The sequence below is a fragment of the Juglans microcarpa x Juglans regia genome, chromosome 5S, assembly GCF_004785595.1.
Source record: "Juglans microcarpa x Juglans regia isolate MS1-56 chromosome 5S, Jm3101_v1.0, whole genome shotgun sequence".
Lineage (NCBI taxonomy): Eukaryota > Viridiplantae > Streptophyta > Magnoliopsida > Fagales > Juglandaceae > Juglans > Juglans microcarpa x Juglans regia.
In genome coordinates, this window is record NC_054603.1 from 2,002,856 (window position 1) to 2,072,257 (window position 69,402).

Below are 69,402 nucleotides of genomic sequence, written 5' to 3' on the forward strand. Positions count from 1 at the left end.
AAAGAGAGAGGTATCGGTAATAGATTAATGGATTGAGTAACTGTATAAATTGTAATTGTCATAAGAATCCCACGCCAAAAGATGTTGTAGCCTGTGTAATTGTCATTGTCAGAATTCTTCAAATTAAAATTGTATTCAGTTAGTATTTAGTAGTATGTTAGATTACTAAAGTCTAGAGTTAAAGTGAGGGTATTTCCGTGTTTGAGTATTGTAGACTCAAAGATATCAGGTGAAGTGAAAAGTTAGATGTTAGAGTCTAGACTAAGGGTGTCATGAGGTGAAGTGAAAAGTGTTGAACTATGTAAATCTGTATGTCTCCCTCTCCTTTATTTTTCCTGTATATATTTATTACTTACTGCTATAGATGAACACACAGATACAGTACAGCCGCACCGGACTACAATCTAAGGCTCCATACAAAGCATCGATTGAGGCCCGAATAGTCTTAACGGGCTAGGAATGAATCTTTTTTTCATTCCAGCCTGTTGCGTTATTTTTAAGCATTAACACATTGTACGAAGAAAAAACTATCCCATCAAACAACTGATAACTAATAATTAAAAACGAAAGATGAATATTGGAAAGCCACAAACGAAAAAGAAAGATATGTAAAAGGTCATGCCAAAACCTTCGACTACGACTTCATCTATCTGTGCATGTATCTATATGCTTAATTACTACTATTCTACCACTTAACTTATTGATGGTTGTAAAAAAATAATAATGTTAGATCGTTGAAATTGGTTTCATCAAAGTTATCTTTAAAATTTGATGAAAAGTATATGATTTTTATAAATCTAAAATCTCTCTAGCCATAGCCCCACATTGAATTAGCCATTGAATTCATCAAAATAATAATATAATATTATTTTTTAATAAAAATATTTTTATTTTTTTCATATTTTACAATTTCACTAAACATATATTAATTAATAATTTAATTTGATTATTACATTATTATTAAAAGACGGTTGAAGATTAAACGTAAATAAAAAAAGACCTTTGGAGATTAAAAGTGAATAAAAAATAGATTTGATGGATGAATAGTAGCCCATCAAATTTAAAGATACCCATCTATTTACTGTAGCTCAAAACTTTTCACTTATCTATTTGGTTAATCCAATGCAGCTCTATTTTGATGAAATTTATCTTATTTTTTATTTGGCTAGACTTTTGATGAAGTCAATGTCAATGCTCTTAGATGGGATGCTAATAAACATGATACTAAATTAAATGTCTAACTAATTGAAGAGACACTTATATAAAATATGAGTTCTAAAGTATTCCAATGCCACGCCAACTACATTATACTACAATAACAATTAAAAATGTTGCTCAATGGCACTAGTCTTCGGCTACAGACATCTGCCAAAGGCATTAGTGCTCGATGAGGTTGCCACAAGTTTTTAAATTGAGAATATTTTAGTTACAAAGAGACTTTATATAAATAGATCTCAGTACTAATGTGTGGTTTAATGTGGTACGTTAGATTATGAAACTATTTTCATTATAAAGTAAATCTAACATATTATATGAAATCATGCTAATTTGTGAGTTTATTTTTGTAGAATCTTTTTATGACTATATTACTTCTGTTTCAAATGATATGATTAACATGAATAATGGGCTTATGCATGCAAACAAAGCAGTACATAAAAAACTAAACTTTAAGGCAAGCTTGAATTACGAATTTTAGTATTTACGAGAGTTTCTATATAGGGCTGGTAATATGTGTCATGACATAAGAATACAACATGAATATGACATGAAATTAACAGATTTGGATTTGATATAAATAAGTTCAGGTCAAAACGAGTTGACCGTTAAGACAAATTATCTCGTAATAACGCATTTAAATTTTATTTCAAAATTACAATTTTAATATTGTTGAGTTGTAATATTGGTATTTTTTAATATGCTTATATTTTTATTCACTACAAGAAAAATGAGCATTTATAATGAGTTATTTGAGACGAGAAAATAGAAATAACTATTTGTGACGATGATAGACTCATTTTGATAGAAAATAACTGGGAGCAAATAATAATTTTCTTGTAGTGATTATTGAGATTGTAATTATGGACTTATGCTCATATTGTTATTGTTGGGTTTGTAATATTGATTTTATTATAGATTAAAATCTGAAAAATATTGATATTTTTTTATTAATGTGTAATCTTATTATTATTATTTTTTATTTCTAGATATTATGACTACTAATAAATATAGATTATAGTTTTTACGTAAAATTATGTTAATTAGGGCAAATAGGTTATGTGGATTAGTTCTGTCCATTTACATGAAACATGTTAAAATGTGTTTTATCGTGTTGATTCATTTCTAATTAATTATTATACGAGTCAAAACGAGTGACACAATACGACCTATTATTTAAATAGATTATGTTAGGGTTGGAGGGTTTGACCCGTTTAGTTTAACGGGTCATGTTCGGGTTAATCTATATAGTCTAGCCAAGATCCTTTAGATTAATTGACAACAACTTGGTTTCTCACTAAGAGAACTAATGATGGAATCCCCCTTCCCCATGTATAAAAAAAAAAAAAAAAAAAAAAAAAAAAAAAAAAAAAAAAAAAAAAAAAAACCTATATAGTTGAAAATATTATTGAGTTTGTGGAGCCTAATTTTACTAATGTGTCGACCTGAATTGATGACTTGATTTGACAAGGATGCATTATAATTTTTTGATAGATTTTCAACAACGATTCTCGTTGGGGTCCCGGAGCAACGCCCTTGGGCAAAAGTTTTGGCACTGTTTGCGTTCAAAAGTAGATATCTTATATTTTTTTATTATATGTTATTTTATTGAGAACTACTGAGTTTAAGTAAGATTTCTATAAAAAGTAACTTAAGATACTGACATCACAAGTTTTGAGTTAATTAAATCACTAAAATTAAAAAAAAAAAAAAAAGAGAAAAAAAAGAGAGAGAGCTGTAAATAAGTATTAGGAGGATAATAACCTACCATTTTCTTAATAATATAACATCGTGTAAAATCACTTTCGATCGTAGGATTCCTGTGTAGATGAAAGAATTCTCTATTTTATTAAAAGCAAATTAAATAGTTAAAGTGACGTTTTATTTTCCATATTTTCGTATGCCCAGTGAATAGTGTGACTTGCATTAATACTTACAACTTATTTAACACACAAGGCTCTAGCTCACTAATGAACTTTATTAAAATACAGATGGTACATATGTAATATGGTACCCACTATGATTTGCATGCATGTAAAAAGATAGAGAACTTCTATAATTGTAAAGAGATTTAATTAAAGTAAACTGCTAATTTTTACAAATTGACGTGATTTTATTTTATATTAAATCTATTATATAATAAAAATATTTTATAATCTGATATATCATATCAAATCACGTCAATTTATAAAATTTACTTTCATAAAATTCGTTTGTGACTAAAACATTTCTGAAAGACACAGGTGTAATTAAAGATGTAGCCCTACTAACCTAAAGCGCTCAGGTTCAGTGTGGCCAAGGCAAGAAATTCAGAATCATTCTTCAATTAGAAATGATAATTGCAATCGTGAATGAGTACACGTCGTGCAATCACTTTAAAAAAATGAATAAATATAATACTTACAAAAAAAAATATTTTTTTAATAATAAATCTCACCCTTTTTTAAAATGATTATACGATATTTATACTCTTCATAACTATACGTAGCATCATTTCTTTTTCATCTAACGTCGGCCATGCCTCGATTCCATTGCCACATTGGACTTTGTTGAAAATTGAGAGTTTTTTTGAATGCCGGGCCAACTCCACCCAGAACCCCAACCCAAATGGGCTTTCCCAAATCCAAAATCGATTTCATTAAAACCAAACTTGATCCAACTAGTGAGCTGAGCCGAGAGAGAGAGTTTGGTAGATTTCAAACGATGAACTACTGGTGAAGGTGTGTGTGTATATATATAATGATGTGATTTCTCTCGACAAGATAGCGACTTCCATCATCATTTTCTCAAACAGTATGTAATCTGATCAAGAAACCATTATTTTTGCATGTGATTCTTTTTAACCTCACAATATTCTGATTCACAACGCTATCTTTGATGTAAACAGCGTTATAGTTGGTAGGAACATAAGCGCACCTTGAAGTACTGTAGCCTGTAGCTTTCCAGTTTCCACGTCGCTTGTATGAAGATTTTCGGAAGTTCATTTATTAAGAAATGAAAAACACACCAATGTACTTAGCCAAACATCAAGTCCTTAAAAGAAAGCATCAATATGCTTTTAAAAAAATATAGGGCAGGCGCTAATCATCCCGAAGGTGTCACCTATACTTATATCGGGATCCTTCATCTTAGGTCTCGTTTGGATTGAGAAGCAATCAACTCATCTCATCATTATAAATTTCTTAAACTTTCACACAAAATATAATAAACAATTCAACTTTTTCAAATATCAAAACAATAATAATATTAAAAAAAAATATTCTAACAATATTTTATTCAACTTTTAACTTTCAATTTTAAAAAATTCTATTTATAATCGGCTGGAGAAACCCCTGCATAACCGGATAATAAAATAATTTTTTTTATCTCTCTCTTAATTTCGTTCTCTAAGGCTACGTTTGGATGTTGAGATGAGTTGAGTTTTTTATGAATAGTCGTGAGTTGAGATTGTTAAATGAGTTTGGTGGGATCCACTTAAAATAAGTTTAAAATATGTTTGAATGTTAAGATGAGTTTAGATATATTTATGGATAGTTGTAAAAGAAATGGGTCCCACCATTATTTTATACTATTCACGTTACAATAAAAACGAAAATAATTTCCTCATCTGGCGCCAAATGCAGCAAATGACAAAAAAAAAATGGCACTGTAGCTAGGCACACCAAGGAGAACCTACAAAATGGAAATAAGTTATCAGTTGTGGGGACCGATGGAAATGAATTTACGAATGAAACTCGGCCAAATGGAAATAAGTTGTCAGTTGTGGGGCCCAATGGCAATGAATTTACGAATGAAACTCGGCTCATGAGTTTAGTTGAAAGTGATTTGTCAGTTGTGGGCCCAATCAATGGGTTCAAAGTTTGAACTACTCTCACTTGACGATCAACATGTGTTTGGATGAGGAAAGCAGCCTTAAAAGTGAAGTGAACTCAACTGCTTTGTGCAAATTTCTCTCTATCATTTTTTTGTGAACCTTTCTTCCTCTCTCATTCTTCCTCTCAATTTCACTCTCTCTCTGGCGCAGCACGAGTTTAATATCCCATAAGTTTAATACCCCAGACAAGCTCACACCAATTGATTTCTCCTTCAGAAACCGATCGAGTTCTTCCATTACAATGATGGAAATTCCAGAAATTTTATCTTCGAATCCAAATCTGCAAGCTCATATGAGGGATCCTACATATAATATAAAAAATACATTTAATAATTAATTAGCTGTGCAGGTAATGCACTGACCTTTCTTCTCGTTTGATCAGATCTCTGAGATGCCTCTCCTCCTCCATCTCTCTAAATCACTCAGAGTAGCTTCTTGCTAGCTGAAGCACGTACTACACAAATCTCTTTCTCTCTCTCCCCCACACAAATATATTCATGTTCTTACCTTGGTGGGTAGTGCAGCTATAGATTATATCAAAGATTTTTTCTCAAAATTTGAACTCATTGCCAGAAATGACTCTTAAGTATTTTCCCCTTTTTTTTATAAAAAAAAAAAAAAAAGAAATTGATACCTATTAATGGCATTTTTCTTCTCAGATGAAATGCTTAGAGTTTCACTCTAACAAAGATTCAAAAATCAATTTTCTGGAAGTTTATTAGAATCGTACGGCGGCTCTTCTCGGTGGTGGGCAAGTTGTGCTTACCGAGGCAGCTACTTCCTGGGTTGATAGGGAAGTTGCTTTCTTTCTTGAGATGAATGGAGATTGCAAATTGCAGATGAATGGACAACGCCAATTGACTACTTTTTTTTTTTTTTTGAAATGTAAAAGTTGATGGGAAGGAGATTGTCGATATACGAATAAAAAAATGAGATTGTGTCAGCCAGTTGTATAGCGATTTCGCATTGGCAATTGTACCTAACAAAGCGGTTTAATTTTTATCTCATTTCAACTCTCAATCCAAACTGAGCTTAAGTACACCTAATTGGAAAACTTTTTCTAACAATGGTAGAGGTAGTCTAGTGTACGTGACAAGTATTAGAATAAGTACAATCTATTAAGTATAGGGAGCGTCTAGGGACCAAATGCGGTGTAAATAGCATATTTAGGCTTGGTTTACTTTCAAGACCCTCAAAATTTTAAAAATTTTGAAAACCTCTCATCTCATCATTACAATTTTTTTAAATTCTCACACAAAATAAAATAAATAATTTAATTTTTTCAAATTCTAAAACAAACATAATATTAAAAAATATATTGTAATAATATTTCATTCAATTTTTTAACTTTAATCTCAACTTATCTCTAAAAACAAACGAGACCTTAACACTCTCCAATAAAATTGCGGCACGTATGTTTTTTAGGAAGTGAAAAATAGAGTTTCACGTAGGGAATCAATTCCCGTGTACCTCGCCAGGGTCTCTCTCTCTCTCGCTCTCTCTCTCCTTAAGCTGAAGCTCACCTTTGAAATACCTCTCGTGGGATAAACTCATATTGAGATGAGGTGATCTCTAGAAATCTTATACTTGGTTGGGGGTGGTGGCAAACCAATCTTGGTCAAGTCTCTTACGAAACCGAGTGGCTGTTGATGTAATTTTCTACTCACGAATTACACCAAGCACCACATCAAGCCTTGGGTAAGTAACAAAACTCAGATATGGCTGATGCGAAATGGGCGAGGGGTTTGAGATGGATGTTATCAGAGTTTCCGGATGGGCTTGAGGGGAGAGATGGTTCGGAAACCAAACCAATCTCAACTCATAACTCATCATTATAATTTTTTAAAATTTTAATATAAAATATAATAAACAATTCAACTTTTTCAAATTTTAAAATAATAATAGTATTAAAAAATAATATTCTAATAATATTTTATCATTTCAACTCAACTCAACATTCAAAAGTAATTTGAGCTTGAGGAGAGAGAATGGGGAAAAAGAGGAGCGTACGTAGGGGTGATTGATTGAGTGAGGCCGATGCTATTTTCTTCTCCAACGATGATGTGTCATCCGATTATTGGAGGGTGTGCCTTGTTTGGATAATGAGTTCAACTCATTTCATCTAATCTAATCATTATAATTTCTTCAAATTTTTAAATAAAATAAAATAAACAATTCAACTTATTTAAATATAAAAAAATATCAAAAACTTATATTCTAAGAATATTTATATAATTTTCAACTCTCATTTCATCTCAATTCAACTCAACTCATTATCTAAACCTCTCGTTACAGTATAAGGGTACAATAAATATAGTGATAGGTCAATATCAATATTAATTGATAACTAGTAGACGATCCTTTAGTGTGGTTGGGCGAGGATATAGGTGTGGATATATATTCTTTTCAAACAATAGTGTATAAGTAATAAGCTAGTCTGGCTAGCTAGAAAAGTCACGACATATTAATTGTAATTAAAGGTTGTTGATAGATCTGCCATTGTAGATAGCGCATATTGATTATAAAAAAGTATATTGCATGAACCAAGGCATTAGATTCGTAAAAGACAAACAAGAAGGAAGCTGCATATGAAATATTGAAAAGCGAAGTATGTGTTCAATAAAGCATGTTTATTATATTTTGTTTGACAATTTAAAAAAATTATAATAATTAGATAAAATAAAATGAGGTAAGATCAACATAAAGTCAAACGGGACCTAAAACTTTAATGGTTCAACTTGAACAAAATCTAGATTCACTAGTAGAGACTATCTCAGAAATTTGCTAATTAAAACATAAAGTATAAACGAGTAAACCCAAATCCCAATACACCTAAATCTCTCGCTCACTTCAAAAGTCGGGAGACAAAATATCCCAAAGTTTTCTCTAGACTCTTTACACGTGAGAATGAGTAGTGAGGGGCCTTTGACAATTGCATAATTGGTCTTGGCATTGAACCGGCCCTGTGCGCTAGTACAAACCAAAAGACCTCTTTATCATGTATCGACCAATACGCTCAAACTTCCCCCCTTTCTTTTCTTCTCTACTTTTAAGATGCATACCTTTTATAGATACATAAAGATGGCTTTGCCATGTTTTGATCACAATCTTGCATATCATGACTTCAATTAATGGCTAGAGGGAAAAAAAAAAAAAGGAAAAAAAAAAAAAACTTCACAAGCTTGTGGAGTCTAATTAATAGACTTGCTTCTTAGGTTTTAAGGCAGGGTATTCATTTAGAGAAGAAATTGCTAGGGAGCTTCATTTCCTTAGTGATCTCATGAAAAAGATAATGCAACTCTTGGTTCCAATTAAGGATATAGAAAGATAGATAGCTAGATGGACCAAACAATATGGATAGGATTTTAGGCACCCGCCAAGTAGTGTTGTACCAAAATGGATAAGTGTCATCATGTGAAGTTGAAAATGAGACTAGGGTGGTCGAAGTGTGGTGCGGATGGCTATATGAGGCATCATGAGGTGCGAGGCCCGCGTGTCATTTTGATTGAAGTTCAATTGGTTAAAATCGGTAGATTGACAGCTGATTGACTAGAGACGTTATTGTGAAATATGTGTAGCATGGTAAATACTCAAAATGATGGATCAATCTTCAACTCTTAAAAGGTAAAATCTAATAGAATGTTTAAAAGATAATGTTTTTAAAAAAAAATGTTATTTTGTCCATTCAATTTATCTCTTCATTTTGACACTTTATGTATTTTATTTTATTTTTTAATTTTTTTCTTTACTTAATAATTAAGAAAGTTACTATTAGTATATTGATATATTTTTTATATTTTTTAAAATAATAAAAAAATTAGAATAAAAAATTAGAAAAAAATGAAAGTACCAATTGTCACTTGGACGCTCATGGTTTTATGCCTCATCATGGGAAACGGGAAAAAAAGAGGGGGAGAATGGAGAGTTTCTCCATCCCTCTAGATGGGTTGTTAACACATTTTATAGTGAGGTTGATGGATGTTTGGAAAAATCATAATTTAAGAAAATGATTACACGTTGATAACTGATAAAAAAAAGATTAATATTGGAAAGCCACAAAAGAAAAAGAAAGCTATGTAAAAGGTTAAAACCTTTGACAACTAGTACTTCATCGATCTGTCTCTCTATGATATTGACTACTATATATTCTACCACTTAACTTATAGATGGTTGTAAAAAATGATTGTAATTAATTAGATTACAATGTCTACTCAATTTGTAATCATTTTCTTAAATTATGATTTTGCCAATCATCCCTCAACTTGTAATTGGTTTTTTTTTTCTTTTTTTATTTTTTGTATTACAAAAAAAAAAAACAAATAATGCCGCCCATTGATCATTGGCGTTTAGTCATCTATCAGCTACAGGCATCAGTGCTCATTGAGATTTCCACTTTTTAAGTTCTCAAATTATATGATTAGCAATGATTGGATTGAAGAAATTTATGAGTTTAATCCATCTCATAAAATCGATTCAATAAGATATAATTGTTTATTCTTTATAAATATACTCAAGACCTTATTCACAGATAATATGTGATTATTCTTTAACATCCTCCCTCACGTGCAGGACCATTATTTTTTTCTAATTATTATCACGTGATAAGTAGTGTGAACTCACATTCGTCCTGTGGTAGGCTTTGATACTATAAAAAAATTCATAGGCCTAACTCATTTCATAAAATCGGTTCAACAAGAGATGATTACTTATTCTTTATAAACATATTATAGGATGAGTTAGGTCCATATATTTCTTCATAGGCAATGTGAGATTATTCATCAACATGATTTACGCATACGAATAAAATAGTACAATAAAGATCAACTAAGTTTTCAGGCAAGCCTGAATTGTAAATTCTAGCATTTACGAGAATTAATTCTACGTGGCGGAAATAATTTGCGCATTTAAAGCCTTGTAATAGGCTAAAATTGGGTTGGGCTCCTTGAAGCCACACATTCCAATCATAATAGGGTTGTATTACCCATAAGTCTCACATCCTACATACCCACTTAAAAATATGTTATTTTTTTTTATCCTATTTTACTTATAAATATGTTTGGAATCATTTTCATTACGTAGGTAAAAAAGTAAAATAAAATATTTTTAAATAGGTGTGCAGGGTATGAGATTTATGTCTATAATTTTTCATAATAATATTGAAGTGCGAACGTTAATCACCAAACGAAATTAATGAATCAACGGATCGATCCTACCAAAAAGAAATATTTGCGAGAGAAAAGAAATTGAAAGTTCAACAATCAACATCATCAAGGCACGCTTTTTTGTTTTTTTTTTATTTGTTTTTTTTTTTCTTTTGGTGTGGGAGAAGTTCAAAAGTAGATCATATCTTATACCTTTTCATTGTATGTTATTTTATTAAGTGGGCCTAGTTAACGAGCGGGCCTTAATGAGCATGCATTAATGAGTCTTAGGCTGTGTTTGGATGTTAAACTAAGTTGAGTTGAGATAATAAAATATTGTTAAATTATTATTTTTTAATATTATTATTATTTTGAGATTTGAAAAAATTGAATTGTTTATTATATTTTGTATTGGAATTTGAAAAAATTGTAATGATGAGTTGAGAAGAGTTTAGTAACCAAACGTACCCTTAATCGAGTCGAGTCAAGTTTAATCGAATATGCGTCATTTACTCATCAAGCGGGTGTCTATTTTCACGGGTGAGCTTTTTTTTCACTAGTTGAGTTCGATTCGAGTTTAACCAGGCAAGTATCGAGCAGGCTATCGAATAAACTAGTTCATTTACAACTCTCTCTCTCTCTCTCATTGAGGAGATATCAAAGTCGTAATGGGAGCTCTTCCCGAGGAGATATCTTCAAGGTGGGGGCTCCCTAATTCTATTAGAATTACTCCTCATGACTCAGCATGCAAGACCGAATCTTCAGCACATGAAGATCTTCCACAACAGAAACCTAATATACAATAATATTCAAATTCAAATGTTATGTGTAGATAACATCAGGTCAAATGTAAATAGATTTAAATTGTAAATGAGAACATTTGTAACTTCTATTTATAGTGAAATACATTACTCCGTTTTGGCATTAAGAATAAAAGCAATTCCATACACTTTGTGTTATCTTTCATGGTATTAGTTACACTTTAAGTTCGCACTTTTCCAATCAATCCTTATGGCATCTTCCTCTCCTGCTCCCTTCACTTTCCTAATGTTGCTCATCTTGGTACTATCAAGCTCGATGGTTCCAACTATCTTAGTTGGATCTCTCTTACTCTTTCGATCCTTCGCACTTATGACTTGATGGGTATTGTTGATGACTTTCTACCACTTACGAAGGGTTGCGATGTGAAAACCTCCAAGGTGAGTATGACATTCAGAGGATGATAGAGGTAATTGGCGCACTATCCGAGCTTATACCACATCTTATAAACACTTGTTACAATATTGAGGAAATTGAAACCAGCTTAACTCCATTTAAAATGAATATGTATCGATGCTACAAAATCTCAATAATTAATATTCCTCGTAGAAATATTAAGGCCTGGTTTGGATATAAGAAGTGTTTCATTTCATCTCATCTCATCTCATCTCATCTCATTATTGCAACTTTCTCAAATTTTCACATAAAATATAATAAATAATTTAGCCTTTTCAAATTTCAAAACAATAATAATATTAAAAAATAATATTCTAACAATATTTTATTTAATTTTTAACTTTCATCTCAATTTATCTCATCTCAACTCACTATCCAAACGACACCTAGTTACATGGTAGAATAGTCAGTACCAATTTCAGGTGATCAAATACCCTTAAAAATGGACGTGTGGTGTTGCTAAACTGAACTAGGATGTAAGGACTAGGGCAAGAAAAAAAAAATATTTATCACAACTCATCTCATCTCATCATTACAATTTTCTCAAATTCTCACACAAAATATAATAAACAATTCAACTTCTTCAAATCTCAAAACAACTTTCTCAAATTCCTACACAAAATATAATAAATAATTCAACTTTTATTCAACTATTTACAAACCATTTCAATCCATCCCAACCAATCTTTGAATCCAAACCACTCCTTAATTTATTGGCCCATCACTGCTCAGCCTGTCAGTCGATGCAATTACCTATAAATTGTGCGATAGAGTTGCCGAGTTGGGTCTCAAAAAGGCAAATGTTGTAGTCCAGAATGGAGCATTGGTGCCGGTGTTCCAAAACTACGGGCTTAGGTCATGGCAACGACCTTTTTTGAAGTTTTCATCTGCCTGCAAATCACAGAAAGGCCACGAAACAAAATATCAACGAAAAAAAAATAGAGTTATTTAAATTTTGGATTAACCCACTTAAGGTTTTAGCTAGAATTTCACACATTATATTTGTTTTAATCAACCTTATTGTTAGGTATGGAATGAGTCAAGCCCTGCCCATTTGGAAGGAATTACTAAAGAGAAAACCTGGACACCAGCCCATCTTGTTATTTCAGAAAACCAGCCCTCCAATCAAAATGCGACATGTCAGCATATTAGTATCATTATCATGCATCCCACTACACCCGAACAGCACACTCTATTCCCCCCTAAACCCCCTTCTTTCTATCTGAACCCACACCCCGACGGCACAACAGTGGACACAAACTGTGCCCAAAAGCCTATGGCGCCAAATCTCTTAAACTGCCTTGAAGTATTCTCCAACCTTTTTGCCACCTACAACATCATGCAAGTTACTTCATCTTCCCATCAAACGTAATTTAAACGTGATTCCTGCAAGTCAAATTATCTACTGAAATTTATTGATTCTGATTTACTAACATTTTCAAAACCATACTTCTCAAAACAAAACAATGATTATTTATGCGAGTATAATTACACATTATCCAAAGAAAGTTAAAAGAAAATAAAAAAATCAAAATGATATAAAAGAAATGATTAAAAGAAATTTATATTGATACATTTTCTGAGCTACCAAACAGCGCACAGTTGAACTTTAGTGTTGATAAGAAAATCTAGGAAAAAAGAGAGAGAACCTGAGCGAGCTCTGCCTTTTCGGCCTTACCGTTATGCGATGAAATTTCAGAAGCCTTAACAGTGAATGAGAGATTTGGTCGCCCGTGGTTGGGAGCTGCATAAGAAGGCGCATGAAAAGAAAGAGGTCGGAAGGTTTTGGAGGAAGCAGAGTGGGGAAGGGGAAGGAAACGAAATCAGCTGCTTTCCTTCTATTGTGCTACACACCCTTCATCTTACGTGTAGCCAACCCGTTGGGGGGCTGTTTTTCTTCCAACAACAACAAGGCTGTTCCAAAGTGTTTCTCATTACCAAAAGGATAAGGAGAAGAAAAAGAAGACAAAGGCGGAAGGAGGTGAAAAGTAAGAAAAGTTAAATCAAACAGGTAAAGGAAAAAAGTGAAATAGACATAAAGCTGACGAAAGATCAATCACTTGCCTAGAAAATAAAATTTTTCTACCTACAAACAAACATGATCTTCTTCCTCAAGGCAATAGAGGCTTCTTCATCCTCAAATTGAGGTCATGAGAGACTGTAAAACTTGTCAAATATAGTGAATTTGTCTCCAAATACTTATAGATGTAGGTTTTGATGGTGAACTACCTTAATCTATGGCCTTTTCTTATTTATCTTTTATTTCTTACTTATTCTCGTGGGTGAATACATGATCACCGTATCAACACCCACGCCACCATTGTGCGCCGTTCATTCACGTACCAAAAAAACCATCAACAATTATACTTACAGAAATGCTAAATGCCTCGAAGATGTGTCCCGAAGATGTGTCCCGAAATTATTATTATTTTTTTTATTTAGTGATTAAGGAAGTGTTTTTTTAATGATGTTGTAAATTTTTTAAGTTTTTTATAAATGTTTATGATGATTAAAAAAATAAAAAAAAATAAAAAATAAAAAAAATACTTTTTATCTGTTCGGTAGACTTTCGGGCTGCATATCTCGGGAGATATAGGACTGCTCTTATACCTATTTGCCAGAATCGGTAAACTTAAAACCTCAGACTTTAATAAACGAGTTAACTTTGACTACAGATCGGCCTTCAACTTTCTACAACGTCCACAAACTAATTTTGAATAAGATTGGTCAACTAAGTACAACGTCCACCAAGTCTTCAGAGTTCAGAAGCCATCAAGACACAAGGCTTATGACCTTGAGGTTTTTTTTCTCCCATTAATTATATACACACAATTAAACCAAGATGCATGCATTGGCAGTGTTTTTATGGTTTTATTATTCATCATTTATTTTTGACGTGTATATATATATATATATTTGTTATGTAGAATGTTCTTCAAGGTTTTGCTGGCTTTTGCCTTTGGCGCGCCAGCCAAAAGCCAGCGAAACCAATTTGCTAAAAAATAAAGAATAAAAAACTACCAAAAATAATGGCCTTAAGAATTGGAATATATATGATTAGTGATTTACAGCGCATAAAGATAAATAAAATAAAGACCAACGTCCAAGTCTCGGAGTCCTGCCTCTAGTTTTCCGTTTTTTATTTATTTTTCTTTCTTTGTTTTCTGCGTCTCTCATTGTTTCTCTTCTACAATCCCTCTTGAAAAAGAGGGTAATCAGAGAGATACAGAGAGAGAAACATGGAAAGCATAGCAGCATGGCAAGGAGCGACTCTGTGTGGAATCGTGGCATGGATTGTGATGGCTTCACACCTCAATGTAACCCGCAAGCTTAGATCTTTCTTCCAACCATGGGTGGCTCGCCATGTTATCAACGGGACCCCTCTCCTCCTTCAGATCCAGGTTCCAGTTAATTTCTGCTACTAAATATGGAGCCCATATGATCATTCTTGGTGAATTATGTGTACACATATGGTTTCTTTTACAACTTAATTCATTTTTTGGGTCGGTTTTGCAGAAATATGAGCATAGGTTTCTGGATGCTCTGTTCTCTGGGTTGTCCTGTGTCGTGTCTGTGCCCTTTTACACTGCCTTTCTTCCTCTGCTCTTCTGGGTATGTTCTGCCTCTCTATAATGTGGTTACACTTGGAATCTGAGTTGGGTTTTTGTTGTGTTATGGATTTTGGTGCAGTCGTATTTACCAACATTTGAATAATTCAAATTCAGTGATTTTTGGGTAATATTGTAGAGCGGGCATGGCAGATTGGCGAGGCAAATGACCCTTTTGATGGCCTTTTGTGATTATTTAGGGAATTGTGTGAAGGTATCTACTTTTTCGGTCGCCTGGTTATTATAAGCTTTTTGTTAGTTTCTATGTGATTTAGTGCTTATTTGTGAATATACCTATGTGTGGTGTTTAGGATGTGGTATCAGCTCCAAGACCCAGTTCACCACCTGTTAGGAGAATAACTGCCACGAAAGACGAGGAAGATAACGCAATGGAATATGGATTACCCTCTTCTCACACTCTTAACACGGTTTGCTTATCTGGGTACCAGATTTCTGTCTCTCATCTGGTCTTTTTTCCCCCTGTTATATGTAGGTGGTGGTCATCTAGGCAAATTTTGCAGGGCGTTCAGTATGTTCTTTTTTAAGGGAATTTGGGGCATAAGTGTGCATACTATATTAAAGGTCTTGCTCGCTCGCTCATGGGGCATCTAATGTATCTAATGCATGTTCAGAGGCTTACAAATCATGCCTCATGATCAATGGTGCAAGCTTCTTTAATCAGGCCCATGTTCAGTTCGTACTTTTCTAGGCTAATCAACATACTAGCTGTATTCACTTCAACCAATTAGAGCATTGCTTGAAAGATTCATGCATATGTTTAGGAAAGCCGGCTTTATGATTTGTATTTTGTTCAAATGGAGGGCTTTTCCTCACCTTTGAATATTAGAATAACTCTCTTCTGGTCTAACTGTAGTCCTCTTGCACTGGGTTTCCAGATACCTTTTGCACTATCTCTTGTCTTATCCTCAGTATGAAGATCCCTCCATCAAATGTTTTGGGCTTGCCCTAGTTTGCTTGGTTGTGGGCCTTATTGGTTTGGGTAAGTTCGTATCTATTTAGTAAGTTGTTGTTGGAAGCTTTTTTAGTTTCTTGTTGCACAAACTGAAATTTGGTTTACTTGCTAGGAAGAATTTACCTCGGCATGCACAGTTTGGTCGATGTCATTGCTGGTCTCACCATTGGACTGATGATCCTTGCATTCTGGCTTACAGTTCATGAATATGTTGACTTTTTTATAGTCTCAGGACCAAATGGTATGGATATTTCTGTTCTTACATTATTGGTTACACATTTTGCATAGATGTAGACTTTAGAAGAACTTGATTAAGGTAAGAAGTAGCTAGCAGCCTCAGAAGAGGCTTCAAACTTTGCAGTTTTGTAAGAGTAGATATTTTGATGAACTGAAGGTAGAATCTAGTCCTGTTTTAGCTTCATGGATATTTTGGATTTAAAAAGAGATAGGACATGCATTTTCAAATTCAGCAACTTGGCTTTGTATTTTCATTTAGTGTTTGCACTCTACTGTCGCAGTTACGTCATTTTCGGCCGCCCTAGGCCTCTTGTTGCTGTTTGCTTATCCAACCCCTGAGCTTCCAACACCAAGCTTTGAGTACCACGCAGCCTTCAATGGTGTAGCATTTGGAATCGTAAGCAAATCTTCACCCATTTAAGATAGAATTAATGCCATGTTTGGTTTTCAACTTCCTTCTGCTATCACCATAATGAATGTTTCGGCATGTGGATGCAAAAGGAATCGAAGAATCTCTGTTTTCAATATATTGTTTACATTATCGGGATACAACTGGACTAAATTTTGTGTTCTTAATTTTATGGTTCTTCAACATTGAAAGCTAAATAGCAATTTTGTTCAGGTAGCCGGGATCCAGCAAACATACCATCAGTTTCACCATGAAGGAGTTCCACGTATATTTACCTCACAACTCTCAATCCCGACGTTTGTGGGAAGAATGCTGCTTGGGATACCAACGATACTAATTGTGAAGTTCTGTAGCAAGGCTCTCGCAAAACGGATTCTTCCTGTTGTATCCAACACATTGGGCATCCCAATTAAATCAACCAGCTATATCCCAAATCTAAATGGAAATGGGAAAAAATCAGACGAGGTTAAACAATCTGGTTATATCCAAAAGCTGTTCTTTTTCAACCGAACGGCTTTTGATGTTGATACAGGTATAAGGTTCCTCCAATATGCAGGTCTTGCATGGTCGGTGGTGGATCTTGTCCCTTCCCTCTTCTCTCATGTGAGCTTATGATGCTTGGTTTTCTCTGTAAAAATATGATTAGTACGTCACTTGTAAGAATATGTCATACGCTCATTTTGTATATCAACCTTTACTAAGAGAACAATCCATTTTTCCCATCTAAGTATAGTTCATCCTGTAATATGATTTTGCTAATTACTCGTGTTTTTGGTATTAAACCATGAACGTTTGCAGTGGATGAAAATATAAACTCTCCTGTGGGATTTTTTATAAGCTATTATATTTTTAGGTGGTGGTGAAAAATCGACCACCCATTATAACTACATTAGTTTATATCTCTTCTAACATTATCAACAATGCCAATGTTTTATAATGCGGGAAATTTTTTGTCAATAGATCTTTGTTCTCAAACACAAGTACCAATAAAGGTAAAAAAAAAAAAGGACCATACCAATGTCTTATAACTTGCATAAAAAGAAAAAAAAAATGTCAATGTCTTGTCATGGCTTTGTCTTCAGATGGGAACCATACATCCCATTCTTACTATAGCAATTGGATCCGTCTCACCATCCCATTATTACTATACATCCCATTCTTATTACCACTATTTCCATCTTTCTTGTTGAAGATTAATTGGTGGGGAAAACAGAGGAAGCAAACCATCCACCAAACACAATCCCATTCATCCACATCGAGGCCAAAAGAGAAGGGATGGGAGCACACATACGTGGGAAAAAAAAAGGCAATCTCCACATTTCTACTGGAAATAATACATCCCGACTGTCTCAGCTACACTATCTCTACCACTGCCAGCATTGTTTGAAATGTGTGACAAATCAGTGAGCATTTTTTACCAGCCTATTACATATCTTCCTCAGCTCCTGCAACCACCAGAAGTGCATGGCGAGGAAAAATTCATACATTTTAGATCTCCCATACAAAGGTGCACACCTACCTGACAACCATGAGAAGGAAAGCAGAGTAACGAGAATACATGTTCTGCTAGAAGAAATAACTGGTGATTATTTGGAAACGAAGGCAGCTGTTTTTATAGGAAATAATCCGGCGTTCGGCGGGTAACATCTGGTTCTCCTCTTCTAGGAGCTGGCTCAAACTGCAACATGAGACACACCTTTTCAAGTAAACGGTATGTACACAAGATGCGCACAGGCACCAACTATCTACATCAACACTAGTATGTCGAATACATCACGTGTGAATTAAAAATGTGTGTGAGAGAGATAAGAGACCTGGATGAACGTGTGGCTCTTGCAATCATCAACTTCCAAGATTGAAGCCATGTTCCCACAGCGATAACAATAATTGGGTGCACTAAATATAGTCACCACCTTTTGTTCCTGTCCCAACACAAATAATTTTAACATTGAAATATTTCACCCCATAATTCTAAACAAGCAAGCTAAAAGTAAAATTTCATATTCTGTGAGGATGACAAGTACATGGGCCCAGTTAAATCCATCCATAACCAATTGATGAGCTCTAGCAATCAACTTTAAGTTGTTTGTGTTGTTGAATTGATCAGATATATCCTGCAAAAAGAAAAAAAAGGTGAGCTCAGAGATAATAGAGGAGACCACACAATGAACAATTAAAACTCCAAAAGTGTGCATTTCTAATAGGGTACACCCCTCAATCATATTGTGGCAATCGGTTAGAAGATGTTGAAGACACCTGGCAGGCAATCACATGTTGAAGTTACCTGGCCAAAAGTATATCCAGCACCACGAGGTGAAATACCCCATCCACACCGGTCATCTGGGTCAGACCATAACAAATCACACATGGGTCCTTCATGAGGAACCTCTTGAACACGATCAAAGTTCCTGATGCTATCTAGGGTTTCAATTGAAGGAGACAGTCCACCATGCAGACAAAAAATTTCTGACTCAACCTAAAAGAGAGAATAGGATGTAAACATTGATGATTAGCAACAAAAAATTAAAATCCCACTACCATCACTTCCCCTTCAGTAATTTGGCAAGCCACACTGGAGATTTTTTTTTTTAATCAGTGAGCACAACAATTATTATAGTAATAACAAAGCCAGGAATCAGCCAAAGAATCGGGAAAACCCTATCTTCTCTCCCGAGCTCATTGAGAGGTATCTCTCTCCACATTTACTCTTTCCTATCACATTTGTATTACTTGCAAGCATTGATAGTGAGCACCAATTGGAAAAAGTATACTGACCAAAGCAGTCAACGGGAAATAATCAAAAAGGTCTGTGAAGATCTTCCACACGTTAGCATTGCCATACCTGTGAATTATCATCAAGAAGAAAAATAGAAAGAAAAAAGAAAAAATCATATACATATACATATATATATATATATACGCATTTATTTCTGCATAAGTTGACATTAGTGTGTCAACCACCAATGTGAATCTAATTGACTCCTAAAGTATATACCAATATCATATAACCTTGTTTTCTACCTTTAATACCCACCAGGTGCATCCCTAACTTAACAATCAGAAAAAAAAATAATCACCTAGCCTTTCCTTTTTCTTTTTTGTCCAAGATTTCCGTCATTCATAAAAATGTCCATGATTTCTACTCAGTTGTCATGAAAAATTATATTTTCTCGTCATCATGCCTCGATAAGTTGGAAACCCACATGTCCATCAATTTGAAAATCTTCGAAAGCTGAGTTCTCCAGCAGGAATACTTAGAATAGTATTCTTACTTAACTTTACTTTTACATATTAAAAAAAAAAAAGGTATTCTTACCAACATAGGTTTTTTTTTTATAATCACCAACATCAGTAGGTAGATGAAATGCATTATCTATTCACCAGGTTCAAAAACTATATTAGGACTATCTAAAATATAGTATTAAAGGGAAAATGAAAAATATTGTCATGTAAAAGGTAATATAAATTACTATAAGTATGACCTCCTAAACCAAGGTAATGTATAGATAACTCACTTCCGCAGGCATTCATCATAAAATCCATAAACCTGAGTAATCTGCCAAAGGGAAAAACAAAAAAGATAAATAAATTATTAGCTCAAAGTATTACAGATACATTACTTTTTCTGAAACCAACATGTAATCTTTGTAATGAAACCATCATCATCACTTGTGCTGCAATCAACATAAAAGCCTTGTCATCATTATAAACAAAAAAAATCATAAAAATTAGATTGCAAATTTATACCTGACGACTTTCATGGTTCCCTCTAAGAATAGTAATCCGCTGAGGGTGACGCACTTTCAGGGCCACCAAGAGCTGCATGAATTAACTAATTAGCATAACCAATAATGCAAATGTAGGCCCAAATAAAATATTCAATCATACTAAACAAGCTGGTAAATTTACAGACTACTCCCCAATCTTCCCCCCCCCCCCCCCCCGGGGAAAAAAAAAACAAAAGCAAAACAAAAATAAAGCCAACAAACCAAACCAGAAACAGAAAAAATGAAAAATAAAAAACAAAAATAAAACTAAAGACCAATTATATCAATTATGGCGACGTAATTCCTGAGTTAAGTTGCAAAATTACAATTTACATCCCAAGTTGAAGTGTTTCCAAAGTTGCCGGAGGGGTTCAAGAATGATAAACAAAGAGCAGCTACCTTGTAAATCAAACTTCCAAGTTACAGAAAAATCTTAATACCTCTACAAAACCTATCACTTGAACAGGCTATCAAATACTGCGTAGTCCTTACGGAAATGTTATGCAGTAGTTAATATATGTAGTATGCATATTGGGAGCAGTATAGTAAATATAGATGAACCCTAGTATATACATGATAAAACTTCAAAGGACATTCTTGTTCTCAAACAAGGTTAAATCTGATCAGAAGGGTTATCACTTGGAGTAATTCCCCCTAGACACAGAATGTGATCCAGAGCATATATAGCATTCCGTACCCATGCAACAACACCCCCCCCCCCCCCCCCCCCCCCCCCCCCCGGGGGAGAAAAAAAAAAGAGCACAACAAAAAATCAACAACTAGAATGTACCCATCTCATTAAGAAAAATACAAGCATATCATGGCCGACTGGTGCTTTGTACCTGTCATGTTGTAGACAAACATAGAAACTGTCTAAAATCTAGAACAAACATAATGATACTGATACTTGAAGCCATTTCAAATGGTTTTTTTTTTTTCATCTAGAAAAGGGAAAATGCAGTTTCTTGATACAAATTTCACATACCGTCACGGTTTCGACAGAATAATACCCTCGATCTACATAATCCCCCATGAAGAGGTAATTGGTGTCTGGACACTGTCAATGAAAAAAAAAAAAGCCAAATAATTTAGATATAAATTTAATAAGATAATTTTGTCATTTAGATCTAAACTTAATAAGAAGAAACATACATTAAGAAATGAGGAACCAATGAAATGTTTTCTTTCATAAAGAATTTCATGAGTATGAGATGATGGAAACAAAACTAAGTTAAAGCTGCATTGACCTGGCACTAATTATGAAAGCAGTTTCTAATTGAATTAAGTTAAATAGACCAATTCACATTTAACAAAAAGAACATGATTGAAGAACCCTTTTCACGAAAGCAAATGAGACATACAGTAGTTATCAATCATCAAAGTTTGCTTCAAGGAAAAAGAGGTCAATAGAATGAGCAGAATAATCACAGTGAACTGAATTTTAAACCAACAATGCAGTGAAATAAAGAACAGCTCCCTGACTAGTGGCAATTTACTCCACAAAACCTTTGGGGCACTTCAATCTTCAAAAGCATTTCTTTGACAGGTCTCAATTAGTTAATTTAGACATTCCCCAGCTGAAACACAGGAGTTGAATTTGAATACAAAAAGTATGTCATGGTTAGGACTGATACCTTCCCTCCAATTCGAAATAGTTCGGCAAGATCATGAAACTGCCCATGAATATCACCACAAATTGTTACGGGGCTTTTCACAGGCTGTGAGACAGGAACGATATAAAAATAAATTAATATTTTCCTTTTTAAGACAATAAATTTGAAAATCCAAAAATATACTCGATAAGAGAAATATATATATATGATCAATAGCAGCAAATAATCATATTTGACTTGGATTTTGAAAACAAACTGATACTGTCCATGAGATAATTTCCTTGGAAAGAGAGTTTGGTTCTCAAAATCAGTCTAAAAGGCGCTGCAAGCTGGGTTATTATTTCTCTCTCTTTCTAGCGGCATAAATATATCCATTGAAGATAAAGTGAAGGGTAAGCAGTTGCACCTGGACATTACTTTCTTCCATTAATATCTCCCTAGCCTTCTCGCATAACGCTCTGACCTACAACAAAACCAGATATTATCATATCACTAACATTTAACTACAATTTGAAAACTTCTAATTCATAATTTTTTTTCTCCTCGGCATCTAAACAGATCCTAAACTCACTTAATTTTTCATAAATGCCTAAACAAATAATGGAACCTGTTGCTCCGAGAGTGGCTTGCACTCCATGAGCTGTGCGATCTGCTCATCGAGGTCGTTGCTCGATTCCGACGGTAAGGAATCCAAGCCCATCTTGCTCCTGTACCGTATCCAAATTAGCGATAACCCCAACCCTAGAATTGAGGTTTTCTCGTGTCCTTGCTCGGGCAACCGAGTCGAAACGGGACAGCGCGTGGAGGAGGGACTCGAACGCGTAGCAATTGCATTTATATACCATACAGCTTTTGCCTCTCTCTTTTTTTTAACCAAAATATAATCTAAAATAATTTATAATTAATCATCTTTTTTATTTATACAATATTTAATATATTTATAAATAGTAAAAAATAATTTAAGTTAAGATATTTAAAAAAATAAATAAAAATATTATAAAGTCACAAAATTATATTGAATATAATTTTTATTTTAAATTTTAAGAAAGTAAAATTATTTTTTATATTTTATTTGAGAGTTTGTAAAAATTACAATAATGAGATAATTAATAGATAAAAAAATTAAAAAATTTGAAATTAAAAAATATGTCATATTTAAATGATATTTAAAAATAAAATTTATAAAAATACTCGATAAAAATTATATTATCAAATGGATCTTAAAAAATAAATTAATTCAGTGAGGCCTCCACAATTACCTTAAAACAACAGATATTATAAAGGGGAAAAAAATGGAAAAACCATACCCAATATTTGGTCTAGTCCCATGGTTGGCCGCTGTAATAGCAATTGTTGGCACAATGTAATAAATGAAGTGCTTTAAATCGTCTATTGCGAGAGGTTTTCGTAATAATAACGCGAGTATTGATAGTAATTGTGTCAAGACGTTAGTCGAAAGATATTTATTATGCATTAATTATTATTATTTTTTTAATAAATAAAGTATTTATAGATAAATTAACAAATATAAAATACAAGTTCATAGAAATCTTCTACAGTCTTTCCAAAACCAACACACATAAAATGGGTGATCAGAGCTAAAAAATTAACTCTCACCTAATTCTTACAAAGAAATATTGTTTGGTGACTGTTTTTAAATAGTCTGATAAATAGACATTAATCATTATTTACTTTCACATCTTAATTTATAATTTGTTTATAGGGTATAATGATATTTTTCATAATATATAAGAGTGTTTTTATAGAATGGGTGTGGAATGATTAATAATGACTAACGAAAAAAAAAAATTCTAATTGAAAACTTTCAATCCATTTCTAGAAAGTTTCAGGTGGGCAAAAGGGGTTCTACAAGAGTTTAGATGTTTTTGCGAAGAGGTGGGAGGATTGTGGTTACTACCCTACTCTTATCAATCTACTATATATATATATTTTTTTTTGTATTTGATTTTTTTTAATTTTTAATTTTATTAATAATTAAGGAAGTGAGTTTTAATAAAGTTATATATTTTTTTAATTTTTTCTTAGTGATTAAAGATGTTAAAAAAATACTTAAAAGAAAATGATAAAAAAATAAAAAAATTTGAAATGTACTTAGGTAGCATAGGGATAGTAATAAGGTAGTAACATTATCACTATCCGGGAGGATTTTATTTCGACTCTTATCTAATTTTCATTACATCATTAGGCATTGTTTGGATTTAGAACAATTTATTTCATCTCATTTAATCATTACAATTTTTCAAAACTTTTAAATAAAATATAATAAAAAATTTAACTTTTTCAAAACTCAAAACAAAAATTATATTAAAAGTTTATATTTTAACAATATTTTATTCTACTTTCAAATCTTTTCTTATCTCATCTTAATTCAATTCACTATCTAAACTTTTCCTAAACGTTTTATTCATCAGTCGTTACAAAATAATTTATTATTTTCAACAAATTCTCTTATTTTTATTTTATTACGTTGATCTATCATTGCCCATAACTTTTAATTTGTCATATATTAGAGAAATGAAAATGTTAATATGTCGCCTAAATTTACTTCCTCATTTAGACTATTAATATATTTAAGTTTTTTTATTTAATAATTAAAAAAACAATTTTTAATATATTGATACATATATTTTTAAATATATTTAAAAAAAAAGTGTGCATGCGTGCGTGTGTTTAAATCTTCATATAAAATATAATAAATAATTTATTTTTTTTAAATTTTAATTTATTTTTTTTAAATTTTAAAATAATAATAATACTAAAAATAATATTTTAACCTCCCAGACAAAACACAAAATTCTCGTTCACTCCCAAACCTTAATGTACATGGAAAAAGCTAACGTGGTTCGGCACGTGAAGAAAACTTAGAAAAGAAGTTCGAAACTCTCATCGAACTTCTTTGCTAAGTTTCTAGTTTTATACAAAGTGGAATCAGATCGATACTTTCGCTCCATGTCTGCTCGTCTTCCTGAACAAGCTGGGATTTCCAAGTTTCATTCTCCGATCCAGATTCGCCAAATCACTGCCCTTCATTCTCTATACTCGTTACGCTATTTTCGTTTCCGCTCTTCTTTACCTCACACTGTTTTGCTGTGTCTCGAAGCTAGGTATAGAGCTCGTTGTCTTTTTCTTCTTCTTCTTTTTTTCTCTCGTGCTGTCAGCCCTTCGATGTCTGTGTATTTTATAATTCGATGTTCAGCTGCGTGCTCATTATTATTACTTAAAAATCCGATTTTGTCACTGCCTTTGTCGAATCTGTGTGTTTGCTCGTAATTTATGTTATATTGATGGCATTCCAGCAAGTCTCTAATTTGATATGTTTGCTTGGCTGATTGGGATTTCTAACCTTCGTCATATCGTTGTTCTAATTTTCGACGAATCTTGAGTTTGAAACTGTTTTTATCACTACTCTTTCGTATGAGTTTTAACCCTATCTGATTCTTCATCCTGAGAGTTTGTTTTGTTATATAATTTTGTTTCCGTTGTTAGTAAGGGGAAAGAGCTATACATTTTGCAATTATGAGAACTTCGTGGGCAGATTCTGTAGATAACTCTGCATCTGAGAATGCACCCACTGCTGCTTCTGATAGTAGTGGCTTAACACGCCCTACCCGATCAACATATGTTCCACCGCATCTCCGTATTAGGCAACCTCCTTCAACAGATCCCCCTGATCCATTACACTCTGTTCCTTCATCAGCCAATGGCCGGGTTCGCTTTGGTGGACCCACAACTGGATTGTGCTGGGCTGGAGGTTCTAGGCCTGACTTGGGGCGTGCGGCACATAATGGTTCTGGTGGTGGTCGAGGGCGTAGTGGTTGGAGTAGTAGGAATGGAGGGTGGGACCGAGGGAGGGAGCACGAGGCGAACCCCTTTGTTGATGATGACAATGCAGAGCAAGCGATTAGCGAACAAGAAAATACGGGTATTAACTTTGAGGCTTATGATGACATTCCGGTGGAGACAAGTGGGGGCAATGTGCCACCCCCTGTGAATACTTTTGCAGAGATTGACTTGGGGGATGCATTAAATCAAAATATTGGGAGGTGCAAATATGTGAAACCGACACCCGTTCAGCGTTATTCTATACCAATTTCTCTTGCAGGACGGGACTTAATGGCTTGTGCTCAGACTGGGTCAGGGAAGACTGCTGCCTTTTGCTTTCCAATTATCAGCGGAATCATGCGGGAGCAGTATGTTCAGAGACCACGTGGAGCACGGACCGCATACCCTCTTGCTCTAATTCTTTCGCCTACTAGGGAGTTATCATGCCAGGTCAGATTCTCATGTATACTGCTATATCATACTTGATGTGCACCCTGAGAGCTTTGCAAATAATCTATTTATGTATTTTATTTTTCTGATTTTTGTTTCCATTTTGATTGAATTGTAGATACATGATGAGGCGAAAAAGTTTTCCTATCAAACTGGTGTCAAGGTGGTTGTTGCTTATGGAGGAGCACCAATCAACCAACAGGTTTTCATTATATTGACAATCTTTTTGGTTTTCTGATTCCTTGGCCTCTTTGTTTGCATTTATTATACTATTTGGTTTATTATCTTCCTAAGTTAACGTATCAAAAAAATTATCTTCTTAAGTTATCAACGTCTTGACATCTATATTTGGGAGGGCTGCAGATAATCTTATGTGGACTTGCTTATTTGTGCATGTTATTTAACTGATTTCTTTTTTCTTTTATCCTGATGGAAGTAGGCTCGCAATAGAGAGTTGCTTTTCCTATTTGGATTAACATAATACCATAGGACTTGTTGCTTTTCCTATATCTCAGAATTTCTTTATTTTGGATTTGACTGGTGCAGAGTGCAGCTGTTTAAGTATTTGAATCTGTTTAAGTTCCATACACCTTGCCTTTGAAATAATATCTCCACCATCCTGGCGAGTAAAATGCCAGTGGCTGTTCTTTTTTCGGCAGATAATGCTCATGAGGTTTGGATTCATGGGAATGGTTAAGATTTTGTGGGGGTAATATTTAAAGACGTTTACTGTTAAAATGTCAAATTATTTACCAAAATTAATATGTTTATTTTTATTCATAAAAAGAACTGTCAAGTTATGTCATATAAATGTTGACTGGTTCTTTAGGGATGTTTTTTTTTTTGTCGGGTGGGGGCGGTTTGAAAGGGGGGAGGGGGAGATGGAGTGGGGAACACTGAGGAGTTTGATTTGGTTTCACCATGAAGGGTCATAGCTAACATGTTAGTTGTACTCATAATACTTCTCATTTTCAGCTTGGTTGACCTTTTAGTGAATATCTACTGTCTAATTTTGTTGTATTGATAATTAATGACGTGTTTTGCGGGCAGTGGCGGGATCTTGAGAGAGGAGTCGATATCCTTGTGGCAACCCCGGGACGATTGGTTGATTTGCTTGAGAGAGCAAAAGTCTCATTGCAGATGATCAGATATTTAGCTCTTGATGAAGCAGATCGGATGCTGGATATGGGTTTTGAGCCTCAAATCCGAAAGATAGTGGAACAAATGGACATGCCTCCACAAGGTGTGAGACAGACAATGCTGTTTAGCGCCACCTTCCCTAAAGAGATACAGGCAAGTCTTAATTGTCGTGTTTAAGTGGTTTCTTGAGTTGCTCAATAGCATCATGCATTTTATGTTATCAATCGTTGGGTCATGGTGCTTTTTTTTTTTGTTAGAAGAAGAATAAGAAGTCATACCCTTTGAGTCTTCACATATCGGTGTGTATTATACCTATCAAAAAAACGTATTGATGTGTGCATTTGTGCATGTGTGTGAACTTGGAATTTGTAATGAAGGGTACTTGAGTGGTCAGTATGTGATATAGGGTTTTCTTTTGATATCCTAATGGAATAGGATTTTTTTGGTGCCCCATTTGTACCTCAATAATTCTCTTGTTCCTTTTCTTTATTGTCACTGGAACATATAAAAAAAATGTAGGTGGTACTTTGTGCTTAATTTCTTGCAATAGGAAATTCTTTATATATTGCAGTAGGAAGAGTCAATCTCTTCTAGATAGTTATTTTACATGCACTGTTTATTGGATCACCATTTTTAATACGCAACAAGGCTAACAATAAAAACTTTGCTGAAAAGAATCACCTCAAATTGCATCTATCTGATAGCAATCTTGTGATTTTGATTTGGCATGCAGAGATTGGCATCTGATTTCCTTTCAAATTACATATTTTTGGCTGTTGGAAGGGTTGGTTCAAGTACCGATTTGATTGTTCAAAGAGTTGAATTTGTTCATGAGTCTGACAAGAGAAGCCATCTCATGGATCTTATTCATGCTCAGAAAGAAAGTGGAATGCAGGGAAAGGTAACATGAGATATGCTCGCATTCTTCAATTTGGACTTGCCAATGAAGTTCCTTTCTGTTTTATTTGATGGTTTTATTTATATTTAGCACACTATTTTCATAATCACTTGTCTTTTGAATTTGCAGCAATCTTTAACTTTAGTTTTTGTGGAGACAAAGAAGGGAGCCGACTCATTGGAGCATTGGTTGTATGCTAATGGTTTTCCTGCAACTACCATTCATGGTGACAGAACACAACAGGTGAACTTTACTCTTTGCTGTCGCCTTGACGATAATACGAAAGTTATCTTCAGTTTTTAAATGTAGTTATTTCCTTTGGACCTGTGATTAGTGTTGACCATTTCATCGGCAGCTGTAGTTTTGACATTATCATTGTAATATCACAGCCTTATCGTTTATGGTTTTGTTTGCAGGAAAGAGAAAAGGCATTGAGATCGTTCAAGAGTGGAAAGACACCAATTTTAGTGGCAACAGATATAGCGGCACGTGGTCTGGATATTCCCCATGTAGCGCATGTGGTCAACTTTGATCTCCCCAATGATATTGATGATTACGTTCACCGGATAGGACGGACAGGGCGGGCTGGCAAAACAGGATTAGCAACGGCCTTCTTTAATGAGGGTAATTCATCACTGGCAAGGCCACTGGCTGATCTAATGCAAGAAGCAAATCAAGAAGTACCTGCCTGGCTTATACGATATGCATCAAGGACTAGGACTTCTCATGGTGGTGGTGGCAGCAGAAATCGGCGGTCTTGGGGAGGCCGATTTGGTGGCCGTGATTTTAGGAGGGAGAATTCATTTAATCGAGCTATGGACTACCATGGTGGAGCAAAAGGTAGCGGTAGATATGGGTTTTCTGGTGGTTATGGTGGCGGTTATGGTCCAGGTGTGACCGGTGCTTGGGATTAGTCTGAATTTGTCTCTTATGTTTTCTGTTAATATATATATTTGACGGGTGTATAGCGTATTAGTCGATGGCCTTCTGAAGGGGTGGATGTGTTCCCAAAGATAGGCGTAGGTACGGACACATCTGCCATTTTAGTTAGCTATACTAGTTCCTGGGCATTGTAGGACAAGCATGATGCTAATGCCCGTAAAGCAGCAATTATCGAAAAATATTTATTTTCTGAAGTATTCAGGTTTTCTAAATAGTTGATTCATTTTTTGTGCCTGACCCAGAAAATTGAAGAGAGAAAAATTTGGATTAGTTAGCCAAGATAGGGCAGCGGGTAGCTAGAGAATAAATTTGTGTTTAAGAAATTATATTCATTGCTGCCCCGTCAAAAGACTCGAATCAGGTTTTTTCGCTATAAATGTCTGAAGGACCGCGAATTAAAAAGATGAGGAAAGAAATGGATTCCACGGCCCCTTCCTTTCCTGATTATAAATCAAAGAGTAAGGTATGTGCCTTAAATCGCAACTCGAGTAGAATTCTAAACCGACCATCCAAATTACTAAATTTAACAGAAATTCGATAATTTTGTCATATTATATTTTTAAACAAAGAAAGAACGAATAAAGAAAATGAAACGAAGGTCACGACGGTGGAATAACAAGTCAACCTTAAGCTTCTATGTCCCATATTTATGCCTCAATGCTTATTGTCTTTCTTTGTACCTTTTCTTTAAAAAAGCAAAGAGAAAGAAAATTCACATTTATAATAATAAAAAGGCAACTGTAATTAAACCTACGGAAACATGGGGAACCCAAAGACAAAAGGAGGGCATAACTTAACGAGAGGAGTTGATAAGTTATTTTGAGCCGGCGAAAAATTCTAATGAAATTTCTATTAGTAAGGAAAAAGAAAAAGAAAAAGGTAATTGAGTACGGGAAAATTGTAATTTTTTTTTTTCTATAAGACAGGTTAAGATGATACAAAGGAGATCATAGAAAGGATCCCACAAGGAGATACCTGAGTAAGACATGGACATATGATCTACAATTCTAACAATAGCTTTTGTCTTTATCCAACAACTTCTTTGGGCGTCTCCATTCCTGACCTACAACCATTGAGGTTGATGTTAACACAATAACCACATTAGATAGACCATGTACAGCAACACATTTATGAATTCAGTGCCAGCAATCTGGCCAAGAATGTTTGGTGTTTCTTCCTAAATGATTCGCCCTGGACCTTAATCATTTGTGAGTACGCAATGTTTTGAACCTTTGCAACAGGAATCTACCGTGCACATCATTTGTGTATTAGAGCCAAAACAATCTTCGACCTTCTCACCACAAACTAGAGGTTCAACATTTGCAAGTTGATTTGCCTCATAGAACTAGAAAGAATTCTTCTCTCTAAGTAGATATAGTAATTTGCACTTGGTAATCAGTTTCTTTCCTAAAGTTATCTTTGTCATTATGATAAGCAAAATTTATGCCCTGAAGTTATGGGATATATAAAATACAGAAGTATCAACTAAAACAATTGTGTTCAGAAAAGTTTTCCAGGCATTCTGAAAACTTTTGAGCAATATGTGATCATGGTTTCTCTTTCTTCCCCAATAAGTAGTCTAAGTTCAGGAGATATATTCTTCAAGTAGAAACAACGGGAGGTGATTTTCCATGTGGGTAGATCAGTAAATGTCTTTTCATTGCCTGCATCTTCCTTATAAGACTACTCCATTGTAGTGGGAAGCAAGTTTTGTTCTACATCTGATCTTATCCAAACAGCAACAATGTTTTCTTGGTTTCCCTCAGACAGACCAGACTCAAAGGCTTGACAAAGTGACAAATAATCAGATGCTAGGGATCACTAATAGAGAAAAGAGTATAATTCATCAGAGCCTGCTCACTTGTGCTTTTTAGGTCGAATAAAATTTTTATTGTTAATAAAATAAAACAAAGATTATGTACATGAATTATCAATACAAATACTAACAACGATAAAATCCGTGTATTAAGAGCATATCAACCAGCTTACAAAAAAAAAATCTTGCAAGCAAATGAGCAAACAAATGAATTAGATTATATATGTATAACAATTACTTACCCTGAAGTGTCAACGTCTACCTCTATGCATGCAGCGAAATTCAGCTAAGAGTGCAATATGATCCGACGACCACTCTGGAGAAGGAAGCGCAGTGTCCTTCCTCAAGCTCTCCTCATCCAAGAGCTCCAATAAAGATTCTACCGTCAAAGAGTCCGCTGAAGCCACAACCCAGATATCTTAACATTTAAATGCGATTTAAAAAAAAAAAATCATAAATTAACAGATTAAAAAAATTTGTTGCACAATTTCACCTGTGTAGAATATATAATCTAGTGTGCCAATAAAATCTCTAGTGCAATTTGTAAATAAGGGTTCATTTGTTGTGGGGTCCAATCTCCTTTTCTGCTGTCCCAAACTAAGACCAACCCCCATTCTTGCAAAGGACGAGTAAGCACTCACCTGAAAATGCACATCAATTACACCCAGCATCAGCCTTAAACCAGAAAGAATAACCTCCTCCCCATTCTTTTTTCCCACCTTTTTCATTTTAACCAGGAGTCTAGTGAGTAGAAAAAGGTTCATCAACAATAAGTATGGATCGGAAACCATGTACAAGAAGAAAACATGTGTTACCAGTGGCAACTGATGCACCAACTTGCTGTTTGGACGCAAGATACCAAGAGGATCTGCTGCCAAGTCTGGATGTAACGGATCCACCTTCCCCATAGCAAGAAGTGAATGAGGAGCACTGCAACAAAATACAGCACTACCTCGTTGCATAAACCAATACTTGTGATATATTACTTAAAAGTCCTACATCAGCTGGAGCATATCTGCTTAGCAAAATAAGTAAAAAGAAATAAACGAAAATAATATCATATCAATAGACAGACCTTCCAGGAGCTGAATTAAAGTCCCCACAAACCAGCATTGGAATGTCGGCACTGGCAGCTATTTTCTCCAATCCTTTCAGAAGAGTATGAACCTAAGTTGACAAACAAGCAGTCAGCAAAATTAATATGGGTTTTGATGACTGAAACAAGTATAAGGCTTACATATAAATACCAACTAAAAAAAATATTACCTGCCACAGCTTTACATCCTTTAAATCTTGGTGAACATTTACATGTGTATTTGCCTGTAGCCAAAAGGACAAAAAAATTGTGGTTAGAATATACCATGACAAGCCAGTGCAAGGGCAAGCAGGAGTATTGAAAAAGACAAGGAATCATATCTCGATTCTCAGCCTTCACATAATGACCTATTCAATAAAATGAGAAAGAAGCCACAACAGTGCATGTATAAGGGAATGACTCGATACATTAATGACAACTGAGAAAGACCAATACTTGGGCCTGGACTGAAGCTGGCTCATGGCCACTCCTCAACATCCAACCACTGCTCACAGAAAGCAGCTTGCCTGATCGCACACAAAGCAGGAGGCCATACCCATATGCAAATAGCACAAAAAAGGGTTCCATGTCTAATAATTTTAGTATAGAGTAAGTGGGGAAGGATGAAAGGAAAAGGAAGGGGGGGGGAGGGGGAAGGGGGAGAGAGAGAGGGAAAGAGAGAGAGAGAGAGAGAGAGAATTAACAAAAATAAAAATTCCTACCACACAAAGAAGCTGGCGTTTTCCAGGATTATCAACTCCCTGATTACTGAATTTTGCTTCCAAAACCATTATCAGAGCAACATTATCCTATATATATAAATAAATAAAAACTCACATGAGCATTTATCAGGCCAACATAAACTGCACAACATCTGGGGACAAGACCCAGGAAAAATATAAATTACACTGACCACCTTAAACAACCGGTTTAAAGCAGTTTTCTTCTGAGCACTTGGCAATTGACTATCAGTCCAAGACTGTGCAGCCTTATTAAATTCAACCTGCACACGAGCAGAAACTTCAATAAAATGACAAAGAACCATGGAGTGCTACAATTAAAGCAAGAAAGTTCCTCGCCTCATATTTTTTAACATGTGAAAATCTGTCTCTCCGGAAAAATGTTGCACACCCGTCAATTGTATTGGTATTTCCAATGTAAACCTGCAACAAGATCAATAATATAAAGAGCTTCAGAAGCTAACCAAAAGGAACAAATTTATATATATATATATATGTATGTATGTGTATATATATATATATGTAAAAGAAGCAAGAAGTTTTCAAACAACCTCATTCGTTTTTCTCTTATATAAACCAAGATAGCCATGTTTATCCAGTTCTGGAGCAAAAAACTCCTCGTAGTGATCACTTTGAACCTGGAAGGAAGAATGAATACATTATTAGGTCATACTAAGGCATGATCCACATTAGGTTTTTGAATTTCAAATTCAATCCAAAAACCTTTTAAACACCAAAAAAAAACATTTATTCTCAAATAAGTGTTTCACCAATCATTTGCCTAAGATTTTGTTAAAAAAACACAAAAATCAAAACAACTTTCACAAAACCTTGCAAGAATTTTATCCAAACTTTTTTTTAAATTCAACATATCTAATTTCACAAACCCCAATTTACTTCTTGATTACCTATAAAAAAAACTTTCACAAACCCAATACAAATACATCTCAAAATTTTTTTACCTAAACAAGCTCTCACCCACCCACTTTCACAAAATTCAATACAAAACAAATCTGAATTTTTTTTTAAAGAAATCTCTTTCACTAACCAAACATGCCCTTTTCTCAAATTATAAGTTTTCAAAGGAAATTTCCAATCCAAGTTCTGCCGCATCATGATTATTAATTCAGAAGAACACTGTAACAGAGCATAGGAGGATCATGTCTTCCTATTGCATGCAGCATTGATAATTTAGAAGAACACAGTAACAACAGCAAACGAATTACTCATAAAAAATAACAGATATAAAAGGAAGCAAATGAATCCCCTTCAAAACATGCATGTCACTTCAAAAATACCAAATAGATCCCACATTTATAGATTTAATTAAAGGAAACCAAAACTAGTATCTCAGCTTCAGCATTAGCAAAAAACTTTCAAAACCTAAGGGTCATTTGGGTCTTTAAAAATGGTCAGATGCATAAATAAGCAACTCAAGATTTTGTAGCTAAAAGTGAAAAACGGAGATCTAAAATCACATTTCAAAATGCCGAATACTAGTAATTTCAGCTTCCTTACACCTCCATTGAGTACAACAGCTTCCCTAAAAAAAATACTTTAACCTGAAATTTGCAAACTTTCTACCACGGCACCACTGGTCAAACCCAAATATTTCTCACCATACAATGACTGAAATTCGGCTTGCATACCTCCTGAAGACAAACAATATCTGCACGGTAGCCAACTATTTCTCTTAATAAATTTTGTCTGCGGTACGGCCAGGAAAGAGCCCAAGAGGGGCAGTAACTGTATATATCATTTGTAGCATAAGCATCAGACAAAATGTTGTACGAGAGCACAGTAAAAGTTCCAGAGGACGAAACACGGCCATCTGAATCTAGATGCCCCATCAGATCAGCTCCATTCACAGGGATTAAACCACGTGGACTAGGCGAGGGAGCTGGAATTACACGGGAGGTTAATATAGTGTGGGCATGCCCCACAGGAAGTTTTGTTTCAGCATCTACTACAACACATTCAAACTTAAGAACATGGCCAATATCATCAGCTGTTGGTGTATATCTTTTATTGCATCCAACCTCTAACCAAGTTTCACCACCACTCCTCTGTGTAACAGCAGCAGGATACAAAGGTGCTGAACCATTAGTCAAGCTAGGAGTTGATGCAGAACCAGATAAGCTAGCAGCAGATCCTGAACTATTGAAGCGCCCAAACAACTCTTCCTCTTCATTTCCATTTTCATTTACAGCACTTGCAACACGGTCATGTAAAACACGATGATGTTGCCATGCATTTGAGAAGCACTTAGGAGAGCAATGATAACTTTTGGCAACAGGAATTTTGGCCTTAACACAACCGAGGCACTGCAGTGTGGCTTGCTCAGATGGATGTATGCTACAGACAGCAACTTTTTTATCACTTTGTATACGATACCTGCAAACAAGCCCAAAATTGGTGTCAATAATTACAGCCTGAACTCTGGGTTGCAAACCATTAGGTGAACCAGAAAATGTAATATATCAGGCAAAAAAAGAAATATCCGTATCAACAATATCTTGCAAGGCAACATCTAACTCTGATAGATGACATTGGTGTGAAAGATTGTTACTATTGCTATTCTTATTGTAGTTGTTATTTTTTATAAGTATTATTATCATTATTTGATAGGAGTATTATTTTTTAAGTGGGGCTAGGATGAGTTATGCCTAGGAGGGTAGTTGACCTTTTTACCAGTTGGAAAGGTCTACACAGCAACCCAGCAATTGCCATATTATGGAATTTTTTTTATTGGCAGCGGGTGTCCCGGAATAGTGTCCCGATTAATCCTAGGGGTGCAGAGGCCCTCAGCAAGGAGTTTCCCGCAAGTGTACCTCGGGTAATTCAGGGGAAAAATCCCCCAGTCCCTAGAGATTTTGTTTGCACCCAAGGGGTTCCCATATGTCTACTGTGGTTCATCTAGAGGGAAAATCATGATTGAAACTTTGAATACAAGGAACGCTCATTGGATGAACTTAGACATTTCTTCTTTGATACAGTAATGTCATGGGCAATTGCTATAAATCTCGTAACGCCCCAATGGAAGGCCCAAATCATATGATCTATACTCTAAAAGGACTAGTCAATGATACAATTAGAGCTCCATTGGAACCTTATAAAGAGCAAGAACTTCTCCTTCCCGAGCAATATGAGATCTCATATACCACCTAGCCTTATTCTTATCATATGGGATATCACACATCTAAACGAACTCAGTTTTCATGACTTTCTCGTATCTATTTCTAGTTATTGACTAGGTGTTTTCCCTTTTATACGTCCTATGTACTTGGGATAAGTCTATTTTCATTTCTATTAATAAATTTTCTTTTACCCATTAAAAAAAAAAAATTCTTATAAATACTTTTTTATAAGATAAAATTTTATTGAATCAAGCAAATAGGTGTTACCCAAGTATTTGATAAAAGTATTCTTGCTAGTTATTATTACCTTTTCAGATTAAGATCTCTTTCTGGTTACTTGTTATAACTTTCTTATCAAGATCTCTACAAACCCAAGGCATCCGTATGGAGCCAGCATCAAGTATGGGCATAGCAGTGGTTGGAGTTGCTTACTTGTGACTGCAGGTGGATCAACTCTTAATCGTCGCACCCCAGGCCTCTCCGTACCAAATCTCCATTGCTATTGTCAAGCTTGGACATACATAACACTAACTGGCTCCCTAGATCTTCTGCCCCCTTTTTTGGGCAAGCACTTTCTTTTGATAAGAAAATATATTTTCTAAGTTTGACTGCCTTATTCAACACGCTAGCTTCATGCATTCCTTTTTCCTCTTTAAACGAGAAGCCTCCAAAAGTATGAATTAACTAAGAAAGTATCTAAATCTCCCCTCCCAAGAACCTAACTAATAGCAAAATTAAAAAATATGAATTAACCATGCATGAGAAAAACACACCTATGCTCTTTCCCTGGACAATTTTATTGCACTACAACTGCATACTCCATTAAACAAAAAAGCGAACCATGAAATATATAAACTAACTCCGATCTGTTGCAATACTAACAATAGCATTGTCATTAATTTTAAATTTAGGAATCAAATGTCTTTGAATGCATGATCTTTCTATAAGTGCGGAACACATGATCCAACACATGGATCACAAGGTACAGTTGCATATTTGGCGTACCTCTTGGTCCATCCAAAAAAATACACTTCAGAAAATTAGCTTCTCATAAATAAGTCAAATCAATCACTTGAGAGAAGCTTAAATACCACTTTCATCGCATTGATCCCAAAGAAGGTGGGAAGGTAGGGGCTAATGAGGTTAAGGAGTTTCTACCCATTAGCGTAGTGCGTAGTGAATGGGGTTTATAAGATCACATCCAAAGTGCTTGCAAATTGACTAAGTGAGGTAGTGGGGAAAATCATCACCAAACCACAAAATGCCTTTGTTAAAGGTAGGCAAATTCTAGACACGTTTCTTATTGCTAATGAATATTTGGACAGTAGATTGAAGGTTGACATAGCAGGGATCATTTGCAAGTTTGACATGGAGAAAGCGTATGATCACGTTAATGGGACTTTCTCCTCTACCTTCTTGGGAGGTGCAATTTTGGTGAGAGGTGGCGATCGTGGATCCATTGGTGCATATCTATGGTGAAATTCTCTGTGTTGATAAATGGTAGCCCAATTGGTTTCTTCCATAGCTCACAAAGCCTACGACAAGACGACCCGTTGTCACCTTTGATGTTTGTCTTTGTGATGGAGGGTTTAAGCAGGACGATATCGGCTTTGGTTAATAATGACTTTGTGGATGGCTTTTCGATTGGAATCCCAAATAGGGGAATCATTAAAATATCTCATTTGTTGTTTGCAGATGACACTTTGAAGCAGTATCCAGGTTGAAAGTGAACTTAAATAAATCAGAGATGGTTCCAATTGGAGATGTCCCTAATATACGGCAGCTGGCTAGCACGTTGGGCTGTTAGATAGCCTCCCTTCCTTTAAAGTACCTAGGACTTCTGTTGGGGGTGGCTGCGAGAGCATCCACTTTATGGGAGACAATGATTGAGAAGATAGAGAAGAAACTAGTGAGATGGAAGAGAATGTACTTATCGAAAGGTGGCAGGATTAACTTGATCAAGAGTACACTTTCTAGCTTGCCAACTTATTTTTTATCACTTTTCCCCATACCTGCAAGTATGGCATACCGAATTGAGAAACTCCAACGTAACTTCTTGTGGGGTGGTTTGGGGGAGGAGTTCAAATTCCATCTAGTGAAGTGAGAGATGGTATGTCGTCCTATCTCCTACGATGGTTTGGGTACTAGAAATGTGAGATTTTTAATCAGGTGCTACTCGGAAAATGGTTGTGAAGAAATAATAAGGAACCAGAAGCCCTATGGAAGGTGGTGATTGAGCACAAATATGGAGGCATATGGGAGGATGGAGTTCTAAAGGAGTTAGAGGAGCCTATGGAGTGGGGTTATGGAAAAACATTAAAAGACGATGGGGGGTCTTTACTCGACATACTCAACTCCAGTTGCGTGAGGGTTCCAGGATTAAATTATGGAATGATATATGGTGTGGTGATACTTCCCTACAAGATTCATTTCCTTCACTGTTCCAAATTGCTAGAGCTAAAGACGTTGCAATGGTTGATGTCATGGGGTTATTGAGAGGGAAGATCCATTGGGATATCAGTTTTAGTAGAGCAGCACAAGATTGAGAGACGAGCAGTTTTGCTGATTTTTACAGCCTTTTGTACTTCATTAAACTGAGCAATCAACGAGAAGATGGCTTGTGGTGGTCACCCGTCGGGAAAGGTGTATTTTCGGTTTGCTCTTTTTATAACGCTCTCACTCAAGAGCCCAACATTAAGTTTCCTTGGAGAAAACTTTGGAGACACAAGGTGCCCTCCAAAGCTGCATTCTTCTTATGGACAGCATCTTTGGGCAAGATCCTCGCAACCGATAGCTCGAGGAAAATGAGGGTTATCATAACAGATTGGTGTTGCATGTGTAGGGGAGGGAGCGAGTCAGTGGACCATCTCCTACTACATTGTGAGACAACAAGGGTTTTGTGGAATATCGGTAGAGTAGAGCTAGCTTGGGTTATGCTGAAGATTGTAATGGCAATGCTGGCCAGCTGGACAAATATAAGAGGCATGCAGTAGATTAAAGCGGTTTGAAAGATGATTCCTATATGCATCATGTGGTGTTTGTGGTAGGAGCGCAATGCGTGGACGTTTGAAGACAGAGAGATCGCTAGAGGAACTTATAGCTTTATTTTACAATACTCTCCTGAGCCATTGTTGTTGATTTCAACAGCATGGACCTACATGACTTTCTTGTCTCTTTTGCGCCTTCTTAATTAGGGCATATAGTTGTTCTTGTATTTGTATCAGGCTTTACCTAATTCTTTGATCAATAAAATTTGTTTACTTATCAAAAAAAAAAAAAATTAGCAAGATCTTAAAAAATGAATATATTATATCTAATTGCACTATCAAATAGAAAAGCAACAACTAGGAAAAAAAACCACATTCAAATTATAATAAAGTTCCAACTCTAAATTTGTGTAACTTTTTTTTTATCGGTAGCTCTACATTTGTGTAACTAAAACTAACATAGAAGAGTAACCTTTAATTCATGCAGACATAATTGAAGCCCACGAAGATTGAAGACTAATGTCGATACAAGCTTGTAAATAACAAAAATTATCCAATTATAAGCACCAAAAATCACACGCAATAAAGTTCGTCTTTAACAGAGCCTGTACAGAAATGTCCAACAACCACCCAGATTCAAATTCACCTAGCAGTAGAAACAAAAAACCAAAATTCAACAATAGCAAAAGATGGTGGGGCTTTGTTTCACTTACCACATGTACCTCAAGAAGTGGCCTTCGAGTGGAGCAAAATCGAACACATCGTCGGTGGCGACGGTCTTGTCAGGACGGCGAAGGAGCACGTAGGGCGTTAGCTCGCAGCCTACAATGGGGATATCAGAAGGGAGGTGCACACGCAGCACACTTAGCATGCTTTTTCTCTTCCTTCCGTTTTTTTTGCTTTTTTTTTTTTTTTTTTTTTTTTTCCACTGAGTAATCTTTGCAGCTCTATAACCCTTTTAACGGCAATCGAACTGAGTGGGACCCACAAGGACAGAGACAGAAGAAACAAGTCCGGAAGCTTCCTCGGGAAGACCACGCGTGCGGAGGAGGACGGAAACCTGGCGGATCCGCCATTTACTTGACGCGAATACCCGCCAGCCTTGACGGACCACAAAGCGAACCCTAAAATATCATGGAATTCAACGAAAGCCGCCACGGATCTTGCACGAAGAGTGAGGTATTTCAGGTCAGACAGAGGGATATAAATGGTCAGGTTTCGAAAAGCGATTGAAGAGGATCGATTGAGAAGAGAGGGATTGAAGATTCTAGGGAGGAAGCGATCGATAATTAGGGTTTTACGGAGGTAGTGAGAACAGTCAATTACGTGATCGACCGTGCTGCAGTGAGAGCGAGCCAAATACAAACGGACGGTTTCTATTAAAAATGATAGGGCCTCGGTTTCTCTCTCTATTGTTATGTTTTTAGCCCGTTTGTGTTCCCCTTTGCTATATGTTCATGCTTTTTGTTTTTAAAATGAAAAAATCTTTATCTCAGCCAACTGTTGGTTGTAGCCGCAACACACTTGATATGTGGATCGGATTCACTAAACACACTGGACCGGATTCACTTACACGCACGCTCGCAGGCTCTCAGCCCTCACACATAGATGAAATCGTCTCTTCTCTCAGCCCTAATTCTTGTTCGAGAGTTCTCATTTCGCACCTCCTTCGTCGTATTCGATCTCAGCACAATCAAGCCAAGCAACAAACCACCGAAAAAGAAATCTAGTTGTAAACAAAGTATCATAAATCTGTATGTCTTTGGGCGAGAGAGACAGCTTCTACAACAAAGATCTTGATCAAATTGTCCTCCTTATCTTAACACTCCGTTTTCCATCAGATTTCTATTTTCATATCAGATTGGGAAAACAATTCCCAGCTCACAATATGTTTGTTTCCCCAAAATTTGACAGCAGAAAAAAAGCTTCCAAGCTTTATAAATAAACATAGAAACTCCAGAGGTTGATGCTCCCTTTTTTTATTCAAACAAACACCCACTTTTCCTCTTCCAACTACCGGCCAAAACCCATAATCGAAGTAGTTCTAATTGTTCAATTTTTTTTAATATAATTTTTTTTCATTATTATTCTCATATATGGCACTGGAGAAAGGATAAACAAAGCCTTCAAAGGAATCCAAGCCTTCGGCTGAAACAAAGATGGCACAAGGAACTCCTACCACTGCTCCCACCCCTTCATGATTCACGCCCAAAGGTATTCTCTTTTTTTTTTTTTTTTTTTTCTGGGGTACCTCTCTGGTCATTGAGAAAATTGGGAGAAGAAAAGAAAAAAATTTGGAACGTTTCAGTTTTTTTTTTTTTTTCACCAGGCAAGGGCGTTGTAATGTGAGTGTTTGGTATTCAGGCTTCAGATTTCTTATGTATTGATTACAGAGAGAATGTAGTAGTAGGACGTGGGTATATTTTATTTGTCCTGTGGTAACAGCTGAAACAAAAATGATTCATTCATTTGAACCAAAATTTCTCTTTTGGATTAGTTTTTGTGTTCCAGGAAACCAATGTCAATGTGCAGAGACTTCAAAAAGCGAACTTTGATTTTGATGTTTGCTCAAACTGTGTTTGGTTGCTGAGAAAATTAAATAAGAAACAAGTGTTTTCATATATATGCTTGTTGTTTCATATGAATTCGAGGAAAAGGATGCGGCATATAACCACTGCGTAATACAGTTATTTGGAATTAGTGAATTCTCATATATTTACAATTTAGAAACCAAGATGTTGTAGACCTGAGATTAAAACTTAAAATTTATTTCCTATTCAGGCTTCTCTGGTCAAAATGGTCGCTAGGCATTCATTGAATTGAAACTCCGTCCAGTACAATGGAAGAATTTTAAATCTACTAATCTTGAAATTGTTCCCTACACATTTGTATCCCAAGCTTCACAGAGCATTTGTGCTCTGCATGTTTCGTCTGACCACTTTTTAGAGGCTGACATTGATGGGTTAGAGCAAATGTTTCACTATTTCTTTATTGAGTGTTCAGTTAAGTTAATCGTTGGATTTGATAAAAAGGCATTCTAGTATATCATAGAATGATGGATTCAAGAAAAATGATACTTCTCCTGTGCTTAATTGACTGACTCCCCATCCCTTCTGGCTTGGCTGGGGGTGCTTTTAGGTACTAGTGGCAAAATGATGGTTGTTATGCTTTTGAAGTTAAAAGTAGAAGAGTGATTCATTAGATTGTCAAAATTAAATCTCTGTGGATGTGTTTGTATGTGTAGCCCTGGCTTTTTGTGTCAAAATAAATGGTCGCCCAAAGTATTCCTTCCTTTTGCATCTGGTTGTGACTGTATATCAAAACAGTTTCTTTTTTTTCCTTTTCCTCATTGTTGTATGTGATCATTTGACAGCAGCAACATTTATTTGTTTCCAAGAATCATGCTATGCAATAAAAATGAGAAAATTGAGAAAACTATTTGTTAGTTCAATATTTTGCTATTATCCTTGTCCATATTTATGCAACCTCAGCCTAATGGAAGACGAAGTCCCCAAGCAGTGAAGCTTCCAGTCCGCCCCCCCAAGCACGTCGTCTTTGTGATTTCTTGGTTTGCTGTGATTTCTTCCTTGTGGAGTTTGATGAACCTCAGTTATTTTGTCCATCAAAATGGGGAAATTTCAACTCTATCTTCAACACTTTTAAGAGAAATTTCATACTGGCATGACTAATATTATTGATTTAGGATGGTTTGCAGTTTCTCAGGAAACATTCAAGACAAATACTTTATTGACAAATGGTCTTGTAGTAGTCTGTAGAGGCATCTTAGCCTCGTCTTCTTCTTCTTCCTTTTTTTTTTAGCAAAATTTTGGAATTTTTAATAAGAATGAGAATTGTTACCATCAAGAAAAAGAGAATGTTCGAGTGGCATATGTCTTGGAGATTGACATGGTTTGTAGGCGTGCAGTGTAATTTTCAAAGTCGGTGCTTAATGTGTAATGTTTTGTACAATTTTTATTTTATTCGGAAGCAAGTTTTCTCTGCAATATTTATTCCAAGTTGAGTGAAGTTCTAAAATTTCATCATCGGTTCTAAAAGACATAAGAAGCTTGAAATAGTCTCTGAATTGTTAGTTAAAAAAAAGAACATTTTCCTGTTTAAAGAAAATTTCAATAGCAGTTGATCAGTGTCGATCAATTCTAATTTTTATTTCCTTCATTTATGTAAGTGTTCCCCGAACCAAGCGTTTATTGCTTAGAAAGAAAAGCAAAAATATATACATAATTGGGGCGGATATTACATAATCAACACACGTTCAAACTTTACAAACAAAATATTACAGAAGTTGCTATCTCCTTTAAGACAGCACAATCCCACATAACCAGAATTCTATGCTATTCATGACGATTAAAGATTCATGAATAACACATTCCTTGCAAGAGTAAAACTTTTCTTTACCATCTTCCTTAGTTTCACCTTTCCCGAAATCCTTGTCGAGACTTATTGGTCTAGTTGGTTTCAGATGCTCTATTGCAGAAGACGGTAAATTCTCCACAAGGCTCAAAACATGAGCTAACAGAAGCCGAGCTTGGCCAAGATATGAAAGAGAGGAATCAATGGAAATGAAAAACTCCAGGAAATTCAAGCTGCAGCTTAGATATTCATCCACAACAGCAATTTCCTAACTACCAATGGGGTAATCAATATCCACAACTAGCTCTGCAAAAGTTTTGTTGATGGCGGGTAGAAGGCATCATAGGATGCTGCATTTAGTCAAGTTCCTAGAAAAAAAAAATGGACTTAAGAAAAAATTTGTTAACAAATTTAAAATGATGTTGCAATTATACATCCGTGTTTGATTCAAAACCACGTCAAACAATTCAAGCATAGAATTAAAGCATAATCCATATCAATTCAAGCATACAATTCACATCAATTTCAACATTTTAGTAAGAAATTAGGAGTGACAAAGGCAAGGAATTCAAGCATAGAATCCTTTTTTTTTTTTTTTTTTCTTTTTTTGCCTATTTGGTAAGATTTCCTTATTCCAAACCATTTTAACTATCTTTTCCTTTCTCTAGCTTTTTGGTAGTCTTTGTGGTCTTTTAATCAATCAATCAGGACCTCCCACGTCCCACCTCAAATCTCATATCTTTCTAGATCTTTTACTTCTTTGATCAGAAATCTCATATTAGTTTCCTTTATTCCTTTTCCTTTCTTGGACAATTCCATCATAAGCTTTATAGTTTTTCATTGTTGCTAGGCAATTTCATCTTTTCACACAGCAACCTTCTTCACCCTCAAATTTTATTTTTGGCTTTTTAGAGCTATTAATCTGAGACAAACGAGACAAACATTAATCCATCACATACCAGCTAGCAAACCACTGTTCTCTAGCTTTCTTTTGGTGCTTTGAGGATAAAAAGGTGATCACAGCACCAGATGAAGTGATTGGAGAAGGAAATATGAGGCTTTACAAGCCATTTGTCTCTTTAGACTACTTTAAATTCAGAGAGAGCAACGAGAGAGAAAAGTTTGAAGCTGTTGGGTTTACTATCATAGATTTTGCTAGGATTGGACTTCAGATTTGATGGTTGAAAGATAAAGTTGCTTTTAATGTGTGTTGATCATATATTTGATAACTATTCATTTATTAGTTGCCAATATATTAGTGCAGACAAGATTTCTTTATATGCTTTTCTGTATGTGATTTTAGTGCTCAGAAAAGAAAAAGAGGGAAGGAAAAAAAAGAAAGTGATGATGGTCACTGAATTTGTAAGTTTCACTTTCTCCTTCTGTTTTCCCCCATCAAATATTACATCCAATTGAGTTCTATGCAGCTCCTATTAATTCACAGTCCACCAATAAACAAAATCATAGACAGTGACAAGATATATGGAAATATCGTCATAAATCCCTCCATGCCAATTTCCCCAACTTCTAACATGAAAACAAAAAAGGGAAAATTGATCATTAAATATATGAACCTTAAAATGCTACTGATTATCTACTCGAACCAGGCATGCAATAGAAAAAAGGACATAAAAGAAAAACAATAATATGAAGTTGGTAATATTTTGCTCCCATATAGCAGGATCATTAAATAACAACACTGGAATACAAGAGCACTTGCAGTTCTTAGCTTTGATCAGACATTAAAAAAAGAAAAGAAAAGAAAAGACATTGCTGAAAGATAGCTCAATAGAGTAAGAACGAGGTTTGAATCTTAGGTTGTATAATTTGGGATTTAATAGAAGAAATAAGAAAGCAATTGTTCTTTTTTTTTGCTCATATCTGCATTTGAGAAACTAATGCCATAATAAAACAATTAGTCAGACAACAGTCATATCAGATTACTGGAATTCGTAATTCTAGGGATAGTAGATGTCAAAAGTTAATTCTGAACAACTAAACAGACACAATTTCCTAATTAACTATAACGAACTCGGTCAACTACCCTGAAGGATTCCTCCTAGAAAAATAAAATGAAGGATTGATAATTCATATAAACCACTTACAGCTCCTGCGAACTAGATACATATCACAGAATACACAGAAAGAAAGCATTGATTCTTTCCATTTATCCACCCCAACTTTATTGTTCCTCTATTCAAACTGTGTTACTCAAATATATGGATTTTATATCAGCTGGCATCAGTTAATTAAGGATCATGAAATAGATGAAATTAGTCAAAAATGTCAAGCCACATAAATATTTTTGGAGAAAGTAGAAACTATAGCAGAATAATTAGAAATCAATACGTAAAAAATGAATGAAAATAAGAAACCCACCCTTTGCAATAGGAAACCTGCAACAAGTGGCTTCAAGAATTTTGTAACCCATTCAGTTGATGCATGAGCTCGATGTGCAGTCCCAAAAGCATCATTCATATAAAGCTCAACTAAGGAGGCGAGCTTCTTTGAAAAGTCAAGGGCAATCTTTTCTTCCTCCTTGTAAAATCTCACATTTTCAAGAAGAAGAACACTGCCATCAGGAAGTGAAGCCTCCAACTTTTCTACCTCTGGACCAATAACTTCATCTGCATTCACAACCTATTCATATATAATACAATAGAAATAATCTTGGCATAAAAAAATATGACCCTTTAATGAGAATGCCCACAAAATCGTGACCAAAAAATCAAAAGAAATGAGCAGTGGAGTTGCTGAAAGATGGGCGGCGAAACATAGCTGGTGGCGCTTCAGGCTGGGCGGCAAAACAGAGTAGTGGAGTTACCTCTAGTCTGTGAGGAGATTCAACGAGGGGTCGTTTCAGGCTGGATGATGCTAGGCAGAGGGAGGCCGACGACTAGCGCGTGCTGGGCGACGAGAGGGACTTGCGATGGCGATTTCAAAGACTGTGGTGGGAGAAGATAGGAGAGAGGGATGGAGACGATGATTTCAAAGACTCGGTGGTTGGCGACGAGAGGGATGGCGACGACAACGATGATTTCAAAGTCAGTGCTGGGCAACGATAGAGGGCGACGCGGGCGAGATTTTTCTTTCTCAAATGCAAAATGGTCATCTGGAGGGATAAAATGCATGTTTCAGGAAGGAAAAAAAAAAGAGAAAAAAAAAAGAGAAAAAGTTAATATCCACATCAGGTGTGCAATGACTGATGTGCTATAGTTGCTGCTCTATAGTTTTTATTGTACACGGGTGCAAATAAACTGAGCAACTCGCGTGCGGTTCGAGTTTTAAGGCCTGATTTAAATAGTAATTGAGATCAATGAAAATTAATAATTAAAAAAATATTATTATAATATTATTTTTATTTTATAATTATAAAATTAAATTATTTATTATATTTTATTTATAAATTTGTAATAATTATATAATATTAGTTGAGATGGTTTTACTATCCAAACAAAACCTGAGAGTATACTCATTCAAATTCGGCTTATTTAGGCTTTTGATAATAAGATGAAATGAGATAATCTATGAATAATAATAAATAATTTATAAATAATAGTAAAATAATTTGAGTTGAGATCTTTAAGGGATTTTGAGAAATGAGAGAGAAAAAATTAAATAAAATATTATAAAGTTAAAATATTATTATAATATTATTTTTATTTTGATATTTGAAAAAATTAAATTATTTTTTATATTTTGTTTGAAAATTTGAAAAAATAGTTGTAGTTAGGTAATAATTAGATAAAAAATTAAATATTTGAAATTAAAAAAAATGTTTGTATATATAGTGTTTGGATATTGAGATAAGATGAGAGTATATTGTTATCCAAACCAAGCCTTAATAAATAAGACGTTCATAAATATTAATATTGATTTAAATATTGAACGAGCAAAACTCGTATAAATTTGACTCAATTTAAACTCGTGCACAAAATGTATATAAGACGTTCAAAATTCGTATATGCATCTCGAGCAAAATTTGTATAAGTTCGACTCGACTCGATTTAAATAAGATGTGAGTACTTACGCCAGTTGAAGAGAAACCAAATGCCAATTATTTATAGGAAGAGATTTACTAAACCACTTGTGTAAGGCTGTGTTCGAATGTTTAAATGATTTCAGATGATCTGAATTGATTTGTAAATATTAATATTTTGTAGATTTTATTGAGATGTATTTAAATATAAATAGGTTAATATGTATATATATGAATATGATAAGTATATTGAAATGAATTTACTTTTTTTACAGGAAAGTAAAAAAATAGTAAATTCTATTATGATTAATTTGGAAAGAGTTGAATAGTAAATTCACTCCTACAACTAAACACGCATGAGTTAATTATTATAAGGCGATTAGCTCCTTTGACTGCCGACGCAACTTTACATAATTATCCTTTATTTTATATACAGTTGTAAGGAAATTATAAGAGAATGGTAAGTTAATCATTTTCTATAAAAATAAAATGGCTGAAACAACTTAATATAAATAAATTGATAAACTGTAGCTCATATAGTAAAAATTTGTTTAGACTGAGATAAGATGGTTTTAAATAAATTAAATAAAATATTATTTTTTTAATATTATTATTATTTTAAAATTTGAAATAGTTAAATTATTTATTATATTTTATATGATAATTTAAAAAAATTATAATAATGAGATAAGATAAAATAAGATGAGTTGAAAATAATTTTATACCCAAACGGCCTATATGTTTTACCGGATGATAGGTTACTTTTACACTGCACTACGTTTAACTAAACCAATAAATACTAGTAATTTCACGGACAGTTTGAATTAAAATATTTTACGAGGATTTGAGAAATAAAAAATAAAAAGTTGGGCATAAATATTATAAAATTAAAATTTTATTATAATATAATTTTTATTTTAAGATTTAAAAAAATAAATTATTTGTTGTTTTTTGTTTAAAAATTTAACAAAAATTTAATAATTATATGAAAAATTTAAAATTTGTAATAAAAAATATTTATATTTAAAAATATTTAAAGATAAAATAAGATGAAATAGATATGATCATCTAGAAAATCAAACGGGCCTTAAAAAAAAAGTTTAAAAAAAATAGAGAAAAAAAAAAAAGGGAGAGAGACGCAGTTTGTACTTTGTTCGTGCGGGCGTGCTTGGGCAAAAAGAGATGGGGACGAGAGAGGTTTACGAAGAGAACCTAAGGAACGGCAATCTCTTCCACGATCCAACCATCAACCCTGGCCTCGGCTCCCCACGCTGCCCTCGCTGTCTCTCCCTCTTAATCCCTAATTCGGTACGCCCTTTCAAACGGACTCTCTGTCTCCGGCCTTGTTTTTTTAATCGCACCATTACGCGTTTGATGATTTTACTCTTCCGTAAGTTTTGTGTACTTTTTTCTACTGATGATCCAGGAAAGGGGTGAATGGACCATCACTCCCGTTCTCCACGACGCCACTGCTGTGGTCAGTTCCTTCCCTTATCTCCTCTATCTGTAACAGTTGTATTAGTCTGTGTTTATTTTGGAAGCTGACTTTCGGTTGACTTGTTGTTCGTTCGCGTTAAGTCTTCGAATAAAGAATTATGGATTACTAAACGTTAATTGGATTCATAGAATTATGAGATTTTTTATTTTATGCGCGTGGTATCCTTGGCGTCTTCAAATGTTAAACTTTCTAGAGCACTATTGCTGTTAAGTTAAATGCTCTTGCTCAACTCTTCCTGCTTTCTTCTTCTAACTAGGCTGGGACTGGTATTGGTGCAATGCTTAGTGCGGTTCACGGTTTCAATGCAGGTATATTCGTGTTCCTTTATCTTCCCAAACTATTTACTTTTGTATACAAATTTTTATTTTTTCGATCGGTTACTTTTGTATACAAATTAAGTGCTTAGTGTTTTCTTTTTATTTCAGGGATCCCGTATCTTCAAAATCTTGTGAAGGGACCAAAGTGGCTTCCTTTTGTAGTTGGGGTAGATCTCATATACTTTTTCTTTGCTTTTGCAGTTGTTCCGTTTTTTAAGTTGATTTTCCAGTTATTCTCCATTTAGCTTGGAAGATTGTTAGGATAAATTGCATGTAATTCTGCTTAGCTTACCTTCATTGTCTTTCTTCTCCACAGCTTCCCCCACTGCTACTCTTTTCAGGTGTCAGTGCTGCATTTGGAGGTATGGTTATCCCCTCTTTCTCTAGCAAAAAAGTGCAATGATTAAATTTTAATGTAGTTCCTTTCTTGAAACTGGCGCTCAGATTTCCTTGAGTTTTATGCACAACATAATCTGTTTCACTTGCTGATCTGGTCCGTTGACAGTTTTTTCAAGTATTAAAGTAAAAGGTCCTTTATCTGTTAATGCCCGATGATCTAAGTTTTGTGTATTTGGTTTTCAAAGAACATATTCCATCTAGGAATATTGTTGTAACACCCCCTTCCCGTAGGCTAGGAGTGCCACGTATTTTCCATAAAAATAATCCGGTAATAGATCCCATAATTTCATAATTTAAAAAAAAACTGAACTTTTATTATGCGGAAAAATGTCTAATAAAACTGTCTTCCAAAACATTAAATGAAATAAACTGAAATAAATTCATGTCATAAAAAAACATGTTTATTTTAGAAAGTCTGAACTAAAAAAAATAAATGCTCCTTCTACTCCTGGCCTGCCTGCTCGTAATCATCATCTTCACCTGGGTGGTTAAAAACATGAAAATAAACTAAAATGAGTCGATGACTCAGTAAGAAATTTATCACAACGTAAACGTAATAAACATAAGATTTTCATAACAACTTTCATGCTGAGCTAAAAAAAAAATTCATGATTTTTCATGCTGATGCTTATGCTATGTATGACTGTCTTAACTGAATTAACAGACTGATCTGACTGATTTAACTGATTTATCTGACTGGCCAACACACTTAACCATGTGTGCAAGGTTGTGCACCAGCCCCACATCCCGCTGCAGCAAGGGGAACTGCTGATAGTATTCTAGCATACTATGGTGGACCACGACTGAGTTCATGGCTTGCACACCACCCTGAACTGAACTGCATTGGTACCATGCATCTGAATGGCCATCTTATTAACTGATCTGATATTATCTTACATTTGAATTTAAGATGGCTTACGTGTCTTATACACATGAGATGCATTACATACTACATACATAATCATAAATTCTGAATTTAAACATGATGCGGAATGACATGGTCGTATGCTATGCTAGATGACATGCTTGCATATGACATGAGCGGTTCATAAATAGTGGCGGTCAATGAACTGGCTTGGATAATACATACATATAAGCTAACTGTGATGATCCTAATTTATGATCAAATTTACTTACCTCGATGCGTTTCTTCTTGAATAATACTTCGTAACCTGAGACCTATATTCAATAAATAACTATCACCAAATTGTTTGGAAATAAATAAATACTAATATCTTACTTAACTAAATTCGAAATTCTAAAATATAGTCAAACCAATATTTGTTTAACACTAAAATCAATAATTCATAGTATTTAAATTACTTAAAATACTAATTTATAATTTAGTAGAAATACTCGAGCTATTTTAAAATAATTCACAAAAACTTAAATTCTTAAACTAAGTTTCATTTCTCAACATAATTATTAAATCTTGTAAGAAACTTAACCAATTCCACTAAATTCTTAACATAGAAATTTTATTAAAATTTTACTAAATTGACAAAGGAAATTTAATTCAAATATTAGACTTAACATTATTCTTTAAAAAAACATATTTCTAATTCTTTAAACATTTTTATAAAAAAATGAACCTTTAATTAACTACATTTATTTAATAACTCAACTAGTAATATTAAACTCAATAAATTTCACTAAAATAATTATTGAAATAAAATAAGATCATAATCAATTAAACATTATTATAGTCTGTAAAAAGGGTTAAAAACTCTGGCCCATAATAATAATACTACACAACATGAGCCCAAACAGGAAATAAGCCCATCCCAACCCCATACGGGCCTAAGGCCCAAGGCCCATCAAAAGAAACCCACGGGTTCTTCAAGAACCCGAGTGCATGGCAACCAAAAACACAGAGAGTTTGAGATAGAGAGAGGGTCTGCGATGGAGGAACTCACCGAGGGAGAGGAGCTGAGGCGATGGCGGCGCTGGTGGCTGGGAGTGACCGGCGGCGCGACTGAGGGCTCCTATGGTGGTCGGCGCCGAGTGAGAGAAAGAGAGAGAGAGTTTAGAGAGAGGAACTACTAAACCGAAACCAAGAGAGAGAGAGAGAGAGCTGTGGCGGCCGAGGCCTTACCGGAAGGGAGTGGGTGAGCTGGGGCTGAGCTGGTCGGCAGTTTCTGGTTCCACGGGTGGTGCTTTGATGTCCTATGGTGGTCGGCGGCGGTTGGAAGAATCTAGGGCTTAAACGGCAGTGTTTTGGTACTCTGGGTGTTTCAGAAGCAGATGTTTTGGAGTGGCTCACGAGATACTCTTCTCGTACGAGGTAAGCGATATATATAATGGTAGGTGATAGAGAATTAGAGAAACCCTAGAAGAGCATAGACGTGCATGAGTAGAGGAATACACGGCACTAGAGTTGGTGTTCCACTAGGACGCTAGCAAAACAAACAAAATCACCGAGAGAAACACACGGGTTGGGTGGTTTGAAGTTTTCAAACAGAGGCTAACAATGTGATGAGGTTCGGTGACTAGAAGAAAAATTTAAATTTTAAATTTCAAAACAAAACCGTAGTACATAATCTGATACACTTTAGAAATCCTGATTAAAACAAAACTCTAACAAATCATAAATCGCAACTATAATAGAAAATATAAAGATAAAGTACATATAAATTCTGATAAAAATATAAATTCTAAAAATATAAATTCTAAAAATATAAGTTTACTAGAAAAATTTACTTATAAACCCTAAAACCAAAACTGGTATGTCACAATTGTTGATCTGGTTCTTTAGGTAACCAAAGTAGTCTCTGATATGCCGGTTTCCCACAAATTCAACTCACTCGAATAGTTAGCTGCAATCATTTAGGGAAAGAGGCTAGCTCAATCTGCAAGGAGCTTGGTACACATATACTGGGTGGGGTGGGTTGCAGATATTTGATCCTGTGTTTTTTATCATATATTAAACCATTTTGTGAAAGTAGATTCCCTTCCATTTATTTCAAAACATTACAATCCCTTCGGGGAGGTTGTTACTATATGCTGTGATGAGCCTTCAGGGAGTATAGGCTTATAGAATCTGAGATCAAAGGAAAGAATTGTCAGACATATATTGGAGTAGAGGCTCTGACCGGTGAAGCCAAGGGTTAGCACTGGGTGCTGATAACAGATTTTTCTAATAAACCTAATCTGTAGAAGGATTGTTATCATCTGTCACTGAGATTAGTGACATTTGTTTTGATACTTACAACTTGAAGCATCGTTAAAGTTTTTATAAAACTCTAAATTATCATTTACAGGTTGTAGGGCTCTTATAGCGGTTTGTTATCATTTGCTCTTGTATCTGAGGATTGATTTATGATTACCAATAAGGTCGAAGTGAGAAAAACAAGTGAAAAATTTAATAGCAGGAGTGATTCAGGGAAGTTGGGGGTGGAGGGCTTTTGGGTATGCAGCATCAACCAATGGAAAAACAATCACTGCCTACTTGGCACACCTTTCACTAGAGAAAAAAACATGTTGTTCTTGGGGTTCTAAGCTGTGTTTTTAGGAAAACTTGAAGTTATGCATGTACAAAAATTGAACTGGCTGTTAATCTGTTGCAGGTTATACACTTCCAAAGTTTGCTCAACTTACAGTGACATCGTATTATGCTGCCTCAAGTGCCTCCCATTATGGAATTTCACTTCTCACCCGACATATTGAAGAGGCCCACACTACCCAGACTCGGCAAGAAAAGGTTGGATGATTTCTTGCAGGTGCACATATTATGAGGTCTACTTTGCTTTTGCCAATTTGTAAGCAACGACGAACATGTGGTCAGAGATGCATGGAATTTTAGATGTGTAGCATTGTTCTTCCCTTATTTGCCTCTTTATTTTATACCTTCTATTATAAATTATCTCTTCACTTTGCTGGAGATCATCTCATAATAAAAATGATAGTAATTTTATCAAGATGATTCTATAAGGTTTTAACTTTTTTTTTGAAAGGTATAAGGGTTTAACTTAAGAGTTGGTAAAATGGTTGGAAACATTGTCCTCTTGAGGTGGGTGATGTTGGGTTGATGATTACCACTACTCGGTATTTTATCTCGATGAACCGGTCTATCACATTCAGTATGCATCGACTTTGGGAGCGAAGCAGAAGAGGCTCAGAGAGTGACACGAGTGTACCTTTTTGTTCTTCAATAAAGTGGATACAAAAAAATTTACAAGTGGACTAATCAAGTATATCCTATGATCTAATTTGCGTATTCTAGGAGGGAGCCAACTCAATGTTAAGTTCATAAATTGTCTACCATTTATGTGTTTGTGTTATTTTGCTTAAGTGAATTATGAGGAAATTCTGTTATGTCTATTAGTCTATGTATGTATTTTAATGATTTTCTAAGCAACTGCTTATCTTGTTTGAGCCCTTTTCAAAGTAGCTGTGCAGCAGTACTAGAGTTGCTTGCTTTTAAACGGGAAAATCAGCAAGGGAGAAGTGAGAGAAACTTAGGTTGAAGTACAATGGGCGTGGCAGTGAGTCATGATCGATGGATCGAGTCCATACTTCATAGTATAATCTGCCTTTGTATTAGCTCGGATGGGCCAGGCCTTTACGCTACTTCCTACAGGCCTGCTTTCGGGTTGGCTTTTTGTTATTTCGAAGCTATGGTTTTTTTTTTTTTTTTTTTAAGCCTTCTACTCATCATCTCTACACTATGCACACATCATACTTGATTTTTTATTTTTATTTTATTCTTGCTAAATTAAATAAATTATTCTATTCATCATCCATATAACACATTAATAGAGTTTTTCAGCTCCAAGAAAATCTTAATTCGTGATCTCTTTTCAATTCATCTTAAATAGCTATATAAGAGCACTGGCATTGGCTTAGTGAAATGCTATTAAAGTCCCAAATTTGCCAAATATTGCATCAAATGTCGCTGCATATTTGCCCAATGAATTAGCATGAGATGAGATAATTAGTAGGAAAGAAAGATTATTTTAGCTGGCGTTGTTAAGTCTGCCGCATGGAGTATGCATGATTCAGTATATAGTAAGTAGTAGCAGCAGTATCACGTGCGGCCGAGGAGGAAGGAAGGATTGATTGCATTTGCTTTTGTGAACATTATTATATATATATTAACAGATCATAGGAAGATACATTAATTAAACAAACAATATTTTCCAGTGCATAAGAAACTGCAAATTATAAAACACTAGTCTAGCATACATGCATACAATATCCAAATCAAAACTATATATATAATATAGGTACGGACCACACAGTTTTATTGCAAATGCTAACTTCTTAATCCGTCCTTGATACCATTACAAGAAAAAGTAATGAAGATTTATGATAAGTTATTTGTGATGAAAATAAATTTATTATAAAAGAAATAATTATTTTCTTAAAAAATAACTGATAACAAATAAATAATTTTTTTTACAGTGATATCTACCTACTAACCATGTAGATTAAAAAAAAAAAAAGCAATGGTATATATGTAGTGGGCTGGCTGGCTGGCTCGCATGCAGCAGATTGGAGCGGGACCACACCGTACGTGCGTGGCACTGGTTTTTGGTTGAAATGCAGGCTCCGAACCAACGCCGTAGAGATCAGAACCAAATTAGGGGCCACTGTATAAACTGTCATACTCGTTTACGACTTTATGCGTGGGCCGATGGTTCTTAAATTCTACTGCTCTCTCTGTCTCTCTCGATATCACTTGGTTGGCATGGAAGAAGCTGTAAGATCAAGAAGTGGTCCAAATGATAAATGTGTGTACGTACTCTTCCTTCTATATATCTTTATTATGCCTTGAATTTATTTTCGTCTTTGCACATCACATGATGCCTAGTCTCCTTGATGTTGCATTTGATTTGTTGTACGTGGCCCCCACTTTCATAGTTGGGTTATAATTACATGGAAAAACATTTTCTCCGAATTCTTGTTTAAATTTGAGATCCTCGAACAAGTAAAAAAAAAATAAAAAAAAAATGCATTTACACGTTGAGTTTTAAAATAAAAATCACTTCATATATTTATCTGTTTAATTACAAAACTGTTTAGTTGTGGTCAGTCAATATTTTTTACAAAAATAATTATTTCCTGTTAAAATAAATTTGTTTTCATTATAAATAGTTATAATCATCATAAATAATCTATCATAAATATTTATTTTTCTTGTAATAACTTCCTAAAATCAACTTACAATTGAGATTTTGAACTACTGAGTGGAATTATTTTGAACGTCATGATCGATGTTATAAAAGAGACCTCAATTAAATGCTTTATTGATTATTTACTACTTATATGTACCATTTACAGCTAAGCTGGCCGGGCGGAAAGGCGGTAATTGGCCCTCCAAAATCTTGAACCTTGTTAGAATCAAAGACTAACTATATATTGACTCCAGTCACCATTTTCAGATTCTATTAATTGATCTCCTGTATATATTGTTTGTTAATAATCGACGAGTTAATTCATCGCTTGGTGCATGGTATGACTCATGCATGAGTACTGATAAAGACGATGGATGAGATTCTGTTCATTGATGTCCATCGTTGACTTGCGGCTAATCATGTTATATATATATATATATATATATGCTCTGAAAATCGTATTTTTTTACACGGTACTACTTGTGTGTCTCTCTACGTATATATATATATATATATATATATATATATATATATATATATATATATATATATATATATATTAAAAATGATATTTGTAATCGTAGAGTTTGTAAACGTCGTCCAATCTCTTTGAAAAAAAATAAATAAATACATAAGGATTCACATGAAAAAAATTAGTTTTTTAATAGTAAATCTTACTTTTTTTTAAAATGATTGTGCAGTACTTACGTATGTACTCCATAACTGTATATAATATTACTCAAATGGTCGGGAGAATATTGAGATTCTTTTCAAAGAATAAATGAAGAATATTGTCCCTTGCAAATGGTTCTTTTTCTTTTGATCTTAAACATTAATTTCTTTTTATAATTGTCTTGGTTGCTAAAAGTGTGGGATCTTTTCACATTAATATTGGAAGACCATGCAGTACGTACTTGCAGCTGGCTTCAAGTGCATGCAATAATAATATAAAAAAGTGAATTTCACTAAAATAGAGCAAGTTTTTTTATATCATGGATGGAGTTCATTTTTTTTTAATTTAGATGTAGCTTATACAAAATATTGGTCTTGTGTGTATATATAAGTTACTATTCACTCATACACTCTATATCTATAATTTTTTTTATAAGATGTTGAGGTATTTTTTTATAAAATATGAGAATATTTTTATAAAATATAAAATAATAAATAATGACTTATGAAAAAAATTTTTCCATAACCGTTAATAGCGAATGCCCTCAGCAATGGGTCAGCTAGCTTTTATATATGTCAGTTACAGTTACTCAAGTACAACTAATAGAGCCAAATCACAGCTCATCATGTTTTGAATTCCAAAATAAAAACATCAAACAAAACTGTGCTACTGCCCGCGAAATGAACCAACCCCCAACGATCCATCTTATGATTTCTTGATATATACTGCATGTGATGAACTTTTTCATTCATGAAATTTCAAATCATTCTTTTTTTTTAAGAAAATTTTTAGGAAACATGAAATTCCTTCCATGCATGTCATTTTGCATGCCTGGAAATTAGATGCAGAAGATGCCAAGTTAATTTCGGGTTTCTCATGCTCTTTGATCAAGCATGTAACTTCTCGGGGGAAAAAGAACAATGACAATGAAAATTAGATAATCAGTAGTACTACTACAGAATTCAAACAAATTAATTTTCCTCAGACGAGGGATTAATGAGACAAAACACAAATCCCAAAATCAAAGACAAGAACAAAGTTTTATGGGCTTTATAATCGAGAGCTAGCTTTCTCTGTATTCTGTCGGGGATTCATCAATATTGAGTCATTTCAATTATTTTTTAAAAACTATCTGACTGATGATCAGTTCTGCTGCCACAATAATAGACATGTGAAAGAAGTAGACAGATCCATCAATACAAACTCTCAGTACGTACTAAATTATTGCCCAGTACTGAAAATGTCACCTTCTCTCAAAGAGGAGAATCTCTCTAAAATCCTCAGCTCCGCTCACGTAAAACTAACCTCCTAGCTAACGCATCTCTCTCTCTCTCTCTTTCTCACACAGAGACATAAAAGCAGAATTGCAAAAGATGGAAAGATAAAGATATATGACAGTCTAACCACTTGCATGTTCATATGTTCGAGTAGTCCTTTAGAGGGCAAATTAAAGGAGGACACGTCCTTTTTCCGTGGGGTTGTTTTTTTGCCATTTTAAAGCCATGAAAGCTTAGGTACCGCTGCCTCTGAATATTGTTGAAAATTGTTTATCGAAACAGCCACGGACACATGGCCCATATATATTATATATATATATATATATATATATATATATATATATATATATATATATATATATATATATATATATATATATGCCTTCCCAGTTGTAGATCCTGATCATGCTCAACTTTAGTAATCATTCATTTTACTTTATTTTTACAACAGCAATCTTAGATGTTGCGTTACTGATCCTCCTGTTCCCGGCTTCATTTGTCATTAATTCCACCATTCCAACAACATATTACCCTATCCATCGCAACCATCTAATTTCAACCTTTTGCCAAATCAAGGCCGTCACAAACGCCATAAGACCTTCGAAATCGAACGGAGAAGATCATTTTGGGTCATTCATGAGTTGCTCCTTAATATATGTTGTTTTAATTAGAGCTAGGGGCAAAAAAACCAATGATCTTAATTAAAATCCGTTGCATTTGTTTCGTCATCCCTAAGTCTTATATATATTGGCAGAAGAATCAATAAAAATCTTTTAGGAGATGCAAGATAAAGTACTTTTAAGTTTGATAATCTCAACATTAGTATTCTTCCTCTCTCCCTGATCTCCTTCTCTCTCTTTTTCTCTGAGACACGGACATAGACACCGATCATAATTTTACGAGCAGAATGAGTGAGTAGAAAAAAGCAGAACATGCATTAAAGATTGGCAAGCTAGCTATGCGCTACCGGTGCGCAGATGCCATGGAAATATCATTGTCTTTCTGCATCATCAGCAGAGGAGACATCAAAGCTTATCACCTGATCTTTCTTATCCCATCTGCTGCCCTGAAACAATCCAGCTTGAGCCTCCCTTTTCGCCACACCTGTCTTGCCCACATATATAGATATATGCACACGTGTGTACAGACAGACTTCATGTCCACCCAACAGATCCCATATATTCCTCACACGTATGAAATACTCTGATGGAAACCTAGAGATAGATTGCACTAGACAAAATGTTTTCTTAGGAATTTTACAAAATAAAGTATTAGCGAAATTCCCCCGGGTTGTATTTTGAAAACACTCATGATCTCTTACTTGAGAGCCAATTTATAACGTAGCTTATGCTTTAGAAAAAAGAAAAAAGATTCAAAACAAATTAACCTAAAGATGCATTACTAATTGTAAATTAAGGGTTAAAGATTCTGAACAAGAGGAATTAATAGTCTGACATTCAAAGAAATAAAATAATCAATTCGTTTCATTTACATAGCAATATCAACTAGTCATGCTAATTTTATAAAACTGCGCTGTTAATATATAGAAAACATGAGTTACTAGCTAGTCATGAGTGTCTCTTGGATTAATTGCCTCATTTGCATATTAAAAGACTGCATGCCTGCTCGATCTAATCTTAAATCTCTAGTAATTTCTTTATAAGATGAAATCGAATCGTACTACTACAGATGAAGATCCAAACTCACATGGTCGGCCTGCACGCTCGACTTCGATTCGTAAACATACCTGCTTTGAGAACTAGACCCGCCAAGCTGTGAGTGCTTCATCTCATCTCCGGCAAACACTGGCAACGGGTGCAACGAACGGTCCCGACTCAAAGTAGGGTTACTTTGGACGGCAGGGATTCGCCACAAGGCCAAAGGACTCCCATTTATAGGTGCAGGCTGAGAAAACGAGCCGTGGCTTCCATAATACCTGCTACCATTACCAGCAGTATTAATGGTATTAGATTTACTAGGGTTCCAAGATGGATAAGTCAATGCCGGCATTGGAGAGGAGCCGTGGCGGTAATTCATCAATCCATAGACCTGCGGATCAGAGAGACTACTATGCATCATGGCCGACTGAAGGTGCGCGCGTTTTGCGTGCTGGCGTTCCCTTTTATGCGCGTTTTGGTGGCCGCCCAAGGCTTGTGAGGTAGGGAAGTTTCGACAACAGTAATGGCACTCAAATCTGCGGTTACTCTCCAAGTTCTCGTTGTGCTCCTTGGCTTCCTCGCATGCGTTGGTCTCAGCCGACTCGGAGTCGTCTCTGGCACCCGCAGGGTTGTCACCGCCAAATTCTATGCCGAAAAGCTTAATGCACTTTTCTTTAACCGGTGCGGGGCGGATGAAGGGGAGCTGCGAGAAGGATTCAACGTTCATGAAGTCATGGGTTTCTTTCTCCGTACTCTTGTCCATGGAAGAAGTTAGTGGCCGAGAGTTCAGGGAGTAAGATTAACAGAAAAAGAGGGGTAGGTCAGGCGGGTGAAGTGCACCTGCACCTTGGAGGAGAGAAGAGATGGTTGGGAGGGGTTGAGGTTTGGTTTGGTATGTGGGCTGTGGAAGGAGTGTGGTGGGGCCTATAAAGGGGGTCGGAGGGGTCTGATTTTTAACACAATCGAGGCTGACCCATCTCAGAGGGAAGCCGACAAGCCCTACCAAGTTTGAGATCGAGTGGCTTCGGCTTTCGAAGTCGTACCACCTCCTTAATCTCACTTGTTTTTTGTTTGATCTTTACACGTTTACACCCCCTAGATTTCGGTAATATTGTATCTGCCCCTCATGTGTCAGATACAGATACGGGGGATTAAACCGTCGTAGAAGAAGAAGATATACAGCAATAATAGTAATTAGTCTATTGTTACGGGCATGAGAGCATTCCCATCCATGCTCTATTTCACTGTTATTCTTAAATTATAAGAAAGAATTTAAGAAAAAGTTAAAAAAACCCCTCTCGTCCTAACTAGTATTTCCTATTTTAGGATTTTGATTTAGGGGGTGAATAAGTGGTTCTCCAAATATAGAGAATTACTATTCATCCTCTAAATCATCTTTTATCAATATTTTATTATAATAAATAAAATAAATTCTTCTTTCAATCATCTACACTTTCTCTTATACTCATATTTATTATAATTTTAAAAATAATTTAAATAATTACTAAAATATAAAAAAAAAATTTTAAAAATATTATCATATCCATAATAAAATAATTTAAATTTTTGTTTAAAATATTCACTAGAGTAATAGCTCAAAACATAAGAAAAAATATTGAGTTATTAAGTTTGTAAATGGAAGTGAGAGAAAAAAATAAAAATAAAATGAAAAAATATTATTTTAATAGAATAGAGAAATGAAAGGGAATGAGATGTAGAATGTTTTTTGAAAATAAGTAAAATTTAGAATATAAAAATTATAGGAAGTGTCATTTTTAACTAAAATTTAAGAAAAAATTTAAAGAACCGGATGTGAATACTCTTACTATTATGGGAAATGTGAATTTCATCAATATTCATATTAAGAAAAATGAGGATTCCCTCATTGGTATAAGCATGATCTTCTGAAGCTAACTTTTATGTAAAATTAATAATTTTACGCAAAATCTTATAAGATGATGAGAATAAAAAATAATATTAATATATATAGGGCGTTACTCGATCGCTGAGGAATTCGAGTGGGCCTGTCGTTAACAGTACTACCTGTTTTCGACAAAATGATTTTTATAAATAATTTTCTAAATTGGTATGGTACTATATATTGAAGGGATTTCAGTTCACATTGTATACTTAATTTGTACTGTGGCATCAACTCGAAATAGCAAGCGACGTTCTATTTGTAAATCTTGCTGTGCAGGGACGTTTACTGATAATGCCATATATATATATATATATATATATATATATATATAATTAGTTAGTGATACTGATATGGCAGCTGCCCAAAAAATAAAAAACCATTTTTCAAAATTAACGATGACTTGTTTTTTGGTACGTACGTATACGTAGTATATAGGACATCCGACATCTGAAACTAAGGTGTAGGCCCTCCATCTGCTCTGCTCCTCCAATATGTACATGATAATTATTACTATCTAAAAAAGAATAATACATGCTATAATTATATTTTTTAACGTACATGGAAATATTTTTCCTGGATTATAAATATAAAAAAAATTCTTTTTATTAATTATTATTTATTATCCACATCCTATACTCTATAAAAAATACCACATATCTTATAAAAAAAAAAAAAACTGTAAATATAGAATGCGAGAGTGAACACATTCCTCGTAAACATAATATATTGGTCAAAAGTAGAAAAAGTTTCCGTTTTGTACCGGCCTACTGTGTACTCGCAGCTTACTAGTTAAGAATACTTGACGTTGAGGCCGTATTAATACAAGTATTGGTAGCTAACGTCCTTAAACCGATGGTATTTGAACCCCACCTATGTATTAAAAAAAATATAGGTATTGATAAATTTGAATTGATAAAAAGTATTCATGACTGTACGAGCCTTTGATTGATCTGACATAGACCATGCAAGCTGCCCTTGAAATTTAATAAATTGCTATGACTCGTTGGTGTCGAAGTTTCAGTTTACCATGTATAGCATTAATGCCAAAGAGTTAAAGGGCATCAAGGTGGCGCGTGGCACTTCTTGGGAGCCCAGGATATCGGTGGTGGCTCCAAGTACTCCAACAATTGTGTTTGGGTTTTGGCCAGTTTTATCTTTCTATTTTTTGTGGATTGTGAGGGGTTTTGGTGGTTGCGCGGATGATCTGGTTAGATGCTTCATTAATTTGCATGAGCTCCACATGGCGTTGTGCGTGCTGATCTTTGCGGCCTGTAGGGTTTTGATCAGGGAGTGATAATTGCGCGCTCTGATGGTATTGCGGTTCGGTCGTGTGTTGCTTGTTTGAGGCTTCAGTCCGGCCACACGGTGGCGATCGATGTGGGTGCCATCCTTTCTTCTTCTTTTTTTTTTTTTTTTTTTTTTTTTTTTTTTTTTTTTAAGGTTTGAGGTTGGCCTGCGGTATTGCCGTGGGTCTATGCATAGTGGTTCAGACCGCCTGCAGGTGCGATGGTTCAGTTCAGGCTTAGATCCAGTTTGCATGGTAGCCATTAGCCAGGCCGGTCAGATTCTTTGGTGATTCATGCATGGGGCCATTTCTATAGTGGTGCATGGTTCTAATATTTGGGTCCAAGCATGGTAGTACTACTTCAGATATATATACATGACCTTAATGATCTGATCAGACCCTAAGGAGTACTGCATGGTATGTTTTTTATGTGGGTAGTGGGGCAGTTTGTGGTGATCGGACTTCTGGTAATTGGAGTGTAATTTCATGGCAGTATTTGAGGTGGCTGGCCAGCTTGCTTGTGACAACAGTGTCAGTGTGGTCGAATTTTGTGAAGGAATCCTCCTGCCTCTTCCTAGCTATCACCGGTTGCAGCTTGTCTAAAGCCAGTGGTACGTACAAATAGTCTTCAGTAATGCGGAGAATTAGAAGAGTACGTACGTACGTACTAGCTAGCCGGATTGAAGGAAATGTCTACTACCATTAATGCATGCTTGTTCTGGTTGACATAAGTAAACCGGTTTGACAGGCCGCCGAGATGGAGTAGGCATATATACCGAGTTTTGGTTTGGCCCCAAATCTTAACGTGCATTAATATATAGTTAATGAACATTTCGTAATCATCACCATTAATTGGTCGTTAGAATAATACCATTCTTTATTTTAAATTTAATCATCTCTAATTATTTATGTCTACACGTAACATTTTAAGTAGTTTAATTTATATATCTATTACTTGAATGAATATCTGCTTAAAATATGTCGTAAATTTGTAATTGTGACTATGTATAATTACAAAATCTAAAATAAAGAACATCATTTATCATGTTAATTTAGAATATAATAATGAAAAAAAATATGAACTTTGGATTGCATTACATATGAATGGCTACAATGTCGATCTCTAGATCATGATTGTTGCATGTATGGGTGAGTGTCATGGTTAAGAAATTGTTGAATTCTGCGTGCTTTATTTCCTTTATTAATTTTTTGTAGCTAATGATTTCTGGAAGGAAAATGATAAAGTTACAACTAAATAATAATTTGTATATAACTATATAATAAAATAATATTGATTAGAAAAAAAATATTATTTTAAATTTGATTTTTATTTTTACTTTTAATTTGATGTGTTTAAATATAATAAAAAATATTATTATATTTAAAATTGTCTATAACTTGTAAATGAGTTGTAAGCCTATCACTATCATTTCTGAAATATGATCAGAGATGTAATCTATTAATAAAGAGGAGAGAAGATATTCTTAATTTGATATTATCTTTAGAAAAACGTTGCTCTTCCCGAGGGTAGCTCCCGCTGGAGCTATCGTTGGATTTTTTTTTATTTAATAATTAAGTAAGTATTTTTTAATAATATTATAAATTTTAAAAAATATATATATTTAAAAATATAAAAAATAATAAAAAAATAAAATAAATTAGTAGGAGCCCAGCAAGAGCTCTCAGCAGTGGCCGTAAAGCCACCCTTACCTTTAATACTTATTGATTTGATAGCTTGTATATACCATTATTCTAATATTATATTGAAGTGTACGTAGTACGTCAACGTTATTTTTTTTTTTTTTTTTTTCTGAAAAAATGCTTGCAAGTTTTCTTCGCAGTATTCCTCGCGGTAGCTCATTGATATATACGATCATGACTTGGGAGTACATGATGTATAGGTCAAATAGTATAGCTCTACTATAAATCAGTACGTACGTACGTTCGTATAGTACTACCTATGGGTATATATATATATATATATATGTACATAATTTGAATAAATATTGGGTCGATCCAATATTCAAAACAAGTTGACAGGAGGTACGTACATGAAGTGATTAATGGACCATATATCTATATAGTGACATAATCATGTAATGATTTTTCCCCTACCCTAAGGTCTAAAATTAATGAAGCAGTTAAGTCGGTGGACAAGAATCAAGAACGAACGGTGTAGATATATATATATATATATCTTATATATAATAAGCGTCAATAAGCAGGCAGCTGTCGTATAATTTTTTTTCCTTTTTTACCCTTACATTTCTAATCTATTTCTGTTGTACTCTATCACTTTTTCTGATGTTTTTTTTTTCCACACTTGCCCTTACTTTTTTAATCATTTTCCCTCTGCATTATTTATTTGTCTTTATCTTCACTTTTTTTCTTTTCTTCCTGCAGATTACACAGATTTTGATGATCATGTCGTGTTTGGTTACTTCTTAATTATAAGGTGTTGGAGGAGGGGAAGGTGGCAGCGTAAGGGCGTCACACCTGGATTGATTGATCCACGTGTTTGAACATTTGCTAAACCATTGTTGGGCAGTTTGGGTAGTAGTCAACACGTGGTGCTAAGTATGTCAGGAGTATTCCGAAACTGTAGAGGAAAATACTATACCTACCGATTTTACCCCTACTTTTTTGTCCATTTTCCATTTCTGTCCTACAATCTTGATGATCGAGTACTGCATGTGCATATCAGTTTGTAGTAATTTATATGTGAATTAATTGTCACGGCTCAGACTGCATGCGTACATGGCTACACTCGATCGACGGCATGCATTTACTTTAAGCGGTGCTGGTCATGCATTTTAACGTACACGCGGATATTCATGCAATGTGACATATGTTCTGGATTTATCATTCTGCCGTTTTTTTACTTAGCTTTTCCACTGCTTTCACATTTGTTATTAGATTGTATTTTTACTTTATTTCCACCGCTTCCGATTTACTATAAAACCAAATTTTGTTGTCTGATTTTGGTGTAAAAGTTTACTGCTTGGCTTTCGGATTTCAGATTACACTCGGTATGCTTCTTGTTTGGTTTTATACTCTATTAATTATGAAATTTCCTTTGCTTTCATGAAATAGTTAATACTTATAGATGTGAAAAAAAATTAATGTATTTTATGATTACAGAAACAATTATTTACAGTTTAGCAAAATTATATCCTCGACTGATAACAAAATTACTTTCTTATTCATAACATACATATACATAGCATAGAAGACATAAAAAATAAAAATCTAAAATTTAATTTCTTTACATAACATGCATATACATATGAAAACAAATTTAATTATTTTATGATTACAGAAACAATTATTTACAGTTTAGCAAAATTATATCGTGGACTCATAACATCAGGACAGAATTACTTTCATATGTATAACATGCGTATACATAACATAGAACACATAAAAATTAAAATTTTAAAATTTAATTTCTTTACATAACATGCATATACATAGATAACATGTCAATAATTTATTTCTTGAATATCCTACGGTTTTTTTTAAGGATTTACAGACTTGAAGATTAAAATTCTAAAATTTAATCCAAAACTCATTACATGTAATAGGTATGTCAAATATATGTGCGAAACAAAAAAAAATTTAAGCGTGAAAAAGGTTGCTATACGTAGATATTGATCTTTACAAAACAGAACAAAAAAATCAAAAATTTTACAAGAACAACATAAAAAATATATTTAAGATAAAAAAAATTTGTGAAATCAGACAAAATTTTCCCACTAATTTCTTCATTAACTTAGAAGCATGGAAAGAAAAAAAACCAAAGGAAAGAGTAAAACAACAGCAAAACAGAGGTAGCAACATATACTTGGAGATCAGCGAATGACGCCACTCATATCTGAAGACGAAAAAATACCCAAAAAAAAAACCTCAGTCGGATCTATTTTAGATCTATGGAAGCAAACCAAAAAAAAAAAAAAAAATAACCAGTCAGATCTGAACACGAGATCTTCAAATATGCAATGATCTGTTCAAATGTATAGAGAAAAAAATGCAGAGATGAACCAACTTCAAACCAAAAACACAAAAGCATTCGGAAAAAAAAAAAACCTGCAGACCATGTCTTCATGAAGTTCCTCTTGTCGCTTTGAAGCTTGCGTTCGGGTGGAAATCCGAAATAGGTTCACGAAATATATTCCACTGGCATGCAAGAAGAAAAAAATTGCAACAAAAAAATGGAAAAAAAAAAAAAAGATCCACATTCGGTAGAAAATTAAAATTTCTTTGCATATCTTGTTTATTTGTTTAGAAGAAGGTAAGAAAATAAAGAAGAGTGCAGACGGAAAGGGAAGAAAGGAGAGAAGTAGAAGAAGAAATGTGAGAAGAAGAAAGAGAGGGAGAGAGATGGAGAGAGACTTCGGAAAGGGCGAAATGAGGGAATGAATGTGATAAGGATGCATTTATACGGCTGCTATTAGATTTAGGGTTTTCTCCTTCTGAAAACGGCGTCGTTCTAAATAGGAGATGGGTTGTTGCGTTCAGTGCAGGAAACGGCGCTGTTTTGGGTCATTCTTGCTGATAATTCGACTGGGTTTTAGGGCTAATTTTTTTTTTCCCTCAGATTTTAAGTGGGTAAGAGAACAAAAAAAAAAAAAAAATATTCCACTACTAATAAAATTATTCATATTATTTTCACTCATATAATTATAAAACTTCATGATATAAAAATATATACTCTATTATAATTTTTTTTACAGGTTTTCTGTTATTGTTCTTCATTTATTCTTATTTATTCTTATTATATTATAATTAAAAACATTAAACAAATAATGTCTATAATGTCCATGACGCTGAGAGAAAAAAAAATAGAAGGGAAAAATTTTTTGAAAAAATCTACGTAACTTCCTACTATTCACACAATCTTCACACACCACACTTTTTTTTAATTTTTATTATTTTTTCCTTTTATTAAATATTTATTATATGAATAATGAATAGAAGAATTAAATTATTTTAAAAAGAATAAACTCAAAAAAAATATTAAGAATTTTTTTTAAAAAAATGTGGTGTGTGGAGGTTAGGAGGTTGTTTAGCATTGCTAAAAAAATTTACCACTACTTTTGTATTTATTTTCACTACTTGTCCCATTTACAACTTTAGATGTGAAAAATACATAGGTGTTAAAAATAATTTTCATCCCAAATTAATATATCAATTACCCATAAAATTATAATAACAAAAAAAAGTCTCCAAAATTTAAGATATATTGTCGCACTTACTTTTTGAAGAATAATATTTTCATAAATTTTACGTTTGTGTTTTAGATTTTAGACTGTGCATATACTTAAATTTTATTACATTAATCATTTTATTACATATCATGTAAAAATTACAATAAAACAACTGAATATGAAAAAAATAAAAACATTTTATGTTATAGTGGCAAAAAAATAGAGGCTTCACAATCAAGATAAACATTTCTTCTCATATTTTGGAATTAAAATTTTTTACATTATAATTAGAATATAAAAATTGCTAATATTAATAAATAATAATTTATTTACTATTTTTATATATCAATTTTATTTAGAAATGTATAGTGATCGCACATCAACTTCAATAGTCGGTTTTAAATCTACAATAGAAAATTGTATAATTGTAAATGTGTTTGTGAAAATTCTTATGTTATAGTTATAGATATTCTACAGATAATATATGTAATATTTTTTATGATCAATGAGAAAATATTAAAACATAAGCAAAACTATTCCATTTCATAATCATATATATTAATATATATTTTATTATTACATAATTTTACAAAAAATTCTTATTTTTAAAAATATTTTTTATATTTTTGCAATTGGGCACACGTGCATTGCACGTGTTTGCCCTTTACTAGTATATATATATATATCATGATCGATCGATTAATTGTACTTATCACTGTCAGCGGCCTCAACCCACATTATTGGTATGTGTTCTGTCAAAAAATAATGAAAGATCTAGCTAGCGAGCTATATCTATGGACGGATTGATTTAAATCTTATAAAATTATTGTCCGACGTTTCTTTAAGTACTACTTACGAATTGTAGCTAGGACGTTGACTTCAAGTATCTATTTTTTTTTTAAATATATATATATTTTTTTAAATATTGATGATGGGATTAATGTGTGTAAAAAAGTACCAATTATGTCAAAAACTGAAATTATTTTTTGTAGATCTGATCTTATTTAATATTTGTTTTTATTTTCAATCAAATTAAAGATTCAAACTCATATATAATATTATATAAGGTAATAAAAAACGATGAGAGATGTACATGCATGTATGTATGTATGTATGTATGGTCGAAGATCATGTGCAACTATTTAATATTAAAATTTATATTCCAACATGCTCTCCCTAGTATCATTATCTGCTTGAAAGCGCTGGGGATAGCTATGTTTCGTGACATCTTTTTTGATCTTCCGGCCCTGCACATCTAGATCTGTCTCTTCCTCTTATATATTCTCTAATTGCATGTACGTCTATCCACGAGTCCCCACTACGTTCTTGAGCTATAAAGAAATGACATGACCACCATTGTAGGAAACTCTCTCTCTCTCCAGGACCAGTTACTCATAGTTGGCTGTTTTATATCAGTTGCAGGGATTTTGAAAAGTGGTCCTTAAACAATGTCAAGAGGATAACACAATCAGGCTGGGAAAAACAAACAATCATCAACGGCCCCTTCCTCCCTCTTTTCTCCTCGAGAAATGATAGTTATAGTCTTGAATACACAACCGTCATACAATTATTTTAAAAAAAATTAAATAAATATAAAATTTATATAAAAAAATAATAATTT

The 69,402-nt window shown here is 34.3% G+C and overlaps 6 protein-coding genes and 1 long non-coding RNA gene across 11 annotated transcripts; 3 read left to right on the plus strand and 4 right to left on the minus strand.

The window, feature by feature from the left end:
- Nucleotides 1-14,534: 14,534 nt before the first annotated feature.
- LOC121268118 (lipid phosphate phosphatase delta-like) lies at nt 14,535-17,394 on the plus strand. The gene is made up of 8 exons (XM_041172246.1): nt 14,535-14,846; nt 14,962-15,057; nt 15,193-15,267; nt 15,365-15,495; nt 15,950-16,053; nt 16,139-16,267; nt 16,545-16,660; nt 16,886-17,394. Exons 1-8 carry the CDS (start codon nt 14,685-14,687, stop codon nt 17,285-17,287), a joined length of 1,215 nt encoding a protein of 404 aa, XP_041028180.1. The 5' UTR covers nt 14,535-14,684; the 3' UTR covers nt 17,288-17,394.
- A 572-nt stretch (nt 17,395-17,966) lies between these two features.
- LOC121268119 (serine/threonine-protein phosphatase PP2A-4 catalytic subunit) lies at nt 17,967-22,872 on the minus strand. 2 transcript variants are annotated; one of them, XR_005941115.1, is made up of 12 exons: nt 22,660-22,872; nt 22,459-22,515; nt 22,074-22,157; nt 21,425-21,496; nt 20,420-20,491; nt 20,188-20,228; nt 19,448-19,514; nt 18,957-19,148; nt 18,697-18,786; nt 18,487-18,594; nt 18,231-18,350; nt 17,967-18,117 (listed from the first exon to the last, which is right to left on the minus strand). XR_005941115.1 is itself a non-coding variant. In XM_041172247.1 (11 exons), the coding sequence occupies exons 1-11, from the start codon at nt 22,750-22,752 to the stop codon at nt 18,285-18,287; spliced, it is 942 nt and encodes a 313-aa protein (XP_041028181.1). In that variant the 5' UTR covers nt 22,753-22,872; the 3' UTR covers nt 17,967-18,284. The 2 variants fall into 2 exon arrangements, 1 of the variants encoding a protein (XP_041028181.1); XM_041172247.1 differs by having other exon boundaries at nt 17,967-18,350.
- A 2,069-nt stretch (nt 22,873-24,941) lies between these two features.
- Nucleotides 24,942-29,516, plus strand: LOC121268117 (DEAD-box ATP-dependent RNA helicase 37-like). The gene is made up of 7 exons (XM_041172245.1): nt 24,942-25,177; nt 25,560-26,345; nt 26,464-26,547; nt 27,396-27,638; nt 28,219-28,386; nt 28,513-28,626; nt 28,800-29,516. Exons 2-7 carry the CDS (start codon nt 25,590-25,592, stop codon nt 29,295-29,297), a joined length of 1,863 nt encoding a protein of 620 aa, XP_041028179.1. The 5' UTR covers nt 24,942-25,177; nt 25,560-25,589; the 3' UTR covers nt 29,298-29,516.
- Nucleotides 29,517-30,142: 626 nt separating this feature from the next.
- Nucleotides 30,143-40,513, minus strand: LOC121267987 (carbon catabolite repressor protein 4 homolog 1-like). Of its 2 annotated transcripts, none has more exons than XM_041172083.1 (12): nt 39,794-40,513; nt 34,606-35,350; nt 33,508-33,594; nt 33,296-33,379; nt 33,133-33,219; nt 32,939-33,025; nt 32,408-32,461; nt 32,217-32,308; nt 31,957-32,071; nt 31,635-31,782; nt 31,384-31,538; nt 30,143-30,383 (listed from the first exon to the last, which is right to left on the minus strand). In XM_041172083.1, exons 1-11 carry the CDS (start codon nt 39,949-39,951, stop codon nt 31,393-31,395), a joined length of 1,803 nt encoding a protein of 600 aa, XP_041028017.1. In that variant the 5' UTR covers nt 39,952-40,513; the 3' UTR covers nt 30,143-30,383; nt 31,384-31,392. The 2 variants fall into 2 exon arrangements, with proteins under 2 accessions (XP_041028017.1, XP_041028016.1); XM_041172082.1 differs by having other exon boundaries at nt 30,143-30,388.
- An 8,046-nt stretch (nt 40,514-48,559) lies between these two features.
- On the plus strand, nt 48,560-53,997 carry LOC121267990. Of its 2 annotated transcripts, none has more exons than XM_041172087.1 (7): nt 48,560-48,738; nt 48,857-48,907; nt 49,185-49,236; nt 49,354-49,412; nt 49,562-49,607; nt 53,211-53,363; nt 53,598-53,997. In XM_041172087.1, exons 1-6 carry the CDS (start codon nt 48,613-48,615, stop codon nt 53,351-53,353), a joined length of 477 nt encoding a protein of 158 aa, XP_041028021.1. In that variant the 5' UTR covers nt 48,560-48,612; the 3' UTR covers nt 53,354-53,363; nt 53,598-53,997. The 2 variants fall into 2 exon arrangements, with proteins under 2 accessions (XP_041028021.1, XP_041028022.1); XM_041172088.1 differs by having other exon boundaries at nt 53,211-53,344.
- A 4,494-nt stretch (nt 53,998-58,491) lies between these two features.
- Nucleotides 58,492-60,304, minus strand: LOC121267989 (zinc finger protein 8-like). Of its 2 annotated transcripts, none has more exons than XM_041172084.1 (2): nt 59,458-60,304; nt 58,492-58,814 (listed from the first exon to the last, which is right to left on the minus strand). In XM_041172084.1, exons 1-2 carry the CDS (start codon nt 60,129-60,131, stop codon nt 58,760-58,762), a joined length of 729 nt encoding a protein of 242 aa, XP_041028018.1. In that variant the 5' UTR covers nt 60,132-60,304; the 3' UTR covers nt 58,492-58,759. The 2 variants fall into 2 exon arrangements, with proteins under 2 accessions (XP_041028018.1, XP_041028019.1); XM_041172085.1 differs by having other exon boundaries at nt 58,492-58,913; nt 59,458-60,303.
- A 6,007-nt stretch (nt 60,305-66,311) lies between these two features.
- LOC121267991 lies at nt 66,312-66,981 on the minus strand. The gene is made up of 2 exons (XR_005941099.1): nt 66,661-66,981; nt 66,312-66,448 (listed from the first exon to the last, which is right to left on the minus strand). It is a non-coding gene; the product is annotated as an uncharacterized LOC121267991 (long non-coding RNA).
- Between the last annotated feature and the right edge of the window lie 2,421 nt (nt 66,982-69,402).

What these genes read in the sequence shown, in the direction of transcription:
- LOC121268117 (XM_041172245.1), top strand. Translation starts at nt 25,590, where the DNA reads ATGAGAACTTCGTGGGCAGATTCTGTAGATAACTCTGCATCTGAGAAT. An exon ending in CCTTCCCTAAAGAGATACAG is followed by an intron (nt 27,639 to 28,218) that starts GCAAGTCTTAAT and finishes TTTGGCATGCAG; the next exon opens with AGATTGGCATCTGATTTCCT. An exon ending in AAAGTGGAATGCAGGGAAAG is followed by an intron (nt 28,387 to 28,512) that starts GTAACATGAGAT and finishes TTGAATTTGCAG; the next exon opens with CAATCTTTAACTTTAGTTTT.
- LOC121268118 (XM_041172246.1), top strand. Translation starts at nt 14,685, where the DNA reads ATGGAAAGCATAGCAGCATGGCAAGGAGCGACTCTGTGTGGAATCGTG. An exon ending in AACACGGTTTGCTTATCTGG is followed by an intron (nt 15,496 to 15,949) that starts GTACCAGATTTC and finishes CTGGGTTTCCAG; the next exon opens with ATACCTTTTGCACTATCTCT. An exon ending in TGTGGGCCTTATTGGTTTGG is followed by an intron (nt 16,054 to 16,138) that starts GTAAGTTCGTAT and finishes TTTACTTGCTAG; the next exon opens with GAAGAATTTACCTCGGCATG.
- LOC121267990 (XM_041172087.1), top strand. Translation starts at nt 48,613, where the DNA reads ATGGGGACGAGAGAGGTTTACGAAGAGAACCTAAGGAACGGCAATCTC. An exon ending in GGTTCACGGTTTCAATGCAG is followed by an intron (nt 49,237 to 49,353) that starts GTATATTCGTGT and finishes TTTTTATTTCAG; the next exon opens with GGATCCCGTATCTTCAAAAT. An exon ending in GGCTTCCTTTTGTAGTTGGG is followed by an intron (nt 49,413 to 49,561) that starts GTAGATCTCATA and finishes TCTTCTCCACAG; the next exon opens with CTTCCCCCACTGCTACTCTT.
- LOC121267989 (XM_041172084.1), bottom strand. Translation starts at nt 60,131, where the DNA reads ATGGACAAGAGTACGGAGAAAGAAACCCATGACTTCATGAACGTTGAA. An exon ending in GGGTCTAGTTCTCAAAGCAG is followed by an intron (nt 58,815 to 59,457) that starts GTATGTTTACGA and finishes TGGGCAAGACAG; the next exon opens with GTGTGGCGAAAAGGGAGGCT.
- LOC121268119 (XM_041172247.1), bottom strand. Translation starts at nt 22,752, where the DNA reads ATGGGCTTGGATTCCTTACCGTCGGAATCGAGCAACGACCTCGATGAG. An exon ending in TGGAAGAAAGTAATGTCCAG is followed by an intron (nt 22,158 to 22,458) that starts GTGCAACTGCTT and finishes CCTGTCTCACAG; the next exon opens with CCTGTGAAAAGCCCCGTAAC. An exon ending in CTGGATATACTTTTGGCCAG is followed by an intron (nt 18,787 to 18,956) that starts GTAACTTCAACA and finishes TTCTTTTTGCAG; the next exon opens with GATATATCTGATCAATTCAA.
- LOC121267987 (XM_041172083.1), bottom strand. Translation starts at nt 39,951, where the DNA reads ATGCTAAGTGTGCTGCGTGTGCACCTCCCTTCTGATATCCCCATTGTA. An exon ending in CACTTCTTGAGGTACATGTG is followed by an intron (nt 35,351 to 39,793) that starts GTAAGTGAAACA and finishes GCTTGTTTGCAG; the next exon opens with GTATCGTATACAAAGTGATA. An exon ending in ATAAGAGAAAAACGAATGAG is followed by an intron (nt 33,380 to 33,507) that starts GTTGTTTGAAAA and finishes ATCTTGTTGCAG; the next exon opens with GTTTACATTGGAAATACCAA.